The sequence below is a fragment of the Melozone crissalis genome, unplaced genomic scaffold (genome assembly GCF_028551555.1).
Source record: "Melozone crissalis strain CALT ecotype California unplaced genomic scaffold, PUWL_Pcris_2 ptg000099l_1, whole genome shotgun sequence".
Taxonomy (NCBI): Eukaryota; Metazoa; Chordata; class Aves; order Passeriformes; family Passerellidae; genus Melozone; species Melozone crissalis.
The window spans coordinates 2,166,346-2,238,434 of NW_026535876.1; positions in this window are offsets into that span (position 1 = coordinate 2,166,346).

Genomic DNA, 72,089 nt, shown 5'->3' on the forward strand with positions numbered 1-72,089 from the left:
AAATTGCGTTCCTGAATCCCGTGGGATTTCCCCTGGCAGCTGTGATGGGGATGCTCGGGGAGTGTGGGGCTTTGGGGGCAGCTGGCCGGGCAGGGGCTGAGCTCGGGGCCCTGTTAGGCCCATGGCCCCCAGCAGCAGCAGCAGCAGCAGCCCCAGGGCCCGAAGACCCGTGCCCCCTGCCCAGCACAGGCTGCCCTGTCTCTGCAGCTGTCAACCGAGTGGGGCCCAGGGAGACGAGTGGCCGCTGGAAGCAGCAGGAATGCGGGCAGGGTGAGGATGCCCTGGCTTGGCTTGTGTCTCTGGAACAATGTGGGCTCAGGGCAGTGCAGAGCAGGCTGGGAAGAAGAGCCCAGGGCCTTTGGAGGCTGCAAGGCTTAAAGATCAGCCCCTGCAGCAGCCCAGATGTATCTGGCCCAGTTGCCAAGGCTGTGGTGGCCTTGAGAGTGTGCAGGTGGATTTTGCATGGCTGTGGCCTGCTGGCGGCTCTGGGCCCAGGAGTCCCTGTGGCGTCAGCAGGAAGGGTGGCTGAAGGTTTGCTGCCTGCTTTGGTGGCCTGGCTGCCGGGGCCAGTGCTGTGAGAGCCCCCTGTGTGAGAGCTGGTGAGAGCTGAGCTCTTGGGGACAGCGCTGTGCCCCAGGCCAGGAAGAGCAGCAGTGCCCAGTGCCAGGAGTGGTGTCAGTGGGAGCCCCTGTGCACAGGGACCCCCAGCCCCGGGGTGGCCGTGCCAGCACCCCCAGGGACCTCCAGCCGCAGGAACGTGGAACAAGTGGAACCCACAATTGTGCAAAGGCTGCCTGTGCTCAAAGGAATGGCCAAGAGAAGTCAGGTTTTAAAAAGAAACAGTATTTATTTGCCGAAGATTGGCAAATCTAGGATTTACAGAACATGCGTCGTTATAACAATTGTTATAACAACAAGAACAACAATGTACAGAACATATTGACATGGGATCCGATGGACTAACAATCTTCAAAACGTATTTACAGAAAACTTCGAACGTAGTGAACATATTTACAGGAAACTCGGAACGTAGTGAACATATTTACAAGAAACTTTAAAACTTTCAAACGTATTTACATATGCATCGGATCTGTGCCATCATGTGCATGAGCCTTGGAAAAAAGGAAGCAGCAGAGCTGGACTCAGCTGGCAGCACTGGGCCCAGCAGGGCTGGGAGCTGGGCCCCAGGGGCTGGGCCGGGGCTGGCAGGGCTGGCGTGGCCCCAGGCAAGCGCAGGGCAGGCCGGGGCTGGTGCTTGTGGCAGCACAAGCCAGGCCCCCTGCGGGCACCGTGTCCCTGAGCGGGGCCATCCAGCCCAGCTCCAGCCTGGCGTCAGGGGACCCAGTGTGTGTGTGGGCAGGATGTGGGAAGCATCTGCCTTTCTTACCTATGGGGCTGCATCTTCATCCAAGGACCATGGGCTCGTTTTCATCCTCCTCATCTACTTCCATGTCCTTGATGTTATCCTCCTCATCGACCTCCATCTTGTCGATGTTGTTGTCCTCCTCTACTTCCATGTCCTCAACCAGGTTGGACATGGAAGTAGAGGAGGAGTCCACCTCCATCATTTCTTCCTTATCCAGCCCCTGGTCCACTTCCATTTCCTTCACAGTGTCTCTGTCATTCTGCAAGGGGCAGCACAATCTCCCAGTGGGCTTCTTGTCCCACACCATCCATTCCCACATGGCTGCAGCCTGCCCAAGCCGGGTGCCCCCTGCCTGGCTTGGCACTGTACCTCCACGGGCACAGCAGAGCATGTCCTGCTGGGATTAGCGCTCCAGAGAAGGTGGCAGGAAAAGCCCAGGCAGCAGCAGCACCTCAGCGCTGAGGGTCAGAGCGCAGAGCGAGTGGCAACTGACCCTTGGCAGCCGGTGAGGTGTCTGCTGTGCTCGTTTCCAGGTCCTGGACATTCCTGGAACCCTCTGGGAGCTGTGATGTCACTGAAGTTTCAGGGCTGCTGTGCAGTGGGAGATGGGGATGGCAGAATGATCAAATCCTTGAATGGTTTGGCTTGGAAGGGACCCTCAAGATGATGTGGTTCCAAGCTGAGCAAGCTCCTAGCACAGCAGGTTGCTGCGGCCCCTGTCACACCTGGCCTCGGATGTTGCTGCGGATGGGGCATCCACAGCCTCTCTGCACTGGTCCCTGTGTCGGGGGCAATCACCCTGAGAGTAAAGAACTTCTTCCCATCATCAAATCTCTTCCGCCTCTTGCAGTTTGATCCCATTCCCCCTTATCCTGTCTCAACAGTTCCTGACCAAGAGTCCTCTTCCACTTCCCTGTGGGTCAGGCTGTTCCTGCAGGGTCACACATGTGGCTGGACCTGCAGACAGGACAGGGAAGCCAAGTTCCCAGTCAGAGAAAATGGGGAAAGTGACACGAGAGATGAGAGAAGACGGAAAATGTAGGAAAACGTAGGGCATTGGTTTGAGTCGGCAACTGGATGCATGCCTTTTATTAGAGGCCAGGTTCTCTGGTGAACTTTGTTCCTGCATCTTCCTGAGATTTCTTTGCTGGGTGAGGAACTCATCAGTGCTGAAAGCACAGGCCTGTCCTTTGTGATCCATTTGGGATGGCAGTGGAAATGCCCTGAGTGCACATTTAGACGCACCTTCATGGCTTCTCATGCCACGACACCAAAAATAAATCGGCAGTTTGGGTTTTTGAATGACATGTAGTCCTTTGAAATATCTGCAGGCAGTGGTCTGAAACTGCTTTCTGAGCCTGCTCCTTGGGATCAGCTGTGAGGGGCTGAGGGCTGTCCTGAGCCCAGTGCTGTGTCCCAGTGGGAGCAGCCCCACAGACTCACGTGCAGAGCAGGCACTGCCAAAGGTGCTGGAGATCTCACCTACCCTGCAGCCACCACTGTCAAGGTGCTGTAAACATCAGCTGGTGCTGACTTTCCCCTTGGACCCCTTGGTTTAGTCACTAGGGGGAATTTCTTTCCTGAAGCCCGTGGGATTTCCCCCTGGCAGCTGTGATGGGGATGCTTGGGGAGTGTGGGGCTTTGGGGGCAGCAGCCCAGGAAGGGGCTGAGCTCGGGGCCCTGTCTGGCCCATGGCCCCCAGCAGCAGCAGCAGCAGCAGCGGCCCCTGGGCCCAAAGCTCCATTCCCCCTGCCCAGCACAGGCTGCCCTGTCCCTGCAGCTGTCACCTGAGTGGGGCCCAGGGGCCAGTGGCCGCTGGCAGCAGCAGGAATGCGGGCAGGGTGAGGATGCCCTGGCTTGGTTTTGTCTCTGGAACAAAGCGGGCTCAGGGCAGTGCAGAGCAGGCTGGGAAGCAGAGCCCAGGGCCTTTGGAGGCTGCAAGGCTTAAAGATCAGCCCCTGCAGCAGCCCAGATGCAGGTGGCCCAGTTGCCAAGGCTGTGGTGGCCTTGAGAGCGTGCAGGTGGATTTTGCATGGCTGTGGCCTGCTGGCGGCTCTGGGCCCAGGAGTCCCTGTGGCTGCAGCAGGAAGGGTGGCTGAAGGTTTGCTGCCTGCTTTTGGGTGGCCTGGCTGCCGGGGCCAGTGCTGTGAGAGCCCCCTGTGTAAGAGCTGGTGAGAGCTGAGCTCTTGGGGGCAGCGCTGTGCCCCAGGCCAGGAAGAGCAGCAGTGCCCAGTGCCAGGAGTGGTGTCAGTGGGAGCCCCTGTGCACAGGGACCCCCAGCCCCGGGGTCGCCGTGCCAGCACCCCTGTTATCTGATTGAAAAAAGACACAAAACTCGAATAAGTTTTGTGGGTGCATTATTAAGGGCCCGGGGAGCTGGGGGGACTCACGTCCCAAAAAAAACCCGAGCCCCCGATTTCACGTATGGGTGCTTCCCTCTTATACATGCGATTCATAACAAAGTCTCCAAGAAACAGTTCCCCTTGCCTAGTCACGGTCCCCTTGTAATACATTCCTTAGTTCACAAGCAAGATCATAAATCTTCTGCTTATCTTATTCTAAGAGCATTGTATGCTGCCTCCAGACAGGTTAGCATTCTTACTTTCCTGCACTAGTTTAATTATTTATTAAATTCCTAAGACTACCTGCTAGGTTACGCACAAACCCAACACACACACTATCAACGGCTACAAAACTGCAAAACTGCTTTTAACAAACCAATTCACACACAACTCATAACTAAACTATAATTACACATTTTGCTAAATTTCATTTCTTTTCCAACATTTCCCCCCTTTTGAGCATCCTTCAGTCCTGCTGCAAGGATGCTCAATCAACAGTATTGACAGTAACATCTTCATAATGAGGTGGGGAGTGTTCTTCATTCTGCCGCCCGCGGGTCATCGCCTTCAGCAACCGGAGAGATCGTTTCTTTTCCTTTTCGATCACACCTAAGCGGCATCTATATACAATCCATACAGTCACTAAAAATACTAAAAACATTAGTGTATACTGTATAGCAGACGTAATCCAGCCAGACAGGTGAAGCCCCAAAGAATCAAATACTGCTCCTTTCCAGTTATGCTGTGCTTCCTTTTCAATTTCCTTGGTTTTTGTTTCCACTTCTGCCAGTTGAGAAATATCTTTCTCAACTTCAAGTGTAACATTTGGAATGTGTACACAGCAATGATCTATTCTCCTACTCAGGTAACCACAAACTCCATGTTCTTTTAACAGTAGCAAGTCCAGTGCCATTCTGTTTTGTAGGGTCATTCTTGATGTAGCTTGCAATTGCAAATTTAGATCTTTAAAACCCTTCTTAGTAGCTGCTGCCAACCTTTCTGTCCTAACAAGTTGTTGAGCATCTTCCTATTTCAATATGTTGCTACCAGAGGGAATAATGACTCTAGTATCCATCCAAAGTGTACTCCTGAGCCAGGTTCACGCCACTGCTCCTCTAGGGATTCTTCCCTCTTTCTGAGTCCTTTCCTTTGGATCAATCTATTCTGTTTCCAGTATGGACACAATGTGGGAACCCCTAGGGTGATTTGTGTTACTGTTCCATCTAGAGGTAAATGTGTGGTCCACTGTCCATGTCCCAACACCCAGACTAGATTTCCAGGGCTATGCACAGTAGTATATCTGCAATCTATAGGTCCCTCCATGGACTCTCTGCTAACCGTATGATCATATCCCCTACACTCGCATCCCCACTTTAATGCCATTTTCACCGGTACCAATCCAATTCGGTCTTCTGGTGTATCACATGTAAAAACCTCAGTACAATTCCAATCCTCTTTCTGCGGTCTGAACTCTCGGGAAGATGTAGATGTGATAAGGGCCCTATAATGTGACTGATTCTTTACTCCTGATCATTGGATGCACCATTGTACTTCCCCAAGGTAACTATAGTGTTCCAAAACACTAGGTCCCCATAATGTCTTCCAACTATTCCAGGTGTCAAAATTCTGTGTGACATTCTGACAACTCATCTCATTTCGGTGGGATTTCGTTCTTATTCGTACTGTATTGCATGGCTCATCTATTGGGGTTGCAATCAAACACCTCCTGGTATTTTGAATCCAACCATAATGATTGGGTTTCTTTTCACATTCCTCTCTAGTCATAGCCCGAAAGGTCATACACAAATCCCTCCATACATCTACTGGTTTGGGAACTGACTGGCAGGACCATGAAACATTCTTGAATGTTTCAGGCATTTTGGTTACCGGTATTATTCCCCAGGGAATTGGTTCACCTGCAGCCTGTGGTAATGGTAGGCAAGCTGTTATTTTAGTCACGTTCTGCATGATCCCAAAATCTCTAATTAATCCTACCACTAAGTTTTCCTGCTCAGTATTCCGTTCTATTGTATCATTAGCCTCCCGTCTACTCCTTCTACCGTGTCTCTGTAAGGATAACATCATTCTGTCATGCCTCCACCATGCATTTCCTATTCTGGGATTAGTGACATTCAACCACCCACAACCTTTGCCTTCCTTCTCCCACCAACTGGTCCCATCCTCTATTCTGTCCCAGGTCAGTTCCCTATTTTGCTTCCACCATTTGACCCGTAGGTTCCTTTGATATCTTGATCTTACTAGGAAGGAACAATTTATTCTAAGGGGTGGCCCATCCCACATGTTCGCTGTCATTGATACTGGATCAACCTTTATGTTTTCAGCACGATCCCCTGTGCCTGGCAAAACCCTCATACTCACTCTTTTTTAATCAACACTATCCCGTATCTTGATCAAACATGCATATTCTCCCGTATTGTTTGTGGTTACCTTAGTAAGATTCAGTACTGTGTTTCCTTGTTGTTTATCCTGATCCCAACCGACTCCCATCTTGCCTCGGCTTCTTTCAGCCCCCCGTTGCCATATTGCAATAACTTCATCGGCCTCAACTCTCTGGCTGTCAAATATAACACAAGTTGATTGAACATCCATCCCTTCCATGACTGTAACCTTTGTGTCGGAGGAAGGAGACTCAGACACCAGTTGGTTCATCTAAGTCTAATTTATTGATCGAATACGGCGGGTTAAATATAGTTCTTAATAAGCTTCATACATATTGCAAAAGTTGAGCTCAGGATTGGTTAGTTACATATCAACAACTACACCTACTTCTACATTCTTGTGCTTATTCTTCTGTTACATTCTGCAGATATTCAGGACTAATCTCACCTCCCTTTCCTCATGTTGCAGCAAGGCCATCTGGCATTCTTGCCTGTCAGCAGTCACTGAATCAGAGACTGCTGATCTCCCTCTTTCAGCTTAACCAGTGGCATTATGTCAGTATGGCCTTTCTCAGCTAACTAACTCTTAATATAATCTTCCACATTTCCCCCGTTTTCTTCTTGAGCAAGAAGACTAGTCTGCATTTTTGCTATCATACGACTGACCATGTTTTGAATACAATTAAAGACACAAGGTAAAATAAGCAAAAACAGTAAAACTATACTTAGTAGTCTTATAGCATAGATCACAATGTTCTTTAGCTATGGTCTAAGCCCTAAGCTTTTAAGACATTCGTCAATTCTTAAACTTTCTTCTTCTTTGAGATTTTGAAGTCTCTGTTGTAGTTCTTTTATCTTAGTATGAATGGACACTGAATGATCGAACAAATTCATACAACACATTCTCTCAAATTCTTCACATCTATGCCCTTGTGCTAAGAGCAAAAAGTCTACAGCAGCTCTATTTTGTAAAACAGCATGGTTAACACTTTGCACATCTGTAGTCATCATGTCTAGAATTTGGGATGTCTGGTTCAGCTCATTTCTTGTCTAGCACTCTAATTGTTTTGCTAAATTCATAGCTTTATTGGCAGATCTTTCTGGTAAGATAGTTGAAACTACTACTTGTCTGAATGTACTCTAAAACTTGGGATCTCCTATCTGGTTGCAGTCTAAGTCATGTATACTACGCCTTTTCTTGTTTGATGCTTGACTGAGCTGCATTAAGGGTGAAACAAGGACAATTTTCTCAAATAACAGGGTCCACCCTGTGGCTTAGCTGGTACACCATTCTACGCCCTGTCTCTACAAATTAGAAATATTCCTGTAGGTAATTTCATTGGTGCCGTGATGTTTGTGCCGTTACATTGACTGTAATGCTGTGGAGAGAATTCACTCAAATTCAGGGATGAATCTAAGGTGGCCCATGTGTCTTTAGGTTGATTTAAATTTTGAACATCCAAGGGTTTGAAACTAAACTATCCTCCAGCTGTAGTGTTAGGCATAGTGGCATTTGCACTTCTAAAAAGATCTAATTCCTCAGGAGGAGAATGCAAAGAGGTGTTAAGTGATTGGATTAGTAAGCATTGGCGATAGCCATCACTCTGACTTGCAGTATACTCTTGCTGCACTGGCAATGTGATGTTTGACATGTTCTCACCAGGCATGTTCGAAATGGGTTAGTGACTCTTCTAAGACTAAGACAAAGCGACGATTGATTAATTTGATTAGCAAGTGTTACTCATAGATTTTCTCTTGGCTGACTAAAATGCGTTATTCCTACTGCTTCACTTGCTACAGCATTGAGCAATATAATAAAAACAAACTTCATTTTTCTTTCTGCTTTCTCTGTTTTTCCTTTCTTCGTTGTCTTTTCTTTGGTTTGTTAGAATGTCTATTGTAAGGCTGAGTCAATTTCTGAATACACTGGTCTAATTCTAATCAGCATCTTTGCTTACGGGTATAGCGTGAGGTAAGTTTAAAGGCAAATCAGCTTTACAGCGAGCTGCTATGATGCGTGAGGATGTAGTAATTTCAAGCTCTCTAAGTACTTGCTGTAATTTCCACTTTATATGTGCTATAGCCACTTGTTCTGCACTCTCAAAAAGCTTTAATCTTGCCCTTCCTGGCAGGCCAGTACTTTGCTTAAGAGCTCTAACCCAGACAAAATCTTGAATCCACTTCCTAAAACAAGGTCTACACTATAAATTTCCTATTGATCTTTGTGAGTACTAATAAACCTTATTACTATCAGCACAATGCAAAGCTACTCAAGCATAGCACTTATCATTATCTTTTTTGCAAACATAACAAGGAAGTGTATATAGGAAAGGATCAGTATTAAAATTTGTCTGTGTGATCTAATCTAACCAGTTCAATGGTGGTGATTGCAAAGCTTCTTCAGCTTTCTTACTATATACAGCTACCAATTCAAGCTCCTTCTTTAATGCAACATGTATCTTATCTCATAATCGCTGTTCTTGTTCTTCAACACCTATAGCATGCCACGAAGCAGGGTCCCATGGAGCTACAGCATCTCACAAGGCAGGGTCCCATAGATGTGAAATTGCCCTAATCATAGAAAGCTAATTAGCAATCACTAATAGCCTTATTTAGATGAGGTCGTTCTCTATCTTACTTTCTTTTTCTTATCTGTTTTCAGTTTTGCTGCTCTTAATTTCACTGGTGCTGTTACTTGCAAACTTAATTTTTGCAACTTTTCAATGCAGCAGTCTAGTGCTCTTTCAGGATTCCCTCTGAAGGACTCTACAATCGAACGTTGCGTTAAAGGTACTAATTTTCTACATTTTACAGAGACTATACGTGATTTACCTTGAACCTTAATTCTATTCACAACACATTGTACTTCTTATCGATAATAAGCAAGAATTTTCTGTTGAGGAGACTCATAAAGATTTAAAGCTATATATGCATTTTGCCCTGTTTGTCTCCTTAATTCATCTTGCAAGCTTTTACCCCACGTGTGCTCGTGCTCACAAGTGTGACACCATAAATCTCATAATAATGATTGTTCTATCTAAAAAGTTCTATCACAACTCTCACAACGTAGGGCGATCTAGGCAGCACAATGTGGATCGTGACAGTCAAGGCAATGTTCCTTTGCTGGATTTGTTAAACGAAAAGTTGATAATGAGTCAATAAAACCAATCAACTCCTGGGCCGTCTGATAGTGACGTGTCAGTGCTTTGTCTAACACTTTCGAGTGTCCCTTCAACTGTAACAGTAGTGGTCGTAGGACTAGAAGCAGTTTCTTCTCCAGTAGCTCCTTGTCCTCCTCCGTGAGACAGTCCACCAGAGGCTGCATCAAAAATAGGTTTAGTCTACTTAGCAGGCACCCACAAAGGTCCTGTAGGTGAGGAAACACAAAGATATCCCCGACCCCAGTATAATACTTTTGCAGGTTTTTCCCATAATCCTGTAGTCGGGTTTTAGTTTCCTGACCTGACCTCGGATGATGTTTAATTGCAGGAGGGATATCGTCTTTCCCAAAAATACATAAATGATTGATCACATGCAGAACCTTAGCCAAACATGACTGTGGATCTCTCAAATCTTGATGCTTTTCAATATACTGCTTAAGGGTACCATTTGCTCTTTCCACTATTGCCTGTCCAGTAGGAGAGTGTGGAATACCTGTCACATGCTCAACAGACCACTGATTCAAAAATTTCTGGACCCTAGCACTTACATAAGCTCAACCATTATCCGTTTTGATACTCTTTGGAACTCCCATGACAGCAAAGCAACTTAACAGGTGCCTGATAACATGTGTAGCTTTTTCCCCGGCCTAAGCTGTAGCCCATATGTAATGACTATATGTATCTATAGTGACATGCACACACTTAACTTTACTAAATCTAGGTACTTGTGTAACATCCATTTGCTATTTTTCATTTATTTCTAAACTTCGAGGATTAACTCTAATGCCTAAACTTATTCTACTATTATGATAACTACATGTTGGACATGCTCTAACAATAGCTTTAGCTTCTGACAAACTTAGCTCAAAGTGCCTTGCTAATCTTTTTGCATTTTGATGATATTTACTATGTGCTTCTCTGGCTAATGTATGCTTATCAATAGGACAAGAGTTATCAATGGGTAGGGTAACTAATTTATCTGCACGTTCATTTCTTTCTCTTAAACTTTCAGATCATTTATGACTCCCAATATGAATCACAGAATACGCTGCACTTCTTTCTCGTAAAGCTTTCTTTAATTGTATCAATAACTCATACAATCGTTTATTATTCACTTCCTTAATTACTGCTTCTTCTATTCGTCTGGCTACTCCGGCAACATACATAGAATCTGTGACCACATTTAAAGGCTCCTGTAAGTTGGACACTGCCTATACTACTGCTAACAATTCCAGTGTTTGTAAGTTATCTGCAGGGTCTGTTGTGAGAAGTTGATGCTTCTATTGTCTTTTTTCTTGCCAGGTGACAGCAGCACGCTTTGATTTTTTTCTTGCATCTGTAAAAGCTGTAATAGCTCTTGTATCCAATAATCCATAAAGGGTTATGCTTTGATGCCCATGGGTAATGTCTACTTTTTGTTTTGGTCTATTTTGTAAATCTACAGTTAAAAGTGTAACACCAGTAGAGCCAAAACTTTTTTCATCTCGCGTTTGTCCAGTAAATGATGGTATACTAGATGTCATTTGTGATAGTGGTATTAATTGTGCGGTGCGTTGTCCTTTTGTTATTTTAATAGGAGGATAAAGGGTGTAAACTATGATTTGTATTTCTCCTGTATAATCCACATCGATAACACTAGGCAATACAAATAATCTCAGCATAGTTATTGAAGAACGTCTTAATAACAATGCTCCACATCTTTATCTATTTAATATAAGAGGACCCTTTACTCCAGTTTGTATCCTCTCAGGCCGGTTCGTCATTAGTGTGACGTGTACTGCTGCTGATAAATCTAAACTGAGGCTCCCTGCTGTTGCTGTTGCAGACAGGAGGTGACAGTGATGTTACGGCAGCAGCTGATGTCTCTGATGTCACGGCGGCAACTTGTGTCTGGGCGCGTATGTCTCTCATTGCCGCATCAGTAACACTTGATGAATGGTCTCGAGCTCTGCGTGTCTGCCAGTGAGCCGCTTCGGAGAGGAGCAAGAGCAGCTAACACTTGATTCTGAGCAGCTAACACCTGATTTTGAGTAGACTCTGCTTGCTTTTGTAACTCTAATCCTAATTCTTTTAAAGTTTCTACTATAAATGCCTGTGAAGCTGTTGGCATTAATGCCATTCGCTCTAAAGCTTCCTCAATAGTCCAATTTGCTCTTAAAGTAGCTAACACTCTTGCATTTGCCTAACAGGTTCACTTTTTACTCCAAACTAACCATAGAACGTAATTGAGCTAACATCTTCTAATCTAAGGGAGTATATTCCGCTATATTATGTGTAAGGTTCCCCTGTGCATCATACTGTGGTGTGTATGTAACTGGACATGCAAGATTAGAAACTACTTCTACCGCCTCGCCATCCCCCATCTGCATTACTTCTTTTGCCACAGCAGCCTAAGCTTCCCTTCTCTGTTTAGCCATCTCCCCCCACAGATCACGGTGTGCCCCTGGGATGGGATCTGGCTCTTTAAGGGTGCTATGTTGCTGGCACTTCGGTACCGAGACCGAGCTCTCGCACGGGGAAGGCGGTGGAGCAGGAGCTGACTCGCGCGGGGAAAGCGGCCCCCCCGCTGAGGCCGGCTCGCGTGGGGGAAGCGGCCCCCCCGCTGCTGGAGCTGACAGTGAAACCGGAGTTGACTCGCGTGGGGGAAGTGGCCCCCCGGGAGCCGGCCCGCTCGGGGGAAGCGGCGGAGGCAAAGGTGGCGGCGGAGGCGCAGCTGGCTTGCTCTCACCCCCACCATCCGACCCGCCTGAAGCTGGCGGCGGAGGCAAAGCTGGCTTGCTCTTACCTCTACTATCCAACTCACCTGAAGCTGGCGGCGGAGGCAAAGCTGGCTTGCTCTTACCTCCACCATCTAACTCGACCTCCCCCTCTGACAGGAAGGGTGCAGATGGTTCCACTGTATCTAAGGGAAAATTTTCCACACCATTTTGCTGGGGACCCTTAAGCATAAGTATCTGAGTTACAGAAGGTGCTAAGGGATCATCTTCACGACCATACCCTATATTCTTCTTATGAGCTTCTGTCGCCCTTTCTGCTGCTTTTCTCTCAGAGACCTGCTGAAGTAACGTATTATACACCACCCGCCATAACTTGCCAAATTTCTTTGCTGACTTATCATCATCTAACACTGTATCCCACAGGATATCCCCAAACTTTTTCTACTCTACTATCTCATGAACTGTATATGAATTAGCAAAAATTGCTTTAGAATAACTATAAGCTAATAACCCTGGTAATTCCTTTTTTAAATCTATCTCTTTTACTCCTCGTCTTTCTAAATATGAGGAGAAGGAATCGTATGTCGCTTGCCTATCCATACCTATATATCAGCGCGCGCTGTTGCAGCCTTCTAGGCTCTCGGCGACACGTAGAGACTTGAGATACCTTTTGTAATCCTCAAGGGTGCTTTTAAAAATCTGGCACTGTCCCAGCTGCAAGGACTCTCACCTAACTTCCTCGACCGTGGCGAATTTATAATCCAAAAGAGCGAACGTTCAGAATGCTGCCTTTGCCCGCATTCTCCACCATTTGTCGGAGGAAGGAGACCCAGACACCAGTTGGTTCATCTAAGTCCAATTTATTGATCGAATACGGCGGGTTAAATATAGTTCTTAATAAGCTTCATACATATTGCAAAAGTTGAGCTCAGGATTGGTTAGTTACATATCAACAACTACACCTACTTCTACATTCTCGTACTTATTCTTCTGTTACATTCTGCAGATATTCAGGACTAATCTCACCTCCCTTTCCTCATGTTGCAGCAAGGCCATCTGGCATTCTTGCCTGTCAGCAGTCACTGAATCAGAGACTGCTGATCTCCCTCTTTCAGCTTAACCAGTGGCATTATGTCAGTATGGCCTTTCTCAGCTAACTAACTCTTAATAAAATCTTCCACACCTTTGTTTCTTCAACCTGTACTAGAGTAGACCCTTGAACAGGTAATAGTCTCATGATCACTAGCAGTAATATAATTAAGAAGGCGGCTTTGCGCGGAAGATCATCCGGGTTGGAGACACCATCTGGGTTTCCCATTGGAACGGTGCCTTCTTTACCCTGGTGTAATGGATCCAAGCATCCATCCCCTGGACTTTCACCGCCGTGTAGGTCATCATCATCACCTGGTGGGGTCCGCTCCATGATTCCCATAGCGGATCCGTGATCCACTTCTTGACGTACACCTGGTCCCCAGGCTGGATGTCGTGGACAGAATTCTCCAGCGTGAGCAGTCTATTCCACTGTAAGGTATTTCTTAAAGAATTTAAGATCTTATTAAGTGACATAACATACTCTGCAATTGCCTGGTCCCCACTCACATGTACCTCCCCTTTTAATACAGTTGCATGATATGGTTTGCCATATAGTATCTCATATGGACTTACGCCTACCTTTTCCCTTGGCTTAATTCAAATCCTGAGTAGGGCCAAAGGCAAAGCTTGAGGCCAGTGCAGTTTAGCTTCCTGGCAAATCTTTTTGATTTGTCCTTTCAGGGTTTGATTCATGCTTTCCACCTGCCCACTAGACTGAGGTCTCCAGGGGGTATGCAAATTCCAGGTTATATCTAACAGTCGTGCTAATTCCTGCACTACCCCGGCTATAAAATGCGGACCCCTATCTGATGACAATCCTAAAGGTACTCCAAATCTTGGTATTATTTCTTTTAACAAGGTTTTTACCACCTCCTTAGCCTGATTAGTTCTACATGGAAAAGCTTCCGGCCACTCTGAGAACGTACATACGTACACTAACAAATATCTGTATCCCTGTGCCCTAGGCAATTCAGAAAAATCAACCTGCCAGTAATCTCCCGGTTGTGACCCGACTTGCAGCTTTCCTATTTGTATTTGTCTCCTAACTACTGGATTATTTTTCAAACATACCGGGCACATTGCATTAATTCTTTTTGCCATTGTTAACATCTGATTAGAGATTATCTCATTCTTCAAAAATTTTACCAATACTTCTGCCCCCCAATGACATTTGTTATGTTCTGATTCCAAAATAAATTTCATTATGCGGGTTGGTACCACTATTTGTCCCATTGGTGTAACATACCACCCAAGTTGATTCCTCTGTGCCCCTAGCAAGTTTATTAGTTTTCCATCTTCTATTGAATATTTGGGCTCCTGATTCAGGTATGGGGTAGCCGGATTCGTTCTTACCGGTACCAATGCCATTTGAATCCATATTTCCCGTGCCACTTGCCGTGCTGTAGCATCAGCAAATCGGTTTCCTCTGTAAACGTCTCCTTCCGCAGTCTGATGTCCTCTAACATGCATAACTGCAACTGCTTTGGGACTATGTACTGCATCCAGTAGCTGTAGCACTTCTTCCCGGTGCTTGATGTTAGTTCCCTGTGAATTCAAAAGCCCCCTTTCCTTCCATAACGCCCCATGTACATGAACCACACCAAAGGCATATTTAGAATCCGTCCAGATATTAACCCTTTTGTCCTTGCTCAAATACAGGGCTCTGGTGAGTCCAATCACCTCTGCCTTCTGGGCCGAAGTTCCAGGTAACAAAGCCTTTGCCTCTATTACCTGATCCAATGTTACCACTGCATACCCGGCATAGCGAGTCCCATTCTCGACAAAACTGGATCCATCAGTGTATAGTTCCCATTCAGGGTCTTCCAATGGTTCATCCTTTAGGTCGGGTCTGCTGGCATATACTTGTTCAATTACCTCTACGCAATCGTGCACCAGTCCCCCAGCCTCCTGATCACTGCCTAAAAATTCTGCTGGATTAACATGATTAGTAGTCCTTATTTCAATATCATCCTGTTCTCTCAGGATGGCCTGGTATTGCAACATTCGACTGGATGATAGCCAGTGACCCCCCTTTGGCTCCAAAACGGCCATGACCATATGGGGAACAAACACTTTCATTTTTGCCCCCAAAGTCAATTTCCGGGCCTCTTGAATAAGAATTATTGTTGCCGCCACAGCTCGTAAACCTGAGGGCCACCCGGAACTTACCGAATCCAGTTGTTTAGAGAAGTATCCCACTGGCCTCTTCCAGGATCCCACCTTCTGGGTGAGGACCCTCAATGCCAGTTTTTGCCTCTCATTCACGTACAACTGGAATTCCTTGGTCAGGTCAGGGAGTCCTAGGGCTGGGGCCTCCTTTAGTGCCTGCTTCAATTCCTGGAAGGCCTTCTTTTGCTGTGTCGTCCACTCCAGTCGATGCTGCTTCAAGGCCTCATACAGTGGCTTGGCTAGGAGACCGAAATTCATGATCCACAGTCGACACCATCCCACCATTCCTAGAAAAGATCTCAATTCCTGATGGTTACGAGGCAAAGGAATAGCACATATTGCCTCTATTCGGTTTACTCCCAAATGTCTCTGCCCTTGTGTGATCTCACAACCGAGATAACTGACGCTATTTTTGACCAATTGAGCTTTTTCCTTAGAAACCCGATACCCTGCTTGGCCCAGCATGTTGAGTCATTTAATTGTTAATTCCACACACATTTCCCTTTCCTTAGTAGCCAGAAAAACGTCGTCCACCTACTGCAGGACTACATACAAGGATGGGGATATTGTTACCTGGGTTATCTTCCATTCCTCCAGCTCCTTGGCCAGTTGATTTCCAAAAATAGTAGGGTAGCATTTAAATCCCTGTGGGAGTCTCGTCCACGTAAGCTGCTTCTTTCTCCCAAAATCAGGACTCTCCCACTCGAAGGCAAAATATTTCCTACTCTCTACTGCCAGCAGGATGCAGAAGAAGGCATCTTTAAGGTCAATCACTGAGAACCATTTAAACTCCTCCGATACAGATGTTAACAAGGTATAAGGATTAGCAACAACTGGATGTATGTCTTTCACTATTTCATTAATAGCCCTTAAGTCCTGTACCAAACGGTACTTACCATTAGGTTTCTTTACTGGAAAAATTGGAGTATTATACTCCGATTCACATTCCTGTAATATTCCTTGAGCCAAAAATTGTTTAATTAACGGGGATACTCCCCTCCTTGCCTCAAGCTTCAAGGGGTATTGCTTTACCCTCACTGGTTGGGCCCCTTCCTTTAGTTCCACCTTTACTGGCTGTGCAGCTTTAGATTTTCCGGGGACCCCTGACTCCCATACCCAGGGTATTACAGCCTGCTCAATTTCTTCTGGAATAGGAGAGGCATCCACTTCCTTGATCACAAAAATGCCTGCTATTTGTTCCTCAGGTATTTCCAATTTCACCCTTCCTCCCTCAAATATTATTTTCACATTAAGTCGGGACAACAGGTCTCTGCCAAGAAGGGGTGTGGGGCAATTTGGCATATACAAAAATTGGTGATCTAATTCTTTCCCCCCAAACCTAAGATTTAAAGGTTTTAAAAATGGTTGTTCCTCTAGCTTCCCTGTTGCCCCCACCACCTGTACTGTTGTGTCACTCAAAGGTCCCAATCGTCTATTAAGTACAGAATATGTTGCTCCAGTGTCTACCATAAATTCTTGATCCTTTCCATCTATCTCTAAAACTACCCTAAGATCCTTTTCTAGTCAGCTTTGATTCTGATAGTTTCCCAAAACTAGTGCTTGAGCGACTTCTGTTGGTCCTCCCGTGAATCCTCCCACAGGAGCATTCCCCATTGGACCTGTCCTTAATCCTATGTTTCCCATGCCCATACCTCCTCTAACCGGGCATTCATTTTTCCAGTGTCCCAATTGTCGGCAAAACACACACTGGTTTGGATCCAACCTCCCCATGTTAGGTGCAAACCCAAATCCTCCCTGACCTCTTGCCAGCCCCCTCTGTCCGTGACTAGCTCCTCCCCGACCTCGACCCCTAATGGGTCTTCCTCCTGCCCCTGTCTGTTGCATTACAGCCAGAATACTAGCTTGTTGTCTTTTTGCAGTTTCTTTTTCCCTGTTGTTGTACACCTTCCACGCTACCTCCAACATTTTATCCAAACTCCGAGTGTCCTCTCCTTCCAGCTTTTGTAACTTTTTCCTAATATCCTCTTGTGATTGCCCCATAAACAACAATGCCCATTGAAGTTTTCCTGATTGATCCTCTACATGTAAATTAGTAAACTTCCGAGCCATGTCTTTTAATCGTTCTAAAAAGGCAGACGGAGACTCATTCTTGTCCTGCTTGACCAAATACAACTTGGACCAATTCATAGTCTTAGGTATTCCTGTTCTAATTCCTTCCACCAACAATTCCTGATATCGTTTTACAGCCCTTATTCCTCCCGTAGAGTTTGGGTCCCACCTTGGTTCCTCACTAGGTACCAATTCATCAACTGTTTCATTTAGTTGTCTCAACCGAATTTCCTCACGAGCCTTTTCTCTAGTGGCTCTAATAACCATTTCCTTTTCCGTGGAATCCATTATAGTATCTAATAATACCTGTAAATCATTCCAGTCTGGATTCTGAGTCTTTATTACCATTTTAACCACCCTTGCCACCCTTTCAGGATCCTCCCGATAACTCCCCGCTGATTGCTTCCATATTACCAAATCCCCGGGGGAGAAAGGCACCTTTATAAGTATCCTTTCTCCCTGTGGTCCCACAGCTTCCCTTAATGGTGCAATTAACTGTGGCCCCTTCTGCCCCCTTCCTCCCCTTGCGAGTCCGCCCTGCTAACGGAGTTCTTTTAACACTCTCATTCTTTTCACTATCACCATCACTATCACTCTCACTAGATCCCATTTTTATAGCTATATCCGCAGGGGGAGCAGGGGGCAGATTAGGAACAACCAGAGCCCTCGGGCGTGCTATACAATAAGACAAATCTTTCTCAACTGAAGGATACAAATTACGCTCCTTTCTTTCTTTACATCCCACGCACTCCCTCTCATCATTCACTTCTAAAACCAAAATACCACACTCCTTTTGCCATTCATCTTTCCAGTACAAAACGAAAAACAAATCCAAATATGGTATTTCATCCCATTTCTCATTTCTCCTTAAAAATTGCATCAAAGATTCCATTATCCCCAATTCCAGTGTACCATTCACTGGCCATCCCGCTTGCCCAATCTCATATTCAGGCCACCAATGATTACAATAATCTATCATTTTACTTTTATCCAATTCTTGATAATACCCCTCACTTTTCCACCGTTTCAATATACAACCTAATGGCGTATTTCCAGGTATTTTACCATTGGCTTGCAGTAAGGTTTTAAAAGTTTTACAAGACATCATATTACAACCTTTAATTCCACCTTTAGTCCCAGTAAACCAATACACCTTAAACGAATATACCTTCTTGCCGTCCTTCCCCAAAAAAAAAAAAAACAGGAGGCGAGTTCCGGTCCTGCGTCCTTAGACGTCTTATGGCCGGAGCCTAGGCTTTTTTACCAACCACCAAATCCAAATCCAATTATCACCTTTTTCCAATATAAAGCATCTTTGGGCTTACCTTGATGCAGTTTGTCCAACAGGCGCGGGGGTCGGACATGACTGATGACTCCCCGAGAAATGCTCGGTGCCGGCTTGGAGTGGATCGAGACGCGGAACCGCCCCGGCTGCCCTCAGAGTCCTGCCGCGGTCGCCATAAAAACTGTTGCCCGATTGATAAATGACACAAAACTTGAATAAGTTTTGTGGGTGCTTTATTAAGGGCCCGGGGAGCTGGGGGGACTCACGTCCCAAAAAAAACCCAAGCCCCCGATTTCACGTATGGGTGCTTCCCTCTTATACATGCGATTCATAACAAAGTCTCCAAGAAACAGTTCCCCTTGCCTAGTCACGGTCCCCTTGTAATACATTCCTTAGTTCACAAGCAAGATCATAAATCTTCTGCTTATCTTATTCTAAGAGCATTGTATGCTGCCTCCAGACAGGTTAGCATTCTTACTTTCCTGCACTAGTTTAATTATTTATTAAATTCCTAAGACTACCTGCTAGGTTACGCACAAACCCAACACACACACTATCAACGGCTACAAAACTGCAAAACTGCTTTTAACAAACCAATTCACACACAACTCATAACTAAACTATAATTACACATTTTGCTAAATTTCATTTCTTTTCCAACACCCCCAGGGACCTCCAGCCCCGGGAAGGCGGAACAAGTGGAACCTACAAGTGTGCAAAGGCTGCCTGTGCCCAAAGGAATGGCCAAGAGAAGTGAGGTTTTAAAAAGAAACAGTATTTATTTGCCGAAGATCGGCAAAAATAGGATTTACAGAACATGTGTCATTATAACAATTGTTATAACAACAACCACAAAAACATACAGAACATATTGACATGGGATCTGATGGGCTAACAATCTTCAAAATGTATTTACAAAAAACTTCCAACGTAGTAAACATATTTACAAGGAACTTCTAAACTTCGAACGTATTTACAAAGGCATCAGATCTGTGCCATCATGTGCATGAGTCCTGGAAGAAAGGAAGAAGCAGAGCTGGACTCAGCTGGCAGCACAGGGCCCAGCAGGGCTGGGAGCTGGGCCCCAGGGGCTGGGCCGGGGCTGGCAGGGCTGGCGTGGCCCCAGGCAAGCGCAGGGCAGGCCGGGGCTGGTGCTTGTGGCAGCACAAGCCAGGCCCCCTGCGGGCACCGTGTCCCTGAGCGGGGCCATCCAGCCCAGCCCCAGCCTGGCGTCAGGGGACCCAGTGTGTGTGTGGGCAGGATGTGGGAAGCATCTGCCTTTCTTACCTATGGGGCTGCATCTTCATCCAAGGACCATGGGCTCGTTTTCATCCTCCTCATCTACTTCCATGTCCTTGATGTTATCCTCCTCATCGACCTCCATCTTGTCGATGTTGTCGTCCTCCTCTACTTCCATGTCCTCAACCAGGTTGGACATGGAAGTAGAGGAGGAGTCCACCTCTATCATTTCTTCCTTATCCAGCCCCTGCTCCACTTCCATTTCCTTCACAGTGTCTCTGTCATTCTGCAAGGGGCAGCACAATCTCCCAATGGGCTTTCTGTCCCACACCATCCATTCCCACATGGCTGCAGCCTGCCCAAGCCGGATGCCCTCTGCCTGGAATGGCACTGTACCTCCATGGGCACAGCAGAGCATGTCCTGCTGGGATTAGCGCTCCAGATCTGGCTGCAGGAAAAGCCCAGGCAGCAGCAGCACCTCAGCGCTGAGGGTCAGAGCACAGGGCGGGCAGCAACTGACCCTTGGCAACCAGTGAAGTGTCTGCTGTGCTCGTTTCCAGGTCCTGGACGTTCCATCTGGAACCCTCTGGGAGCTGTGATGTCACTGAAGTTTCAGGGCCGCTGCTCAGTGGGAGATGGGGACGTCAGATTGATCAAATCCTTGAATGGTTTGGCTTGGAAGGGACCCTCAAGATGATGTGGTTCCAAGCTGAGCAAGCTCCTAGCACAGCAGGTTGCTGCAGCCCCTGTCACACCTGGCCTTGGATGTTGCTGCGGATGGGGCATCCACAGCCTCTCTGCACTGGTCCCTGTGTCGGGGACAAGCACCCTGAGAGTAAAGAACTTCTTCCCATCATCAAGTCTCTTCCATCTCTTGCAGTTTGATCCCATTCCTCCTTGTCCTGTCACTAAAGTTCCTGACTAAGAGTCCTCTCCCACTTCTCTGTAGTCCCTTCCCTCACTGGAAAGGTGCTGAGGTCTCCTGTGATTCTCTGTACAATGTTCATAAGCTGAAATCTGCAAGTTGAAGCTTGTAGGCCCTCTGCAGTTATATAGTGGCGCTGGGGTGGTTCCTCAATGGCAACACGAAATTCTGAGGTATCAATTCATCAGCTGTTTTTATTGTGGTGGGATCTGAGAATTTGGGTCAGCAGAGCCCTTTATTGTCAGGGGGTGGTGTCTGTGAGCCTGACACAGAATCCAGCACTCAGACTAATCTTTTCTTGAGTATGGTAGGTTTTTTCATTCCTTTCCTCCTGCCCTTAGCCATTGCTAGAATGTCACAGTGAAAATAGAATTGAGGCCGTTTTTCACTCATTACATGTTCTTGTTTGTTTTGTTTCTTCTGCAAGGCTGGGCAAGGTTGATCTCGATGCAAATTCATTCACATCTGAGGAGCTTAAAAAGGCCTTGGCTAAAATGAAGGAAAGTGAGAAGGCAGAAAGGAAGGTGAGTTTCCCATTTCTAAAGCAATGCACATTGCAGGGATCTGAAAACACCCTGTTACACTCTGCTGAAACACAATGGTTAAAATGATTGCTTGGAAAACACTATGCAAACTAATTTTGTAGTGAATATGGACCTAAAATACCTTTATTACCCTGTTAGTGATATTGTTCCCTGACTTTTCTGTATGACTCGAAGATTCTGTGAGTGGTTTGGGTTGGATACGACCTTAAAGGTGATCCAGTCCCACCCCTGCCATGGGCAGGGACACCTTCCACTATCTCAGGTTGCTCCAAGCCCCATTCAAGCTGGCCTTCGACATTTCCAGGGATCCAGGGGCAGCCACAGCTGCTCTGAACAATGTAATTTATCTGTTTCACTGCAGCTCAATTCACAAAAATGTCTGCAGACCCCAAAGGGAACTGGATTGCAGCTGATGGTATTTACAGAGGGTATTTCCCTTTACTCTCCTTGCTTTGGATTTCCAACCTTGTGCTCTGGATAGCAAAACCCAAGTGGCCATGGGGAAGCAGGGGCTGACATTTCCTTACACAAGCTCCAAGTTGTCCATTTAGTTACAAAACAACCCACTACCTGAAGTAAATAGGTGGGAAGATGTGTGACTCATCAGGTACATCAGAGCCTCTTTCCCTTCTCCCCCTCAGCAGTATTTCTTTAACCCTCGCTCCTCCTGCTGCCTTGGTCTTGGCTCACTCAAACAAAAACTGAAAGAGGAGTCAAGGCTCTAAAGTTCTGGTGTCACAGAAAGGCTTTTTCTTCCCTTATGTGGCAGCACGGCATGATTTCATTTGCTGGAGATTATTTCCATAGTAGCATTGCTGATTGATTGCAGGGCTGCTGAAAAGGGCTGCTGGAAATGAGGGTCATTGAAATGCAAAAATTAGTGATACTCTATTAGGGGAAAATAAGCCATATTTTAAAACCCCCTGTTAGAATAGCTTTTGTCCCAGCAACTAGGCTAAAAGCAGCTACATCTAATGAACCTAAAGTATTCCATTTGCAGTCACTCCTGCAGAGAGCAAATCCATCCCTGAAGGCTCAGTGTCAGAGGAAATGGAATTACACTGAGCCCCTCTGTGCTCTGGCAGAGGCAGCTCGGGGAGGGATGCGTTGGGTGTGGTACCTCTGGTAATTTACCATTCCATTGACACAGCTTTCACCTCCATTGCTCACTTGGTTTTCCTCCAGCCCTCTCTGATCCCTCATGGGGAGCAGGACAGTGCAAACCCTCCAGCTGAGGCTCACTCCGCATACAAACACATCTTGGCATTTGTGACAAATGCCTTCCAAAAGGGGTTTTCTGCCTTTCTCCTGTCCTTGGAGCAGCCCAGCTCCAGCATGGCCTCTCTGCTGCTTCTGTCCCCTGCAGCAGCAGGGTCTGTCCCCAGTGCCACCAGTGCTGATGTTCCTGCACCTCTGGGGCTCTCTGAGATCTCTGACAGAGCCTTTCCTCCTCACCACATGTTTTGTGTCAGCTCTCTGTTCAGGGCAGCCCTTGGGGTGCTGTTACTGCGAGGGAGATGAGCTCAGGACAGGCTGTGTGCTGGCCAAGCCCCATGGCACAGCACGTCAGCTGCCCCCAGCTTATCACTGCTCCTTCTGCCTCCCTTTCTGACAGCTTCTGTCCTCACACCTCTCCCTAGGAGATAGACCCTTCCAGGAATTTGCTCAACACTTGGAAAGGCAAAAGCATCTTTGTCTGTGTCTGAGAACTCATTGGAGTCACTGGGCACTTTGGGCTGGATGGGACCTCTGGAGCTCTCCAGCCTCATGTCCAGTTCCAGAGAGGTTCAGCTGTAAGATCAGGGAGGTGCCTCAGGGCTTTTTGCAGCCAGGTTTTGAGAAGATCCACTTGCAGGCAAGCAGAGAACAGCAGTACTGCTGCCTGTGGGCTTGATGTTGAATTGGATGGAAATGGGATGTAGAAATAGTGCACAAATGCTGTAGAGATGTAGAAGGGGTGCACAGAGCTCTACTGTTCTCTCATGTTGTGGGTATATCACAGCTAACTGGGTTCCTGGGCTTCTCAGAAGGACCCTGCCCCTGCACCTCTGATGTAGAGCAATAAATCCATTGGCACAGACAGCCCGGTTCCCTTTGTGAATGTTGGGGCTGGCATTCCTTTCTGTGTCTGTCTTGTCTCTCTTCATCTCCTATCTTGTTATCTCACATCTGGTTTTACCTCCTTTTGTTTCCAAGGCCCGAGAGGAAGAGGTGAGGAAGAAGTTCTGGCCCATAGATCAGCTGAACGGAGGAGTTTGAAAAGCTGAACATGAAGATAGAAACAGATTATGAAGTTATGGTTAAATTAATCAGAAAATTCAACAGCTCTGCCTCCACGCTGGATGAGAAAGTCGTGGCGCTTTATGATCTCGAATATTATGTTCACCAGGTAACAAGAATGCCTCAGTAACTACCGTGTAAAATCCAGGGGATACGGTATCATAAACGGGGCTTTATTTTTCTTATCAGTATCAGGTAATACAAATTGCTTAATTGCCATAATCCTGGGACAATAACAGACAGCAGAGGACTAGTGCAGGCTTATTTTATATCCAGGTTGGAATTAATCATCGCTTGGGCCAGGAGCCAGCAGTATCCTGGTGGTTGCCTGATTTGTTGTCTGTTCTCAGGCTGGTTTTCTTATCTTCTCTTTTTCCTTTTTTATCTCCTTAATGTTTCAAAATGGTGTTTTAGCTGCCATTTTTGGGTAAGTAGAGTGGTGGTTGCTCTGAAAATAATTACTTTCTCTCTGCTTCCATGGAAAGCTGCCATGGTTGATGGTAGGTGCCTTTATATCAGTTCACAGAGAACGTCTTTGTACCAGGAAAGGTGACAGCCACCCAAAACCCCCTGTTTTGCATTGGTGTGAGTAAGCAGTGGCAAGCAGAGCCTCGCTGTGCCAATTAGCTCTGTGTGAGGGTGAACATATTTCCTGGCATCTCGCTTCCTGGGGTTTGTGCTCACACTTTTCCCTCCTCTCTCTGATCTCTCTTGCTCTGCTTTCAGCTCACACATTCCTACCTCCCCTTGGATGCAGCTGCAGGCACAGAGCTCTGCTCCCCTGGGCTTGGTGCCTGCCTTGGTGCCACTCCTGGGAGGGTGTCTGGGCATCCAGCCTCTGCTCTGCCGTGTGGGAAGGGACTTGGCTTCTCCCTCCCCAGTGACTGGCGAGAGTCTGGAGTGCACTGCGAGAGTTTCCAATGGCACTTTGTCATTTCAGAGGGTGAATAGGACAACTCTTGGGAGGTGCCAGTGCAAGCCCTTTCACTGGAACAGCACTTGTTGAACCAAATGTGGTATTTGGAGGCAGGCAGCTGAAGTGTTGCTGCTGTGAGAGAGAGAGTCCATGTGCCAGCTGATACAAGGGTTATTTCCAGGGCTCTTTGTCTTGAATTTCCACTCTGAATTGTCATTGTGGGCATGCAGAGGCTTCCTTGCTGTTTGTTCTCCCTGCTTTTGTGTCACTGACTGCATTTGTGTGACTCAGAGAATAACTGTGAACAATGGGCACCCAAAGAGCTTCATATTTGTACTCAGGGCTAATCTTGCCTGATTAAGGGTGCCAGAGCATCAGGCCATTGTGCTAAAAAGCAACCCCCAAATGCCCTGGCATGCCTTGAATTCCAGCATAGCAATCTGGACTATTCCAGCAGAAAATCCCTGCAGCACAGGATGGGGCAAACAATTTCAGAATGGCAGAGGAGCAGGGACTGGAGCATCAAAGGGAAGCACATGCAGCATCAAAGGGGTCAGAGAGGGGCAATGGCAGGAGGCTGGCAGGAGCACAGGGGCTCCTTTGTGTGCCGATCACAGCGCTGCTCTGTGCCCGGGCTGTCGGGGCAGATGGCTGGGCAGCACCTTCTCGTCAGGCAGGAAGCTGATAAGAAATATCACTTGTCTCTAAGCCAGCATGGCTTTTCCTCCTCTTTCTTCTTCCAGTCAGTTGAATGCATCCAGAGCATTATCTCTGCTTGGGACTGACTTTAGCAGCAGTGGCTTAATGTAATTACTGAACAGCAGCCAAAGGACGCTGGTGCCGCATAACTCTGGAAGGGCTGAACTGCCAGGACTCCTCTGCAGCGAGTCACAGCCCTGCTGTGGGAGCAGGGGATCCTTGCAGATGTGGGTGGCCAAGGACTTGTGTAGGGCCACTTTGCAAGTCCCACCTTCCCCAGCCTCCATCAGAGCAGTACCATGCCGTGCCGTGGCTTTTCAGAACTGTCCAGCTCCCGGCCATCCTGCTGCTGTCTCCGGGACACGGGATGCCCTGTGGAGTGGAAAATGCCATGCCCTGGAGGGTGTGCAAGCAAAGGCTGCTCCCTGCTCTGTGCCATGGTCACCCTGGAGCAGTGGTGCGGGGCAGCTCGTGTCTCGGAGCGTGCCGTGGGAGCCATGGCTGGTGCCCAGCCCGGGGAGATGCTCTCTCCTGCCTTTGAAGAGTCAGCCCAAGGGCTCTGCCTTTGCTCAGCTTTTGGTTGCCAGCTCTGGTTTGCTTCTCCTCAGCCATGATTCAGCTTGGCATGTTTTGGAGCCCATCTTGGAGAAGGAGTAGGAAGGTTTGGCTTGCTGGGTTATCTGTAACGCATAAAACCCAAATGCAAATGTGAAGAGGGAAGAGCGTAACTCATAAACAGCATTCACGGTGCTTGCACAGCAGTGTGTGGAGCCAAGACCCGTTCTCAGGCATTGCAGGCTCTTTCTCTCAATTATTTACTCTGCTTATCTTCTCCTCTCCTCTGCTCTGACATGCTACACCATCTCTCTCTGCTAATTTCCTCTCCATCGTGTGCAGTTGACATGCTGCTTTCCCTCGCTCTTGTTTTGTAACATTTTCTCTCTCACCTTCCCTCCCTATTTTCTTTCTCCTCCAATTCAAACCTGCTCCCTGAATAACTGCTGTCATATTTGCTCTTCTCCCATCCTTCCCCTCGCCTGCTTTGCCTGTGTACTTTACTCAAGAGCTCTTTTGATCTTTGGTTTTTCTTCTGTGCTGATTTCAGTGGACTGAAGTGAGGTAGAAGCTGCTGCCTTGCAGCATACACTGCTCCCCAGAGAGGTTAATGCCTTCAAGTTGTTAAGTTTGGGGATTTTGTTAGTTTTAGAACTGGAGCTCTCACAAGAGACTCTGGTTAAAAAAGATAAACACATCTTCAGAATAAGCTTTACAGCACAACAGCACAATTTACATTCTGCTGTTGTGGTGTCTCACTGACGCTGGGGCAGCACAAAGGACTCTGGTGCTGCTGAGGTTACAGCAGGGGATGGTTTTACCACTCCAGCTGCTGGATGCAAATTCCTGCCTGTCCATATATTCCTTCTCATGCAAAGTCAATGTCTGATTCCAGCACTAAACCAGTTTTTACAGAGGCTGAGTAATAAAAGGACCCACTGGCAGATGAAATTGGATTGCTGCATAGATTTCGTTGTAGATAAAGATGGGTCTGCAGAAAAGTGAGAGCTCTGGCAGGCCTGGTTTATAGGGACAGTTAAAAGAACAGCATCTGAAAGGATACAAAAGCTGCTGCAAATCCTGAATCAGCCCCAGCAGACCTGCAGAGAGCAGCTTTGCAGAGGGACAGGTGGGTATTGTCCCACTGGGGAGCAGAGATGAGCTGGAGCTCCCCAGGTCCTGCTTTGGTTGGTAACGACAGACCTGTAGGACACAAAGCTTCTTCTTCTCCTGGGTACCTGAAATATCTGACTTAGGGCCAATTTTGATGAAGGTACATAGTTGAGATACATATAACACTGAGCATGAAGTCATTGACTAGAAGAGGGTCCCACATGCCCTGCATGGCTTGTGGTCCTGTTCCACCTCATCAGGGGGTCGGCTTGCCCTGCTGATAACTCATTTTTATATTCTGTTTCCATCAGCCAACAATTGCTGTTGTGTCCCTGTCTTTCAGAGAGATATGTTGAATTTCTAAACCTGATTTTTCTGTGCAGGCAGAAACTGATTTTTCTGTGCAGGCAGTTCTGAGCATTCATCAGATCCTCTTTTAAACTGAAAAAAAAAAATCATTGAATACCAAAATGCATTGATTTGACTTTGGACTGAATTTTGTACTTGAAGTAGTTTGTGCTGTTTCTCTAAATTTTGTCTGTGAGCACTCAGAGCCTTTTCTGATCTCCTCTCCAAGAGCAGATGCCCACTGGGACTGTGCCTGGCTAGCCCCTGATCCACTTAGAGCCAGAGGCTGATGAATTCCCACTAATGTGCAAAGTTTTCCATACTGGCAGTTAATCCATTATTGTTTGCTTAGAAAAGTCATTGTGGGGCTGCTCCCTGGGGAAGCTCCTGGATGACCCCTCCAAGCTGGGACTGGCTTTTTCCTTCCTTGTCCATGGGAAGTTGTTGATGGAACTCATGGAGAACTCCCAGAACTGCCCATGCTACTCGCTCCCATGCCCCCTTTGCACCCTGTTGATGCTGACAGGCTCCTAAACATCCCTGACTCCTGGTGCTACAATTACAGCATCAATTAATTAACTTCATTTGCAAAACATGCAATTCCCTGGATCCCTAGTAAAGGCTTGCTCAGGGGAGAGCAAAGAGCTGGAGTTTTTTGACATCAGCAGATATATCGAGTTTTTGACACCACCTGAATTGCCAAAGTACATGTCAAGAGCAGTTTTGATAGCTATAATCAAAATATTTGAGTTTCCAGTGATGCCTTCTGAGTGTGACAATGTCCTCCCACAAGGACACTGGGCCTGGGCAGCTGTGACATCTCTGCTCATGGGCAGGGCTGTGCTAAGCTCAGCCACAGCCATTCCCTTGGAATTTTTAATCCCTTGTAAAACTCCCTGCTGGTCAGAGCAGGAGGGAAGGGATGCTGTGGGCGTGAAGGGAGGTGTTCTCCAGGGGCTGGGGCTTTGTGCTGATGGAAGCTGCTCTCTCCCAGGTGGACAATGCCAAGGATTTCCTGTCCATGGGTGGGCTCCGGCTGGTGATCAAGGGGCTGAACAGCAGCGAGGCCTCGCTGAAGGAACACACTGCCTTTGTCCTGGGAGCTGCCCTGTCCAGGTGAGACCTGCCCTCACCTGGGCTCTGTGCCTCTCTCCACCTCCCTTGGTTTATTTCTGATAGCAGAGACCAAAAGCTGTGTTGTGACACACCACAAAACTGTCTTGTCCCCTTCCTCGCCCTTGCAACATCTGTTTCCCCTTCTCCTCAGTGTGTCCTTATCTTGCTCATTGGACACATCCAGAAGTGATGTGGTGTCAAATCTATGATTGTTTCTTGGTTTCCCTGGGCTCCCTGTTTCTACAAAGTCCAAGGAAGGAATAATTCTCCTTCTGTCCCACTGACAGCTCTCTCTGGGAGAAGATGTAACAGAGGGTACAGTTACAAGCACCCCAGTGAGCACCTTTGTCCTTCCTCATCCTTGCTCCTGGGCTGCCTCAGGATGGCAAGGTGCTGATTTGAGCAGCTCCCGTGGTCTTTAGAGAGAGATTTGGGCCCCATGAACACGTGCCTCTGACATCAAAGGCGTGTTGATTAGATGTGGGGTCAGGAATAAGGGTCAGCAGCCAGAATCCAGAGGAGACTGACCTGCAGAATATTTGAGGTTCAGGGGAAGGAGCCTGCTCTTCCTTATGCTGGGGCATCCTGTGTAGCGCTGGCTACAGGAGGTATCCTGTGGGCTCCATGGGATTTCCTGGTGCCCCTTTTTTGATTTATGGGTTTTGGGGCTTTGCAGGGGATGTGTTGCTCATTCAGAGGTGCAGAGGCTTTAGAAATGCATTGGATGGACTCAAATTCAGGATCAGAAGTGCAGAGTGAAAATTGAAGGTCAGGACTGTTTTATCTGCATATTTCTACACCTAAAAATACAGTCACCTTCTCCAGCATCATAAATTATTTATGGCCTAGTCTAACACATGGTGCATGCACAGACCTGCATTTACTTGGCAATCTCATATGCAATGCAGTTGGGCCTCAGCGTGTGTGGAGTGATGGGCCTCGTGGACAGGAGCAGGTACCCAGGTTTATACCAGGGAAGGATCCAGCTTCTAGTCTGAAACAGAGCCTGATTTAGGGATGACAGGAAGATACATGAGAAACAAAACCTGCTCTTCATATTCTGGTGTATCTTTGTCTCTGAAACAATACCAGAGTGGTTTGCTCAGGTTCTTTATGTAGACTCTTTCTGCATACAGAGAAGATCATGCAGAGGATCTGGAAACATTTGCAGGTAACTTATGAAATGACAGGGGCTGCTAAAGAGCTTCTTTCCAGATGTACCTGCCATGACATGGCCAGGACTCCAAAAATTCATTGTCTCATGGTACCTGACAGTGTAGCAGTGGCCACGAGAGTCACACTTTTGTGTAGTGTTTATTACTCAAGTGCAAAAATCTTCTTTGGAGAGAGCCTCTCATCTGATAGGACAACATTAAACTGCTGCTTTGCAAACTTGTGGACCTTTTTTCTTTGAAGGACATTCTGGCAGATGGTAATTTGGAGTGGGTTGGATGATACATGGTGTGAGAGCTCTGCTCCAAAATGTGAGGGATATTATGCCTTGGTTTGAGTTTGCTTTTTCTCCCCTTGCTGTGCTTAAGCTTTCTCAGTAGACACCTACATGCCAACTTGTCTGCTGTGTGCTCACTTGTTTAATTGGTTTGTTCATATATTTTCTCAGCTTACTCCATGCTCTAGTTAAACTGTTGGGGGCATTTCAGGTACTCCACACAGCATTTTGTGTTTTTCTGAGGGCTTGTTTTTTATTTCCTTCCCTCATGGTTGTTCCTGAGAGCCTTAGAGAGGTGGCAGGGCTTTCCAGTAAATTCCCAGAGGTGTCACAGCTCGCTGGGCTGCAGGGACACGATCTTCTCTGTGCTTGTGTGCCTGGGGCTGGTGTCAGATCCTCTGCTGGATGCTGAGCCTGGGAAGAGGCAATGGTCTGCTGCTCACCAAATGGGTCTGTGGCCACCTCCCAGGTCTCTTCAGGCAGGCTGGCTCAGGCCAGTGGTTTCAAGCCAGGCAAACATTCCCAGAGGGAAATCTGGGCATGATGAGAGCAGCTCCAGAGCCTGGCACAGGAGGTCAGTAACTCCTGGCAGGCACAGCTCAGTCTGAAAGAGGGAGTTTGGCCTTGACTGTAGACAAGTGTTTAACACAGGAGGAAACCACTGGAGACAGAGTGATTCCAGACATGCCTGGGACACATCCAGAACTTTTCAGCTCTCAGAAATACCCAGATCTTCTCCAGATTTGCACTGTCCTTGACTCTGCTCAGGTAGTCAGGCAGGTAAGGGATGGAACAAACAGCTGCAGCCCCCAGGTCCTGCCTGCACATGGCCCTGCCAGGACCTGGCTCAGAGCTCTGGCTGTGCTGGAAGCCCATTGGAACAAAAAGGTTTTCCAGGGGATCAGCATCTTGAGCCAACAGGCCAGGGGGCTGGCCAAGACTTGGATCAGCAAAGGCAGCAGGAGGAGAAGGCACAACAGGGCCAGCTCAGAATTTCCCCTTCCTGATATTATCGCTCCTATTTATTTGGCTCAAAGCAGACTTGAAAAGCAGCCATAGCACAGCATGACTGGGACATGAACATGCACTGCATGTGCAGCCAGGGCTGTCCTGCAGAGCAGCTCCTGCAGCCCTCAGGGCTCTTGGCCAGCCCAGGGCATGTGCCACCTGCCAGGGGCAGCTCCCAGCCTGCCTGGCAGCTCCCCATGGATGCTGCTGGGGAGAAGTTAGAGGTGGAAGGAGCCACCCCCATCAGGGCAGATTCCTCCTGCTGTGGAGATGGTGCTGCATGGCCAGGGCTGCTCTCAGCTTTCTCCTAAAGGGAAGGGAAAGGGGCTGTCAGCTTTGGCTGTGTCACTGAGACTCCTGCACTGTCACCCTGGGCATCAGCAGATGGGCCTCAGATCTCCCTCAGACAGGTCCTCCTCAGCCTTCTCTCCCTACAGACAGCAGCAGCAGCACCTTGGCTTGCAGCATCTCTGTTTGTCTGGCCTGCCCTTAAGGCCCTGCTGCCAGGGAGATGCACCTGGGCAGTGCCCTGTGCTGGGAGCGGTCTGCAGGGCAGAGCTGAGCCCCCAGGGCTGGGCTGGGCTCTGGCAGCACTGGCAGGGACAAGGCTTGGGTAAAGAGAAACTGCTCCCAGTAGGCACAACTCGAGGCAGCAGAGAGCCAGGCCAACCCTTGGTATCCCTCCAGCCAACAGCATCAGGGAAGAGTGTAGGGTTTGGAGAGATTGATTTTGAAACTGGAGTGTTCAAAAAGGCTACGTTTTTTATAACTACAGTTAATAATTTTTCCATTCTGTACTAGAGGGAGGTGAAATGAGCAACGGGCAGCTGTTTAGGATGAGCAGCTCTGACTGTTCTGGGGCATAGGGAGGCCTGTTTTCCCTCTGGGCTCCCCAGTGTTCAGGGTGAGAGCAATGCCAAGAACAGGATTTCTGTCCGTTCTTAAAAACACACAGTTACTTAGCAGCCGAATTCTTAACTCAAAAAAAAAAAGTAAATGAAATTTCCACAAAGAAAGAAAAGGAAATTTTATTGCTTGTGTAAGAAAATAGCATAGGACTGACTCAAGGTAATTTGTCCAAATTGTCAATGTGTCTTTAAAAAGCTCACAATGTCCATAATGAAGAAATGTCCAACAGCAGCTCCATCAGGCACTTCCTCCTGCTGGCGTTGGCAGACACGCGGCAGCTGCAGCTCCTGCACTTCTGCCTCTTGCTGGGCATCTCCCTGGCTGCCCTCCTGGGCAACGGCCTCATCATCAGCGCCGTAGCCTGCGGCCACCACCTGCACACGCCCATGTTCTTCTTCCTGCTCAACCTGGCCCTCAGTGACCTGGGCTCCATCTTCACCACTGTCCCCAAAGCCACACACAATTTCCTCTGGGACGCCAGGGATATCTCCTGTGCAGGATGTGCTGCACAGCTCTTTTTTTTTGTGTTTTTCATGTCATTAGAGGTTTCCCTCCTGACCATCATGAGCTACGACCGCTACGTGTCCATCTGCAAAGCCCTGCACTACGGGACCCTCCTGGGCAGCAGAGCTTGTGCCCACATGGCAGCAGCTGCCTGGGCCAGTGCCTTTCTCTATGCTCTGATGCACACAGCCAATACATTTTCCCTGCCCCTGTGCCATGGCAATGCCCTGGGCCAGTTCTTCTGTGAAATCCCCCAGATCCTCAAGCTCTCCTGCTCCAAATCCTACCTCAGGGAACTTGGGCTTCTTGCTGTAAGTGTCTCTGTAGCCTCAAGCTGCTTGGTGTTCATTGTTTTCTCTTATGTGCAGATCTTCAGGGCTGTGCTGAGGATCCCCTCTGAGCAGGGACGACACAAAGCCTTTTCCACCTGCCTCCCTCACCTGGCCGTGGTCTCCCTGTTTCTCAGCACTGCAATTTTTACCTACCTGAAGCCCCCCTCCATCTCTTCCGCATCCCTGGATCTGGCCCTGTCAGTTCTGTACTTGTTGGTGCCTCCAGCCCTGAACCCCCTCATTTACAGCCTGAGGAACCAGGAGCTCAAGGCTTCCATGTGGGCACTGGTGACTGTATGCTTTCAGAAACATTAAACTACTGGCCTATTTCTGCCAATCACTTGTAATAAAAGTAATCTTCAATACTTTTTGTTAGTTTCACTTTGCAGGTTTTTTACCTTTGTTTTAATTTTAAAGTATTGTCTACAAAGTGATGTCATTGTGCCATTTCTCATTTTGTTTCCCTTCTCCTTTACTGTGACCCACAACCTGTTTCTATGAGGAGCTGTGCTCTCAGTGGCTGTAAGTGAACTAAAGGATCTCCCAGGAAAGTTTTTTGCAGAGATGCCCTTTTGTTCCTTCTCTGGAGCTGCAGCAGCAATGTCTGTGTGCAGAGCTGGGGGCAGATCAGTGCTGGCCCAGCAGCTGTGCCCAGCAGCAGCAGCAGCACTTGGTGTTGCCAGTGCTGCTGCCGTGGCCCTGCCCCGCTGCCCTGGTGGCCCTGGTGTTGCTGCAGGGCCTGAGTGCTCTCGGGGCCGGGCGCAGTCCTGGGTGTGGCAGTGCTGGGGCTGAAGCAGGGACAGGCCATGGGCACTGCTGGGGCTGTGCTGACGCCTCAGCCCAGGGCCTGGGGGCTCCAGGCTCCTTGCCCAGGCTCTCTCAAGAACACGGCCAGGCCAATGCTCAGCACAGAAAACCCCCGTGAGCAGCCCCAGGCTGGCCGTGGGCAGGCTGGGGGCAAACAGCATGGCTGGGGCTCTGCAAGGGCCCTGGGGGAGACGGGAAGGAGCAGCAGAGCAGGGGCTGATCCATCCCCAGTGCACTGCACAGCCCAGGGCAGCATCCCAGAGCGTCCTCATGCAGCTGCCAACAACATCCCCCCTCTGCAGCCCTGGCCTCTCCCCCAGCTCACACAGGTGCCCCATCCTTGCAGGCACAGACACGGCAGCACTGGCTCAGGAGCCCCTGTTTGCATTGCACACAGCAGGCGGGAGCACCCCCATGCTGTTGGTGTGGGGACATGAACGTGAGGGAGCACAAATGCCATCAGCCCCTGGTGCCAGCAAGGGCATGGGGACACCAGGGAAACCACTCAGCTTTGTCCTGGCCTCTGCAGTCAGCCAGAAAGTTTGTTCCCATCAGCTGGGAGTTTCCTGTCCCACTGCAGACGCTGTTTCTCAGAGCCAGGGCTGCCTGGCAGCCACCCTGAAACTGCCCTGAGCATTTCCTTGCCTTCACCTTTGCTTTCTTTACTCTTCCCTGGTAGTAATTTCTTCCTTTTGCCCACCCCTGTTCCTGCCCTGGAAAAGGGCAAATAGCCCATCCCTGTTTGCCCTTTCGTCTCCTCTCCCCAGCCTTTTTGCCCTTTTCTGGGACACACTCCAGCCCCTCCATGTCCTTCCTAAATTGGGGGACCCAGAACTGGACACAGCACGTGAGATGCTGCCCAACCAGTGCTGAGCACAGGGGAAGAATCCCTGCCCTGCTCCTGCTGGCCATACCATTCTTGATCCATAGGAGTGCCAGGGGTTGGATAAAAGAAATGGTGGAGAGGGGGTGGGAATAAAGTGCAATTGATTGGCAGCCATGAAGGGTCCTGATATTTGTATATATTCAGACTGCATTAGAAGGTGCTGGGGGTCAATATCAACTGGGGATTGTAGATATCAAACTATAAAAAGGAAAAGAAAATAGGACAAAAAGTTCTCTCTGCTTTTTTTTTTTTTTAAGATAGCAGATTGAATTTTGTTATGTTTGCTCAAGTATCCCATCATAAAAATAACCAAACAATATTAAAAGTAGCAGCAATTTTAAATGAATAGTTAAAATAAAAAACTATAAATTGGATACAATATAATTCAATTAAAATAAGGGATAATTTGGTTCCAATAATAGCGCATAAGCAAAAGATAACCACGGGGTACGGAGGGCAGGGTTCTGGGACCCTTGCCACCTCACGTACAAGCTTGCTAAGTGAAAATCATCCCTTATATGCCATTTGTCAATACCATCTCCTCCCATTTTTGGTTGGTCATATCTCTATCTCCGCTTTCATTACCACCTTTACCACCCGTGCGCCACCACTCGGTTTGGTGGTCACACAAGTCTTTGGGGGTCGTCACTGATGAAGGCTCTGTAGTCTTCTTCTGTGTCCTTTAATTCACCTTTGGGTTACACATGCACACCAAGCCAGTACAATGTAAGCCAAGACTAACATATCGCTATGTCTACATATCAAGGCATTAAATCCCTTATAATTAGCATTTTCTGGGACCCAACCAGGTTTTTGCTCATTTTTAGCAATGACATCTTTGGCTTCTTTCCTGTGATCCTTGAAAACATCTGCCGGGAGGGGGAGGGTGGAGCCCCTCCTCTCCCTCTCTTCTTTTGCATTACAACTTCTAACTATTTTATTATTCCCAAATATTAATTACTGTATCAATATCAATTACTGTTTCAATTTTTATCAGCATGAATCATACCTATTTATCACAAATCCCCCATTTATCTTCTTGATCATTATGATTTGTGCTTTATTAAAAAGCTATGCTCTGATATCTTTTGTATTTTTTCAGAATTTTGGTTTTCTTGTTGTCTCTTTTCAGCTTCAAACTTTTCTAGCATTTCTATTACTGCCTCTAGTCTTTCACACTCTCTTTCAAGTTTAGTTAGCATTTCTTGTTCTATTTCAATCTTTTTAGGTCTTTGTTCTTTAACAGGGGTCGATTCAGCTTTTAATACCATTATAGATCTTGGTTTTCCTTTTTCTGCTGATTCTGAATCTAGAGACATTGTTGTAATCTGCATCCCCTGAATCACTGAGTGAATTAGCTTAATAAAACACAAAATCATACAAAGCAGAAACAGAAGTCTCAGAATCGAGCATAACAACATGAACTCTAACTTTTTTTTCCAAACGCTTCCAAAGAGGTTATCCCACCAATCTGCTTTCAAGATTGAATTCCACTTTTGTACCGGGCACATGAGCCACTCTTTTAATTTCTTCTGCAAGTTCTGTGATAGCTTCCCCATAATCATCAATTTCTACACAGCACTCAGATTCATTCAATCTCCCACAAACTCCTCCTTTTTCTGCTAACAGATAGTCTAGGGCAATCCTATTTTGGTACACAAATGCCCGCATTTTTGTATATTGCCTGGCTAACATTTTTAAAGCACTGGAGGTGTGATTTGACACTACCCCTGCTGCTGCTTGGAGCCTTATTAATCGATTCAACAGGTAAACTGGGGTCCTATATCCCCATGACCCATCCTGAGCCCATGTTGCTGATTCATAATATGCTATAATTCATTCTGCAGGCCACTCGTCCTCCCATCCTTTTTCGTTCCCTCCTGCTGTTGGAAAGTTTAAATTCAAATCCCTTTTACTCTGCTGCAGGGTTTCATACAGAGGAGTTCTTAACACATTGCTCCTAGACCTCGGTAGAACAAAGAAGGAGGGTTGTATTACTCTGAACGTACAGGTTCCTCCCCATTTTTGAGGTGACTCACTGTATGCTCGTTGCCCACAAATCCAATATATCCCATTTGAGGCTTTCCATTTCTTATCAGTTTTCTCCAGTTGTTCTCAATATGACCTCAGCCTGTCGATGGATTGGTAGGGTTTAGCTCCAGGACTTCTGTACTAGCATAAATTAATCTGTTCATCCCATTCACAATTTTTTTTTTATTGATCCTCAATATCTTATAGGGGTTTCAGGTCACCAAACTTTTGAACAATTATCCATATTGACTACTAATGTGGATTTACAAAGAGTATGCCCCACTACTTTATTAAATTTCCTTCTTTCTCGAGTTACACAAATGATTCTAATTACTTGATGGCTTAAAATCCATCCTTCAGGTCTCTTCAATGTTCCAGAAATTTGGGTGCGATTCTACTTTAAAAATTGCTCTGGAGGTAAGTTCTCACTTTTCCACAGCCGTCTTTCAGCCATTTTTAGACCTCTATAAATCCAACATTTGGATAATCCCAATTCTGTAGCAATCTCTTGTATCAATCCCACAAACAGATTCTTATTTGAGGCTGGCAAATCCCAATCTTTGTAGTGCTGTTTTAGTTGTTTATACAGTTCAGCCAATTCTGTTGACTCTTTTCTCCTGTTTTTTCCTCTATTCCCCTTTGTTTCTTTTTCTTCTTTTTTTTTTTTTCTCTTTCCATTTTTCTTTTAGTGCCTGGTTTCCCTGTACTTGGATCCTTTCCATTATCATCTCTTTCAAAACAAAAGAATCTTCCATATTGAGGGCAAATTTGATCACCATGGGGATAAGGAGCTTGTCTATTATAGCTCAAATTTTTCCTTACCCAATACATCTTTCTTTCCTTAATACAAACATCTATAAAACTGCTGTGATTGTAGCAAGCAGAACTAACATATAGGTGTATCACAAACACAGATTTCATCTTGTCCTTAATCTACACAGGGTGATTGCAATAGTCACAAATGTTGAAATTACTGGGACTTGGTTTTTGCCTTGTTTGCTTTTTCATTGCCGAAACTCGGTCTAGTGCGGCTCTCTGACTTTGGCCAACCGTCCAGGGTACCATAATGATCACAGTGAAAATAATCCTCAGGAAATCTACCTTTCTACCTTTCTCAAAGCCCCTTGGGTTGCAACCAAGGGCCGAGATGCCAGTCTTCTCGGGAGCAAAGGTAATATTCTGGGATCTAGTCACTGGTGCTTTTCGTTTCCTTGGTACCCATAGCCCCACAGGGTTTGCTTGTCCCCTTTTAAATTCCATTTCTCTGTTCTGGCTAGTTAAGAAGAAATAATTACAATGAAAAGAACAGGGAAAAGGTTAGGCAGGAACACTATAAATTTATATTTTCCAAAATTTCAGAGATATGCCAACCACACTAAGACTTAATTAATTTTTTTTTTTTTTAAATTTTCTTCAAGGGCGGGGAGTGCATTAAGTCTCTGCCTCCAATTCTGGGGCCAATATGCCCCAAAAACATGCCTATGATGTGATATATAGACTTCTTCTCCACAACAACTATCAATTATGAGACACTGGTCTATAATATTATGAGTTGCTCATTCTCTTATTTGTGCTATTGCCAATATAGCAAGAACCAATTGATCTAAGTTCTCTATTAATCCAATTGCTGCTTGAAGAGTCCCGTCTCCCAGTCTCAAAGGTATTTCAAAGAAATCAATAGCAATGAGTTCTATAGTTAGCTGGCTAAATACATAACCATAGCAAAACAAGCAAATCAATTGTCTCTCTTTCTCTTCCCTCTTACTTTCCACCACGAGTTAAAGCAAAGTGTGCAAACAATACATATCCAGGGATGACACCCTAAACCATGTTTACTGCACTCCCAACATTTTACTTGTCTCTGAGCTCTGTTAGCAACAGGTGTTATCAATCTCAGTTTCTGGAATTGCAGTTTTGTAATCAATTCTAATAATGTTGCTGGTGGGTGATCCTGGAGGAGATCTTCGATCTTTTTAGGCTGTTCCCACCTATTCAGAAAGTCTTTTATTCTTTTTCCACCGGTGTTCTTCTGCCTCTGAGCTCAAGGGAATTGCGGTTCGCAGCTACTCCAGGATGCTTAGTTCCTTCTTAATAAATCAGGGTTAATATAAATCTACTTAAATCCCACCATATTTTCACATTCTTGGAATTTCATGTTCCAACAATATTTTAGCTACCGTTTAAACTGTAGCCCGAGTTGCTGGAAATGCTTCAACTCACTGAGTTAATTCATCTATTATAACTAACAAATATTCCACCGAGCCACTTAAAGCAAGTCTACAAAATCAACCTGAATCTTTTCAAATAGCCTGTAGGCTTTTTTTTTGTTGTCCAGAGGGAGGGCTCTTTAACACTTTCTTATCTACCATTTGACAGGTAAGACACACCTGGGTAATTTGTTTTCCAATTTCAAATATCCTTATGCACCCATAAAATTTTAAAAAGTGATCACAAAAGGCTCTTGTTCCCCAGTGTGTCCGTCTATGCAAGTTATCTAAGATCTAATATGCCACTGGTTTTGGCATCATAATCCTGCCATCAGGAAAAACTCACTTTCCCTCCTTGAATGTTGCTCCTAATTTCCTTATAGCTGCCAGTTCTGCTAGCGGAAGGGAAAGTGTCTCCTGCTGAATTTCTATTTTTTGTAAGGTCATGATTTCAGTATCTCTTTTCCTTAAGGTTGCTCTTTTTTGCTTCTTCATCAGCCAAATTATTTCTCTGACTCTAATGTCCCTCCCTCTCTGGCATTCCTTTACATGAACTACTGCTATTTTCTTTGAGCCTTTTAAAGCTTCAAGTATCTGAATTATCAATTCCCCGTGTATTAACCTTTTCCCTTGAGAGTTTATAAGTCCCCTTTCCTTCCAAATTTTTCTAAAAGTATGTACTACACTAAAAGCATATTTGGAGTCTGTATAAATAGTCCCTTCTTGCCCTTTTAGTATTAATAATGCACAGAGTAATGCATAAAATTCACAGGCTTGTGCTGACCAGGAGGGACTAAGGGGACCAGACTCCTTTACCCTAAACTTTTCCCATTTCACCTGAACGCCAACCCGTGTCATTAATTTCTAGATTATCTTCTTCAGTTAAAGAATAAATTTTAAGTTTTCCTTCACAGGGTTTTATCCGTAAATTTAAGGCTATTATTAGATCTCTGCCTAACAAATTATTCTCGGCCTCTGGTATCAACAATAAATCATTTACTCCAAATTTGCCATCTGTTTCAATTTGCACTCCTTTTATTACAGGAAAAGGGAAACCACCTCCCGTAATTCCGATTACTGAAACTCGCTTACGACTTATCTCACATCCCTGGGGTAATTTTGTCACTGTCGACTGAGAAACTCCTGTATTGACTAAAAATACAACTTCTTCACTCTGAGGACCTACTTTTAGTTTTGTTATCAAGGCCTCTTCTGGTTGTATTTCGGTCCTCTTCATTAAACAAAACTCTTGACCTCTCTGATTCTCCTGAGTAGTTTTCTCATCTTGCTGTTTCTTTCTGCAATTTTTTTGCAGGTGCCCCTTTTTATGACAATAAAAACAGGTAGGTCCCGCATCCTTTAAAGTAGGACAAGAATGTTTTAAGTATCTTTTCTTGTGGCGGGAAAAATGCACAGGTCTTGTCTTCCTAAAAATAGATCCTGACATCCGCCGTTTGTTTTTCCCTGCAGATTCTTCTGTATTCAAAGCTGCCTGCATTTCTTGAACGCCGCAACCAAAATTCTGGCATCTGCTTTCTGCTTTTTCTCATTTCTCTTTACAAACGCCCTTTGTGCTTCTCTCAGTAACACTTGAAGTCCCCTGTCTTGCCAGTCTTCTAATTTTTCCAGCTTTTTCCTGATGTCACTGCAAGATCTGGTCACAAACTGAATTTTTAACAAAACCTGCCCAACTGCAGTATCAGTATCTATACCTGAATATAATTGCAAGTCTGTTTTTAATCTTTTTAATCATTCTGCTGGGGACTCATATTTTTTCTGATGCTCACTCAAAGCTTTTCCTATATTATGTCCCTTAGGCACTGCCCTCTGAATTCCTTGATTTTCTACCCTTTCGGATTTCCATTCATCCCAAAACTGTATTATCATCCCCAGTGGGCTGTCCTGAGGAATGCTCCTTCCCTGAGAACCCCCCTCACGGTTCCCAGATACCTCAAACCACTGCGAATTTTTCCTACAATCCGCAGCCCCTGGGTCAAGGAACTTACTTTTTCCCTGACCCATTTCTGGCGGCAACAAACTAAGAAATCCCCGGTACCAGGAAAGTCTTAGTTTCCCACACTCACCTCGTGGCTCAACTGCCTCACTTATTACACTGTCACACTGCCTTTTCAATCTACCTGTTCCACTTCTATCTCTCCCTCTGCAATCTACTTGTTCCACTCCTATCTCTCCCTCTTTCTCAATTTATTAGCCCCGATCTCTCACCATCTAATCACATACTAAATTGCCTGCTACCAACCCCTCCAAGGAAATTGAACCTATTCATTCACTCTCTTTCTCAGTCTCCCTACTGAGTCAATACCTCCTGCTCAAGGACCCTCCCACAGGTGCCTGGACCAGGGATCCCCTCCTTGCCCCTGGGTCAAACCCTCCCAGGGTCCCCACTCATTCACTTTGCACTTCCCTCCTTTTCCGGCCGGTCTCCTCGCGGAGAACACGAAAACGCGGTACAGGGAGGTCCCACTTGCTTCGGGGGTCCGGGACTGCCCAGCCCCCGTCTCAGACACTCCACACACACTCACACATGCATACAGCTGCCCCCTGACCCAAAACCCCGTGATACTCACAGCCTCCTTTTCTCACAAGGGTCTTCGTGCACAAAGCAGTTTTCTATGGGTACTCTCTCTCCTATAAGCCGTCACTCTGATGGGAGCCTCTCTTGCACGCTCTTAAAAACTAATTTGCTTATGTGTTATTGTAATAAAGCCTCTCTTTTCCCAAGGGAGAGTGGTCTAGCCTTGGGACCACTTAAAAGTCTGGTGGGGAGCTCCTTCCCAGAAACTATCCACCTCCCCAGAGTTGAGAGAGTCACGGATGTCGGCACCAAAATTGTTATGTTTGCCCAATTATCCTATCATAAAAAAAGCCAAACAATATTAAGAGTAGTAACAATTTTAATTTAATAGTTAAAATAAAAAAAAATTATAAAATTTGATACAATATAATTTGATTAAAATAAGGGATAATTTGGTTCCAATAATAGCGCATAAGCAAAAGATAACCACGGGGTATGGAGGGCAGGGTTCTGGGACCCTTGCAACATCCCATACGAGCTTGCAAAGTGAAAATCACCCCTTATATGCCATGTGTCAATACCATCTCCTCCCATTTTCGGTTCGTCATATCTCTATCTCAGCCTTCATTACCACCTTTACCACACATGCGCCACCACTCGGTTTGGTGGTCACACAAGTCTTTGGGGGTCATCACTGATGAAGGCTCTGTAGTCTTCTTCTGTGTCCTTTAATTCACGTTTGGGTTACACAAGCGCATCAAGCCAGTACAATGTTAGCCAAGACTAACGTATCACTGCATCTACATATCAAGGCAATAAATCCCTTATAATTAGCATTTTCTGGGACCCAACCAGGTTTTTGCTCATTTTTAGCAACTTTATCTTCAGCTTCTTTCCGGTGGTCCTTGACAACATCTCCTGGGAAGGGGGGGGGGGGGGGGGGGGGGTGGAGCCCCTCCTATCCTTCTCTTCTTTGGCATTACAACTTCTAACTATCTTATTATTCTCAAATATCAATTACTGTATCAATATTGATTGCTGTTTCAATTTTTATCAGCACGAATCATACCTATTTATCATACATGTAAATTGCAGTTTAATGAACTTGACTTGAATTCAGTTTTGACTTCTGAAGAATTAAAAATCTGAATGACAATGACACAGCCTCACCTTCCCTTATGTGAGTGATATGTGAAAGGCCAGAACAAGAAGAGGGAATCTGGTGCCTGCTGAAATCAACATGTACTGAGAAATTATTGTTTTTATTGAAAGAACAGTTTAAATTACAGGAGGGTGTCTTGCTTTGGGGAGCCCTCATCCCTCTGTGATACACCTCACCTCAATGTAAACTTCAGGTGGTTTGGGGTTTTCTTTTTCTTTCTCCAAAACACGAAGAGATCAAAATTCTTGGTAAAAACAGGACTTCTACTTTCAGTCAAAGCTAAAGAGAAGCTCTGCAGGGCTTCTTCCTAGATACGGATAAAATACCCTGGTAATCTTATCACACCCTGTTCTCAAACTTTTGGGACCAGCTTCTACTCTGGAACACCATGACTTCCTTGTAATCTGAAAGAGGGAACAAATCAAACCTCAAGAGCTGGTCCTACCTTTAAAACCAGTGTTCCTCCCACCAGAAACTTCTTTTCCTGTTGTGATAGATGGGTCATGTGATGATTGACTCTCACAATTAATAGAAAAATATCATGTATATAAGTTAAGAAAAGTTTTATAGATTTATAGTTATTCTGCACCCCATCCCATGGTTATCAAGGGACAGCTGGGGTTGGGACATCTGGGAGGGCTGACTTGTCACTATGGCCACACTTGACCCCCAATCAGGATTTGAGGAAGAGATCTCCACCACTGGACAGCAAAGAAGGGGTTGATGGACAAAACTTTGGGAGGGGTTAAAGGGTTAAAAAGGGAAAGTCTCCAGTGTGAGGGGGCTGAGCACATGGCGAGGAAAATCTTTTGCTCCTGGTGCTGTAACCTTTTTTCTTTATTCAGTCTTCTGTTGTATTTTTGATAAGGTTTAATAAACCTTCCAAAACTATGAAGAGTAGCTATATCTCACACTGTGGTCTGCAACCCTCACTCTTTATTACAATAAAATGCTTCTTTTCATTAGGTTTACATCAGTTCCATATGAGCTTTTATGAGCTTTTATGCCTTTTTATCTATATATGTTTAATACCACTTTCTGCTTATTGCAACATTCCAGGAATCCCTTTTGACTCTTCTCTCCATATTCCTGCAGAAGGTCAGGTCACTGTGGGTTTTACACCAATAAAAATCCAGGTTGTTCAGATCCTAGGTGTGATGGGCAGGCACAATTTCCCTGCTGACACAGGGACTGAAGACAAACCCCTCTGTTGTCACTGAAAACAAAACAAAGGAGGAAGTTTCTGCCCATTGGAAAGTCCCCGTTTGCCCTGAAGGACTCTGCCTCTTCTTTCTCAGCAGCAGCTCAGCAGCCGGACGCCAAGGACAAGAGAGGGAGGGGTGGTTGATTTGTGTGACAATTTAACAGCCCTTGCAAACAAGAGCTGAGTCTGTCAGTAACATCTCTGCAGAGGCAAGTCCTTGCTGAGGATGCAGAGCTGAGTCACTTGTGTTTAGTTTGCATCGAGTTAATGGCACGGTGGGTTTTCATGCTGCAGGTGTGGCCCCTGTGACAGCAGCCTGTTCATCCTTCAGGGGGTTTGCACCCACAGGGACAGTGCTGCTCCTGCCAGCACACCACAGTTTGTCCTCATGCCAAAAAGTCTGGGCAGAACTTCTTAAAGGAACATTTTCCTTTTGCTCTCAAACCAAAGATTTAGATGTAATGGTATAATAGAAACAAATCTTTCCCCCTGTTGTCTCTTGGGACAGGAGGAAAATCCTATCACATCCAGATAGCACGGCACTGATTTCACGTCCGCTCTGGAAATGACTTGCAGGAGCAAGTAAATAAAATTCTCTGCTAGAACAGTGAAGTCCTGCCACTCTAAATCAGTGTGGTGCCTGAAGGGTTTTGTAGCAGGGTTGCACCTAAGTTGATGCTCAAGAAGTTTATGAGGTCCAACACAGACCTAAGGTTTGCACAGCAGAGTTTAGGCTAACAGCTAAGGGAGCATAAATTAAATGGTCTTTCCAACCCAGAAGGCTGATGAGAATTGTTGGTATTTGTGCTCTCCTTCCTTGTTTAAAGGATAGCAACATATTTGATGAGATTTTGGAATTGCAGCTAAAAGTCATGGCCAGATTAAGTCACCTAAGTGGTTGTTGTGCATTTCTAATTGTGGAGGTCAATATCAATGTAGCTGCTTCTGGTAATACAAAAAGCTCTTTCAAGACACTTCTTAAGAGAAATGTCCTTTTCCTTTTCACTCTTAACTGCAAAGCACCTCCAGGATGAACAGCAAACAGGTTATCTAAATTGTCCTTTCACAATAACAGAAAACTTCCCCTTTAATCAGCCTGAATTGCACAATTCTCATCTGTATGAAGGGATTTCATTTAGTCTCTGCTGTAAAGAAGTGATTTCTATGCAACAGGGTTGATAAAGGGAGGACCCAAATTAACAAGAGTGGTATTTGTTAACACTGCCATTACTCATCACAAACTTTAAACAAACCACACCACCCAGCCCAAAGCTAATATGGCTCCGTGTTAAACATTTCTGAGGGATTACACATCCCTGTGTGAAGATGGAATTAGGATTTAAAGCCAGTATTTCTGCATATACAAGCATTGTGCAAGAACATTTCATCTTCAAAATGGAAACCAAATATCACCTGTACAGGGTAAATGCTGCAATAACATGAATACACTTCTTCCATCAGGTTCACAGGCAGCTTAACCAATTCTGTGCTTGCAGATAATCTGTTCTGGCATCTTTTGAAGCCCTGAACCAGGAAAGTCACACTGAAATACTTTGGGACCATGAAAATTTCTTCAGATCCAAACCAGACCCCAGGTGACACAAGTGACTGCAGACATCAACAACCCAGCGGAGGCCAGGTTTGCTGTGTTCTCTTTGTCATTGTGGGTTTGTAATTCAGACTCACAGAAGGGCTTGAGCTGGAAGGGGCCTTAAAGGCCCTCTAGATCCAACCCCCTGCCATGGGCAGGGACACCTTCCACTAGACCAGGTGGCTCAGAGCCCCTGCGAGCTTTGGCAAATACCCAAGGACACCTTTTCCTCTGTTTTGCAAGGTCAGATTTCCATGCTCACTTTCACAGATGGCTCCAGTCTCACACAGAGCATTGCTGATTGGTCACTCTTATCTCCACAGCCAAGCAGAGATCCTGTTTTGGATGGCTCTCACTGCTCCCAAGGCCCCAGGGACCAGCCACTGCCTCTCCTCCTTCTGCTTTCCCTTCCAGGATCAGAGATTTCCTGCTGCTTCCTCCACATCTGAGACAACTGGAGGAGATGAGGGGCTGAGGATGTGGCTTCTGACAGAGAGTTGATAACGCTCAGCTAAGTATTTTATTCTCCTGCCACTAAGCAATCAGGCTGCTGCTGAAATTCCTCCTGCTTGGAAAGGGCTGGTGTGAGCAGCAGGAATTGTTTCTGGCTGGAATTTTCCAAGAGCTGGACAAAAGAAGCATTTTGTGGAAGGCCACCAGCTGCCCTTGGTCAGCAGCACAAGGTGTGAGGTCCCCTTTGAAGGCCATCCCTGCACAAGGACAGCCTGGCCTTCTCCAGTGCCCAGAGCACCTTCCAGGCTTTTGGGCTGGCCTCGTCCCTCACCCTGGAGAAGCAGGTTGCTGTTGGAACTCTCATATCCACAGTTTCTGGCTGGATTGCCGTGTCTTACCACAGACAGCCCTGGAGACACCAGAACAGACTCCATCTGCAATAAAAGGGGACTTTGTTCCAGCTTTTCCCTTGGACCAGTGTGCAGCAAGCCCACCTGGGCCTCATTCAGGTCTGTGTGGGCTGGTAGTCAGCTTCTGCTGGGAATTTAAAGCTTTTGCCCTACTTTCCCCAGCAAATAGTGGAGCAAACCCAGTCGCACCAACCCCCGAATTTCACTCTAAAACCCACAATTTTAATTTTCCTCTATTCAAGCCTTGAAGAAAACAAACTTTTTCTTGAGTGAGCTGGAGGCACAGTGTCCTCCAAGATCATTCTTGAATAGGACAATATTGCAGGGGAAGACTGGCAAACCCAGAGTTTACTGGTGCTTAGGAAGCTTTGCAAAACCTTCCCACATGCGGTGCTCTTGCACCCTCCTGAGCTCCTGGAGCCCTCACTCAGCTCAGGCACAGTTTGGACAGAAGGGGATGGTTCCGTCTGTCACACGTGGAGACAGGAGGAGGGAAGACTGCAAACACTGCCACGAGGGCAGGGCTGTTTTCATTGATGGTGCCAAGGTAGTACATCATCTTTGATTAAATGTGAGGTGCTGAAGGGCAAAAATTCTCAGTGATAAGGAGTGTCTCCACTCACACAGCAAGGCAAGTGAAGGGGAAAGAGCAATCTGTATTTCATGGGAGGTGTTCAGTTTTTAACAAAACCTTTTTGCAGAAGACGTGCCTAGGCAGGGGTGATTCAGAGCATTTTATCAGCCTCACAGAGTATCCCCACATCTGCTTTGCCACATTTTCTCTCTTTTTTTCATTGTGAATGATTTCTCCTGTCAGGGTTGCTCCTGCTTGGAGTTCTCCTCTCAGTGGAGCCCTGGAGTTTTCTCAGCTGCCTCTGCTGCGAGTTCTGAGCCAACGTGGGGCTCTGCTGCCAGCCCAAATCTGCCCTTCCCCTGCCCAGCCTGAGTGCAGGTGGGGCATGTGCTGGGCATGGCCAGAGATTGGCATGGCCAAAATCCTCCAGCATTTACACCTGCTCATGGCTTTGGGGAGCACAAATGTCAGAACACCCATCACAGCTGACAAATGGTATTTCTTGCAGATTGCTACAGCCACGCTGCTGATCCACAAATACACGAGAATCAATTTCAGTTGAAAAATGTCACTTATTACAAAGTGCTACACCCACGCTGACAATACAGAACTATACAAATCTCAATTTAGGTTAAAAACAGGAATTTAATAGATTATTACAACCTGTGTATGTAATAATATACAAATACCAACCTCAGTTAATTTCTTGCCAACCTCTACAAAAACTCACTATACACAAAGATCAATTAGGCGTTTAACAACTTAATTTATTACATATTACTACAAGGATTAAGCCCATCTAAGAATACAAAAATATGTCCATAGATATGTAAATAGAATTACATCCATAAACAGATAAATATACCTATACAAATAGACTTATATACCTATACAAATACTAATATTCCTATTTTAAAAGCCATATAACAAAAATTATATCAAAAGACATACCTACACCACTGTACCCATGAGAAATAGAAATTAACACAGATATAACAATATCCATGTATACATAGATAAATTGATACACATATATGTAATTTCAAACATATATGTATATATACATATAGCATACATTCATAAAAAAATAAATATACATAAATACAAGAATTTACACATGGAAATAAATCCATACAAATAGCAACCCACATACAGAAATACAGATGTAATAATCCCTGTCTATGTTCAAGTCCATGTATCTGTAAAGAACACTCAAAGCAGAGGGATCCCAGCTGCCCCATCTTCAAAGCCTCTCGCTCGGTCTCCTCCTCCCGTGCAGAGCAGCTCTCCTGGACAGGGACAGGGACAGCAGATGGGACATCTGGCAAGCAAAGGGAACACTGAGTGAGTATGGGGACGTTTCCCTTGGCAGCAGCTGCACTTCATTAGGGAAGAGAAAATGTCAGAGCCTCCCCGGGGGGTCAGAAAGAGAAAGCAGCTGGGCGGGCTGGGCTGTGGTGAGCGCAGCCGCAGCGGGACTGTCCCGCAGCCTGGCAGAGCCGGCACAGCTCCCGGGCCCTGCCGGCACAGCTGCCTTGCCCAAGGACAGCCCCTGTGCCAGCCGGGGCAGCTGCGCTGAGCAGCCCCAGCACGGGCAGGGCCCGCTCCTGCCCTGCCGGGCAGTGCCCACAGCCACAGCCCACGGCAGCCTCAGCCCCACCTGCCTCCCCGGGCCTTTGGCCTCAGCCAGGCTCTCTCCAGGCTGGCAGCAGCCGGGCCCCGTTCATTTCTCTCGCTGCTGGCCTTCAGCTCCTCCCTGCTGGCTCCCGTCAGTCTCCAGCTGTCCTCAAGGTCTTCATGGCAGCTGTGGCAAAAGTGGAGGCTCTGGAATTGCTTCCAAGGCCTGGCAGAGCTGCAGCCCCGGAGCCCTCTGTGCTCCCTGCTGGCCCCCTCCATCCCCTCAGCCCCGCTATGCTCTCGGTGAAGCCCCAGCTGCCTTCAGTTTCTTCAGCCCCTCACAGTCCTCTCACTTGCCTCAGTCCCTTCTGAGCCATCCCGTCCCCTGAGACCCACCACCCTGCCAGCCTGTGCCACTTCCCTGTCACCTCAGTGCCACCAAGGCCCTCGGCTGCCCCACAGCCCTCAGCCCCAGCAGCAGCTCAGGGTCACTGTCCCTTCAGCGCCACGGCCCCCTCAGCCCCCTCTGTCTCACCGTCCTTCAGCAGCTCCTCAGGGACAGTGCTGGGGGCCAGCGGCAGCTCCCACCGCTCCAGGGACAGCCGGGGCTGGAAGTGCTGCTCTGCCCGGCCCGGCCGCCAGCTCGGACCCAGCACAGGGACAGGGGACACAGGGGGCACCGGGGGAAAAGCAAGAGGTGAAAAAGGCAGCTGAGGGGGGAAAGAGCTACAAATGCAGCCTAGGCCTACACAAACAGCAATCCTTCCATCAATCTCTCCATCTAAACATTCCTCTTACTATATAACTATACACATTCATAAATGTAACTTCATATATATATATAAATATTTTACTCTACACATAGAAAAATCTAACTCTGAAAATCTACAAATGTAAATATATTTTAAAATATAATTATATCATATCTATACCTATATACATATCCACATTTTACTATACAGATCTATCAATATATGTCTATATAAATAGAACAATATCATCTATAAATGGAACTATAACCACTAATAAATAACCATAGAAATCTATAAACATATCTACAAGCAGAGGAGTTCTACCTGCCTGATGGTCACAGGCTCTCCCCTGTCTTTTCCAGCCCTCCTGGAGATATTGGTCAGATGGCATCTGGGAAGCAAAGGGAACGCTCAGTCAATATTGGCCCTTGTGCACCTTTCCCTTGGGCAGCAATTGTCCTTCTACCAGGGGCTGTCAAAGATGACCTGAAAGGCAGACTCTCACTTGGCAATTTGAAGCAATGTGCCCTTAAAAGAACAGGGACCATTCCAAGGGTTCAAAAGTGTGCTTCAAAACATTGAATTATCTCGATAAAGTCCCAGCTGCCGCAGTGCAAAGGGCACCCAGGAGAGCTTGAAACACAGACAGTCCCAGCTGCCACAAGGAAGCCCGGCCTTGTTCTTTCTCTGAGCTGACAGAGAGACCTCAGTCCTCACTGAAATGGCTGAAGCTGAAGGTGCTGGGAGCTGAGTCATGAACCAGCTCCATTACCTGCCATCTACAAACTGCCCTTTACAGTGAGCAGCAGCTGCTCCAAGTCGACCATCAGCTCTGGCAGCAAGGGCTGGGAGGGACAGAGCTGCCTACAAGGCCTGCAGGCTGCACCAGCTGGGCTAAGGGATGGATCCACAGTGCTCCTTTTAACCTCTTAGGCCTCCCTAATCAGGGGTCATTCAAGCTTTTCCTTCTGATACTGGAGTTACCGTGATTTTTCAATTGGTTGGCCTCTGATGTTGTGCTCCTTGTTTTTCTTGTGGGTCAGGACCAATACCAGCAGACTGGCACTACATTTAGTCAGTGGTTTGGACTTCTACCCTGAATTTTTGCTCTTTTTTTTCCCCTGCTCCTTCAAGTGTCGCTCAGCCTGGCCTCCCCTGGCGCCTTGCAGTAAATTTATCCACCAACTTCAGCACAAAATTGGGACACACAGCTTGGTGACACAACTCCCACAAGGTCAGGTTTATTCCCTGCTCTCTTGCCCCAGCAGAGGACTCCGTGTCAGAGCCTCCGGAGAAGCGTGGAGGGCAGGGCTCAGGGAGGTTGTGCCAGTGCAGGATTTGAACTCAAGGCACCAGGAAGCACCAACCCTGCTCAGAGCAGCCATCTCACAGCTCTCTAAACCAGTGGGGGCTCTGTCCTCACCAGGCTCCTCGGGCTCCTGGGAACTGTTCCTGCAGCTCTCGGTGCCAGATGAAGCTTCCTCTGCTGCAGCTCTGTCCACAGGCTCCCCTCCTGAAGAATCAGGGGCAACACCAACATTGCCCTGAACAGAAAAACAGAAAGAATGGAACCCAAAGATCGCTCACTATTTTACTGGAATCATATCAGGGATACAATAACTGTCCTTCTCCACTCCCAAAGGACATGGAGCACAGAGGAGGGAACACTGCCCACACAGTTCATATGACAAGCCTTTTAAACTCAGGATTCAGGGGGCCAAGGTGATGCCTGGAGGACACACATGGGGCAGTAGTAGAAGGCTCCAGCAAGCAGCAGCTGCAGCCCAGCCCTTGCTTTGCCTTGGCCTTCCCACCCAAAAGAGGCACAGCCCACATCTGCTGCAGCTGCAACAGAGGCACCTCTGGCATGCCCCTCCCTGCACAGGACATTTGGCCTTCAGTGCCACTTCTCCAAACACTCTTCTCCTCTTTCCCAGCAAGTAAAACCTCTTCTTCATTTCTTTTTCATCCCCTCTTTTTGAAATCCAAGAAGAATTCAATACCAAGAATAATTCAATAACTAAATAATAATGAAGTAATTTCAATTAAAGAAGCCTTTGCTTCTCAACCGTGTAACAACGTTCAAAAGCTCTCAGACCAGCCCTTTTATCCCCATCCAATAGAATTACCTGCACAGAGGGAGATCTTTCAGACAGGGACCTCCTGATCTCCCGAATCATTTTCTCAACGGCAAGGCCTAGATCTGCTGGTGGCCATTCCTCCTCCTCAGGTGCGTTCTGTGCTGAGCTGGAGGCCGTCCATGCTGCACAAGCTGCACTGCCGGGTGGAGCGCTGGGCCCTGAAGTGCCCAGGGTGGCTGCAAGAATCCAAACACATTGGTCAGGCTCCACAACGTGGCTGTGGGACCCAGAGCTCTAGTGCTGCTGTGGATCAAACATCATGGGAAGCACACAGCAAAACCAGGCAGAGAATCTTTTGGCCTCCTAGGTGCCCCTTCCTAGTAGGCTTGACAACTTCTGGCCGAGAATGGCAGAGCCTTGCGGCAAAATACTTCAAACGGTCACTTTTCAGGACCTTTTGGAAAAACAAGGCTACAACTCTTTTCCTACCTCGTGCGTTGTCAGCTGGGGGCTGCTGCTCCCTGTGGAGCTGCTGGAAGCTGCAGGGCTGGATGGCGAGCACCTCCCGCTCGGCCGGAGGCAGCTGCTCCCCGCAGAGCTCCTGCGAGCGGCTGCGGGGCCCCTCCCGCCCGAGCGGCAGCGGCCGCTCCCCGTAGAGCCCGAGCAAGTGGCAGGGCGGGATGCCGAGCACCTCCCGCTCGGCGGGTGGCGGCCGCTCCCCGTAGAGCTCCTGGAAGCGACTCGGCCCCTCCCGCCGGGCCGGCAGCGGCCGCTCCCTGTGCAGCAGGTGGAAGCTGCAGGGCGGGCGCCAGGCGAGCAGCGGCCGGTCCTTGGGGTGCTGCTGGAGGCGGCCGGGCCGGGGCCTGCGCAGCTCCCGCCCGTCCGGCAGCGGCCGCTCCCTGTGCAGCAGGAGGAAGCCGCTGGGCGGGCGCCCAGCCGGCAGCGGCGGCCGCTCCCTGGGCAGCGGCGTGAAGCGAGCGCGCCCGTGCCGCCCGTCCGGCAGCGGCCGCGCCCCGGGGAGCTGCTGGGAGCAGCAGGGCGGGCGCCTGCGGCCATCCCGGCCCGCCGCCGGCCGCTGCCTGTTGGCCGCGCTCCGGCGCTTGATGCGGAGCAGGAGGTTGGGGCGGTCGCGGCAAAAGCAGGGGTTGCTGTAGTGGAGCCAGGCCCCGGCATCGCCCGGTGCGGCCGAGCCGAGCCAGCCCGGCACCTTGCGGAAGCCGTAGCGGTAGAGCTGCCGCACGAAGCTGCGGAACTGCGTGGCCCTGAAGGTGTGCGGCACCGGGGCCGGCCCATGGCCACGGCCCCTGTGGGCACGGCCCGAGCTGAGCAGCTCCCGCTCCAAGAGGGAGCGGTCGATGAGCAGCCCCTGGGCGCGGCTGTCCCAGCGCACGGAGCGGACATGGGGGCTGTTCACCAGGCGCCAGAGCTTGGCGGGGAAGGTGCGGGCGCTGAGCCTGGCGGGCAGCTGCAGCTCCGCCATGGCGTCCATCGCCGACTGTGGCCACAACGCCTGCAGCGAAACGGCCGCGGCTGTGCCGGCGGCGCGCGGCCTGAGGGGGGCGCTGCGCTTGGGCCCGCGGGGCTGCGCGCGGCAGAGCCGGGGCTGCGGGCTCAGCGCGGGCGGGGCGGCTCCGGGGCTGGCCGGGCTCGGCTCGGCTCGGCTCGGCTCGGCTCTGCACGGCACGGCACGGCACAGCACAGCAGGTTATCCCCACTCTGCATCCCGTGCCTGGGTCACCATCGGTGGCAGAGTGGAAGGACATTGATCTGTTTTGATCTGTTTTGGCTGGGAAAAGGATGAAAAGGGGTGATTAGAAAACATTCATTTGGTCTTCTTTTCCACAGACTAGCTGGTTTTATCTCACTATGTCTGCCTGTCTTTGGCAGAGTTGGCACATTTTTCGTGATTCGGAGTCAGTTACAGCAGCAGGAATGGGAAGCAATTTTGTCAGCATTGATATCAAAGCTAAAGTGCTGCCCCATGGATGGATGTTGCTTTCTTCAAGGGATTTTTGGCCTAGAGCTGTAGCAAACTCACACTGGTGTCTTCCCAAGCAGCGTTGCCTTTGTATTTCCACAGGAATCACCTCTTCTTTTTTTTCCCCCCATCTGCAGAGAGCTCCAATGCAAATGCTTCCTGCAGCCAACTCTTGTCACTGTAGACTGACAAAGGAGATCTTGCAATGGAGAGACTCCCTAGAGCTGCTGTAGAGAGCTGAAGGGGGAAGCTTTGTCCCTTAGTCTTGAAGTCTTGTTGGGGAGCTGCTCATCCTCTGGGGGACGGACACCAGTGGTGTTTATCCAAGCCTTGCAAGTTCATTCCTGTAAAGAAAGAAAGTATACGGACGCCAGGTAGAGAAACAAGGTGTATGGGAGAGAGACGGGGAAAAGGAGAGGGGTAATAGAGAAAGGAGCCCTCCGGAGGCAGAGATCAATCTTCATGGAGGTAATGATCGATGCTTAGTTTATTGCAAATCTCAGGGTACATTTATATAGTTTATTGCAAATCTCAGGGTACATTTATATGCTAGTGCAGGGTTCAGCAAAGGGAGAATACATAAGTGGTTACAAAGTGTTATGTGTAGGACAAAGAACTAACATATCTTTGGTCAGGTACATAGATTGGCAAAAGTGTCAGCAGAACATTCTGCCCCATATCTTCTCTTCACATCCCTAGAACATCTTGCATCACGTCTCTTTTCCTGGGGTACATCTTGGCAAACATCTTTATATTGTTTGCCCAAGGGCAGCATGCTTCTGCTCTAAGGCAACCTATGCAGGGCTGTGCATTTTTTGCTTTCCTCCAGAAATGCTGTCATAATCTAATGCTTCCAGAGAATATTTTCCTACTTTTTGGGGAATTCCTTTTGCTGCCCTCTCAGACCAGGCCAATTCCCAGGGCTCCTTCCCAAAGTGAGGTGCAGCCCATGGCCTCCACTCTCCAGCTGGAACAGAAGGAGGCACGGAGTTTGCAGTTGTGGGAGAGGAGCTTCTCTTTCCTGCCTGCTTTCCCTTTGGGACAGATTGGTGTGTGCTCATTTGATAAAGGCAGGTTTAAACTCTGAAGCAGTTGTGTTTCAAACTGCTCCCTTCTCCAGCTCTTCTGTGGGTATCCTTGGACAAAAGTCCTCTTGATGGGAGCTCTCTGTGGCAGGTTAAGGAAGGAGGTTGATATTTCAGGGTTGTGACTGCTGAAAGCAGCTGGTTTCTGGAGGTGTCCAGAACTGGGAATGGCTCTTTTTCTCTCCTGCCTGCAGAAAAGGAAGTTGCAAAGTGGGAATTTCATTTGTGGAGATGGCCACCAGGGGTGTTTGCCAAGAGATGGGCTGGCAGAGAGGCAGGTCTTGTGCTAAACTGGCTGTGTGTTTGTTTTGATGGTGGAGAGGGTCAGAGATGCAGACACAGACACCAGCTGAAGGAACAGTGTGATTTACTGTAATGCCAAAGTGTAAAAAAGAGTCAGGAAAGGATAAGCTAAGCAATGCACCTCAGCATTATTACAAAAGGGTGCCTCTGGTGATTAAGGAAGATCCATCACCAGGTAGCCCAATGGTTTCCCCTTCATCCATAGCTGCACATCAGCTGGGGGAAGCTGTCCCAGCCCAGCCCTGCAGAGCCACGCCCGGGAACCAGGAAATCCTGCGGTGCCTCCACCTTTGCTGGCCACGAGGCTCCCGAGTGCTGTGAGAGTAGCCCAGCTCCGACAGTGCTGGGCGAGCAATGTGCCAGAGCTTCTGCTGGGGGCACAGGTGGTGTCATTCTCCTCTTGGTTTTCTCCCCGGGCCTGCCCAGGGCTCAAGGAGGAACCAAGGCCAGGTGTGGCCTTGTCCATTTTCCTCATGCAGAAAGGTGAAGACGTGTTTCACCAGTGAGTGGATGCAACAATCCTTTTGATAATAACACTTGGTTAAGGAGCAGGTACATAGAACATTGGGTTGGGAAGGTCAGCTAGAGGGCAGCTTTGGCTCAGGTCCTGTTGTTGAGGCTTCAGTCAGGGTCTGTTGTTCAGGCCTTGGTCCTTCAGTATTTTGTGGTGCAAATCACACCTGTGTAGAGCTGCAAACAACCGGGTCTATCTTTAGCACATTTGAGACAGGGAACAGGATTAGCCCGGCAAGGCCAGGCTAGGGCCAGGAGCAGAAGGCCAGCACCCTGCTTTTGCCCCCAGGCAGCCCTGCAGAGCAAGCAGCCCCTCCCCAGGGGCTGAGGTGCCCGAAGCTGCCTCCCCACTGTGCAGCTCTGCAGAGCCTGCGGGGCGCAGGGTCCTGGGCAGCCAGGGCAGCCCGGCTGCCTTGGGGCACAAGGAGTGCCCCAGAGAGAAGCTGCTGCCCTTTGCTTTGGAACTGTTCCTCAGAGTCTTGTCATTAATCCACAGTGTCTGATGTGTTTTCCTTTCCTCTCCCAAGTTTAACACAGCTTTTTGAGAAAATTGACTGATGTAGCTGCTGCTGGTGGTGGTGATAGCACTTTTGTCTGCAGGTGAGGGCAGGTGATTTGAACCAAGGACAGAGTCCATTGTTAACACCCCAGCTTTGCCAAGTCAAGAAAACCATTCACAATTGGGCTACCAGTGCTCAGCAGTTTTCCTAGGTTTTGGAAAGCTACCACCTTAAGAAACCCAACAGATTTTCCTCCAGGAGGATACCAGCAGTAGCATGATGCCAATGTTTTCCACCCCTTTTCTGTGTCTTTTTTAGGGTTCTGCAGTGCCCAGCAGAAATGAAATGACCTGTGATAATGTGGTTTGAGAGCTCTGTGTTGTTCGTTGCCACATGAGAGTTCATGACAAGCTGGACACCCCACTCGTGGCTCTGTTGAGTTAAATTCATCCCAATTCGGTGCAAACAGCAGCCCCGAGATGCTGAGAAGAGCAGGCACAGTGGGTGGGTATGCATGCACACACCTGGGCGCTGACTGCTGTGTGGGCAGATGGTTTTGCACTGTTGTAAATCTTCACTCTCCCAAGCTGAAAGGCTATTTCAAATATGTATCTTAAATGAAAATATATATCAAAAAATAAAATTGTCCAAAACTACATGTGCATTAAATTTCATTCATATTATGCATTATATATTTTTATTAATATAATATAATATAATGTATTGTAATGTAATATAATATAATATAATATATAAAATATAATATAATATAATGAATATATGAGATCAGTTTTGAAGCCATTGCTTGTGGGGAATATTAGATTATCTCCTAGTGTTTGTACATTTTTGCTTTCTGCTGCTGCTGATCCTAGCAGCAACTCCCTGTTAGTTCTTCCAGGTAACTCCACACAAAGGGATTCCATCATTTCAGTGACTGTGAGAGCTTGGCACTGAAATGCCAAGTTGATTCCCAGCTCTCCAGCCTCCTTCTGGATTTTGGGGCATCTCAGAACTTGTGTCCATGGCCCTTCCTTCATCCCCAGCCTGCAGCAGTCACAGTCGCTGCTGCCTCCCCCTTGCTGCAGCTCATTTGCCAAAGTGCTGCCAAAGGCAGCAGAGCTGGCTCAGGATCCCTGCTGGCTTCTGCTCTCTGGGATGAGCTTCAGGGGCACACTTGGAGCACTTTCCTAAAGAGCTGCCCGTGGGATAGGGATTTGTCCTCCCCGGGTGGCTCCTGCTTGGATTCTGTGCTCATGGAGCCCCGGAGTTTTCTCAGCAGCCTCTGCAGCGAGTTCTGAGCCAACGTGGGGCTCTGCTGCCTGCCCAAATCTGCGCTTCCCCTGCCCAGCCTGAGTGCAGGTGGGGCATGTGCTGGGCATGGCCGGAGATTTGCATGGCCAAAATCCTCCAGCATTTACATCTGCCCATGGCTTTGTGTAGCACAAATCTACACTTACTTCAGTTGAAACATTGCATTTATTGCAGATAGTTACACCCACACTACTAATGTACAAATACACAAACATTAACTTATGTTTAAAAATGAAATTTATTTTAAATTGCAACACCTGTGCTACCAATATAGAAACACAGAAACATCAATTTATGAATAAAATTAATTTATTCTGAGAATTGTGCTATGTAAATATATACAGATATCAACTTCAGTGAAAAAAAATTATTGCAACCCTCTGCAACAACTCACTGTACACAAATATTGAAGTTACTGAATTGAAGTTTAACAATTAAATTCATTACTTATTAATACAAATGTACAGCCCATATACAAATACAGAAACAGCAATATCCCTCTGTAAAGGAACTCAGATCCAGAACTAAATAAATAGAATTTTAGAACTATACAACTCCATACATAATAAATAGAAGTAAATACATATATAGGCATAACAATATAGATATGTAAACATGCATTACATATTTCATGACATATAACATGACAATATAATACAAACATAACAAACCTGTCTATAAATACACAAATATCAATGGACCAATAAAAAAATCCATACAACCCCAGCAATAGAAATGCACAGCTACAGAGCTGTACAAGTATGTAAACAGATGAATATACACGCATCAATATAACAATATAAACACATAATATCCCTATACAAATATCAGTCAGTGTATGTAAATATCCCTATACTTGTAACTATCCAAATCTAACTACACATCCATAAACAGGGCTAGATCAGGAGGGATTGCAGCCGCCGATGTTCCCAGGCCCTCGCTCGGGCTCCTCCTCCCGAGCAGAGCAGCTCTCCTGGGCAGGGACAGCAGATGGGACATCTGGCAAGCAAAGGGAACACTGAGTGAGTGTGGGGACGTTTCCCTTGGCAGCAGCTGCACTTCCATCAGGGAAGAGGAAATGTCAGAGCCTCCCAAGGAGGGTCAGAAGGAAAAGCAGCCGAGCGGGCCGGGCTGTGGTGAGCTGCTCACTTCTTTCTGGCATCCCAGTTGCTCTGAGGGAACTCCCTCATGTCACGTTATTGAACCACCTCTGCACTTAGCAAGACTGTGGCCCCCAAATCAATCAGCATTTATGTCTCCAGCTGCTTGCACCAATGACAGGGAATGTCCTCTAACAGTGCTGGGGCACAAAGTTACCTTGCACAGGTCATCTGACAGGGCCTTGTTCTTTCTCTGCTTCCTGTGTTTCTCCTTACCTTCCACTTGGAACTTTTACAGCATTTCTTTTTCTTTCCCCTTGATCAGTGCTGAAGTGCGTGTTTCTCTTCCAAGTTTCAGTTTGTTCAGTGATCCTGTCAAGCCTTTTCTCAGAAGCTTTTATCATGGAATTGAGAGTTAATTTCAGCAATTTTGGTGATTTTCTGTGAGATTTATGCGAGTGTCCTGTTCATTGGGCACCATTTAGGAAGGTACAAAAGATGAAAAGGATGTTCTGTATGTCAGTTCACTAGTGGAATATTCATGGAGAGAGTGATTAGCTGAATTTTACATCTACTCCTAACCTGAAAGTGCAACAGGTAATTTGGGGAGAAATTAAAGCCCGATTTCTCCTTCTACCAGCCTGTATTCAAATGTAAAGTAAATAGAGCAGGGAGAGAATGTCAGTGTTCAGTTCCTGAAGTGCCTTATTAAGGTGTTCTTAAAGTAATGGAGATAAAATCTGGGTGGGCATTCCTAATTTCCAGCCACTCATTGTCAATTTCATTGACTCTGAAAACAGCAGAGATGTGCACATCATACCTTATCAATCCATTTGGGGATGGTTTAGGTTCAGATTCTGTGAGGCTTTAGATTTTTAGATCTCTAGACAATGCTTCCAGGAATCTAAATAGCTTTCAGAAATCTTTTTTCCTTTTTTCCTCAGTCTTTGCACTCATGTGCACCAGAGACCTTCAGTGAATGGATTCCACTCTAATCCATCTCCAAGCTGAATCTCCCAGCTGTGCTCACATTGGTGGTTCGTGTGTCTCTTCTGCACAGTGCAATTTTAAAATCTTCGTTCCTTATTATCTCTGCCCTTCCTTTTCTGTTTTAGCTTGCAAATGCATGCAGATATATCAGAAATTATACATCTAATTTCTGATGCATCAGTTCCTGTCTAGCAATTTCATTTTATCCTGTTCTGATGTTATGCTAGCCTTATATGTTTTATTCTAAGTGGACTCCTGTTTTCTTGCATGTGGAAGTTTTACAATGCAATGCTCTCATTCACCTGCTTTCATGAAACCCTTCATTAACATTAGCACAAATAACTGTGTGATTCCCTTCTGCTTTGTAGATTTGGGAAACTCAAGTCCGGCTCAGCTACAGAAAAACATACATGGTGCTTGGTAATTCCCCTAAGAGCTTAAGTTAATGGTAAACAACTGCAGCTTATTCATTTCACAGAAATTGGGAGAAAAGACATTGCAAATATTGAGGAATGTAGTGCAATATTGATGGGCATCCCTCAGTTATCCAGACAGACTGATCTCACTGGCAAAATTCCCTCTTTTCCAAAGGTTTTCATTTGCTTTGGCTGTGCTTCGTATGGCTGCAGGTCACATTTCCCTTGGTTTAAGGAAGTATCTTTGTCCCGTTCTTGGCTGTTTTTGATGGCCTGGAAAGGCTCGGGATGGCCTTGGGACAGCCCGCGCTCCAAAGGACGAAAAGAGTCTTCAGGTTTTTTCTTGGTCTTCAGTGTTTATTAGCTTATATCTACAAGATTTTCTCCCAGCCCGACAGAGGTCCACACAGCACGTCGGCCACGAGCACACTGAGTGCCCTCGGGGTGGTCACTTATCTTTATACCCAAAACTACGTATAAGATATTTACCCTTTTTCCCCAATACCTTTCACCCTTATTGACAAGTGCACTTTTAGTAAGAACCAATCCCAAAGTGCCACCACCACCACAGAAGATGGAGGCCAAGAAGAAGAAGAAGGAGGACAGGACACGCCCTAATTCCTCCATCTTGTTTCTCTAGACCCCCTGTACTGAATTTCTAAAACCTGTGTTTCACACTATAAATAACCTATCCCTGCACCATTTATCCCCGTGCGATCCTCCCATCCGTATACAGGTGTCGTCTCCTGTGCAGGATCAAAGTCCAGCCACCAGACACTTCTGGCAACATTCCAGGACCTCTGAGCCCCCCAAGGGTTATCTCGGTGACTCTGCACATCAGGACTGATGTGCTGAGATCCCACATATCTTGGTAGGTATTCTTGGTGTTATATCTTGCTAATTCTGCCCTTGGAGGAATTACTCAGTTCTGCAGTCCTTATTACACGCCCTTTTCTAAAAGACTTTTATACTGTTTTCCCTCTCTCTATGTTTTCACATGGGTTCAACAAGGTTTTCTTTCTAAGAATATTAATCACCATATCCCAAAAGATTATAAAATGCTTAGGTATTTTTCCCTAATTATTTACTAAAGAAAAATAATAATAATTTAAAAAAGTGTATGCATGCTGGATGTAAAATACAAACAGAAATAAACTTGAGAGTTCTACCAAAAACTCTTAAGAAAAAAACCCATGTATTCTATAAAACCCAGAGTATTCATCTACAGTATACAAAAATGGGCATGTTCTAGAAGAGAAAATTTGTGCAATGGTTCTGCACATAATTATATGTTTTCAAGCTTTTTGCCCTTCAGGGCCAGTGCCATTCTTTGAACTGTAATGCTCTGAGCATGTTCTGCTTACCATGGCAGCTTTCTGCTCTGCCCTGGAACAGATCATCCTCCCAGCAAAGGGGGAGTGCAGCCACCACAACTTGCAGCACCTTCCCACACAGCAAGAACCTGAAGGAGAGAGATGGCTTTCACTAGCTGCTGCGGGTTCTAATAGTGCCACCTCTCAGCTGCCAAAACCCTGAATTTCTGTGTTGCAGTGTGGTAGTTTATTGAGTCAAATGTTCTGTTATATAGTGGTATGTTCAAGTGTTCCCCGAGTTATTACAGTTAGTTTCTCCCCTGTGTTATCCCCTCCTACCCAAGTGTCTTTTAAGGAATTCCCTCCCTCCTCACCAGATTTTTCCCTGTCTGTCAAGACAACCCGGCCCCTTTGCCCCACCCATCAGCCCAAACCCTACCATTTGTTCCAGAAAGTTCCCTGTCTCTCACCCTAAGATCCAATCCCTGTCCCAACGCTCTCTCCTCCCCTTGTTCTGATTTGTTGTAGCCCTCAAACCACACCCCAAGAGTCACTTATTGGGTACTATATGGTGTGCGCTCCCTGTTTTGAAAGATTTTAAAAATCCAGTCACAGGGATGTTGGGGTTTTTTTCCACATCTGTTCCCTTTGGGAATTCTCGCCTGCAGGACCTTCCCCCCCGCCTCTCCTGACGAATTTGCTGCACTTTATGCCGCAGAAGAGCCTCCTCTGCTTCCTCCACTCGGTCCTCCAGGGGTCTCTACTGCTCGGCATTTGGCCTTGAGGTTCTGGCTCAGGCAAAACCCTAACCTAGCCAGTTCCCCACTCTTGCCATTGTCCCTGGAGCATCACAGAGCTAGCCAGGGCTGCGGAGGGCAGTGACAGTGACCCATGCCCTGGCATGTCACAGCCCCCAGAGCCACACCTGCCTGGCCACAAGCCCCAGCCCTGGTCCCCACTGCCGGCCTAAGGGGCTCCTGTGCACCCTCACCCTGAGTGCAAAGGCAGCCTCAGGAGTCCCCCAGGCCGCTCTGGATCCAGGCTGCAGACACCCTAAAGCCAGCACTGAAAGGGACATGGATGGGGACTGCAGCTGGATCTTGCAGTGCTCACCAGCCCTGACTACTCTCCAAGTGAACCCAAACCTCATTTGCAGCACCTTGAGCACATTGACCCTGCTTGCCCGTCCTGGAACGTGGTGTTCCCACATCCTACACCAGCCCTTTGCAGGGAGTGACCAGCTCCCAGCTGCTCTGCTACCCTGGCCTTACTTTCTGTTTGCCAGCAATGAACTTAACAGATACACTCCTGAGAAACCTAGCTGTGGAGGATTTTATTAAGAGTTGGTTAGCTGAGAAAGGCCATACTGACATAATGCCACTGGTTAAGCTGAAAGAGGGAGGTCAGCAGTCTCTGATTCAGTAACTGCTGACAGGCAAGAATGCCGGATGACCTTGCTGCAACATGAGGAAAGGGAGGTGAGATTAGTCCTGAATATCTGCAGAATGTAACAGAAGAATAAGCACAAGAACGTAGAAGTAGGTGTAGTTGTTGATATGTAACTAACCAATCCTGAGCTCAACTTTTGCAATATGTATGAAGCTTAATAAGAACTATATTTAACCCGCCGTATTCGATCAATAAATTGGACTTGGATGAACCAACTGGTGTCTGGGTCTCCTTCCTCTGACAAATGGTGGAGAATGCGGGCAAGCACTCAGAACGTTCGCTCTCTTGGATTATAAATTCGCCACGGTCGAGGAAGTTGGGTGAGAGTCCTTGCAGCCGGGACGGTGCCGGATTTTAAAAGCACCCTTGAGGATCACAACGGTGACTCAAGTCTCAACGTGTCGCAGGAGCCTGGAGAGCTGCAACAGTGCGCGCTGATATATAGGTATGGATAGGCAAGCGACATACGATCCCTTCTCCTCATATTTAGAAAGGCGAGGAGTAAAAGGGATAGATTTAAAAAAGGAATTACCAGGGTTATTAGCTTATGGTTATTCTAAAGGGATTTTTGCTAACCCACATACAGTTCATGAGATAGCAGAGTGGAAAAAGTTTGGGGATATCCTGTGGGATACAGTGTTAGATGATGATAAGTCAGCAAAGAAATTTGGCAAGTTATGGCGGGTGGTGTATAATACGTTACTTCAGCAGGTCTCTGAGAGAAAGGCAGCAGAAAGGGCAACAGAAGCTTATAAGAAGAATATAGGGTATGGTCATGCGGATGATCCCTTAGCACCTTCTGTAACTCAGATACTTATGCCTAAGGGTCCCCAGCAAAATGATGTGGAGAATTTTCCCTTAGATACAGTGGAACCATCTGCACCCTTCCTGTCAGAGGGGGAGGGCGAGTTGGATGGTGGAGGTAAGAGCAAGCCAGCTTTGCCTCCACCGCCAGCTTCAGGTGGGTCGGATGGTGGGGGTGGGAACAAGCCAGCTGCGCCTCCGCCGCCACCTTTGCCTCCGCCGCTTTCCCCGAGCGGGCCGGCTCCGGTGGGGGGGTCACTTCCCCCGCGCGAGTCGTCTCCGGTTTCACTGTCAGCTCCAGCAGCGGGGGGGCCGCTTCCCCCGCGCGAGTCAGCTCCTGCTCCGCCTTCCCCATGCGAGAACTCGGTGTCTGTACCGAAGTGCCAGCAGCATAGCACCCTTAAAGAGTCAGATCCCATCCCAGGGGCACACCGTGGTCTATGGGGGGAGATGGCTAAACAGAGGAGGGAAGCTTGGGCTGCTTTGGCAAAAGAAGTAATGCAAATGGGGGATGGCGAGGCGGTGGAAGTAGCTTCTAATCTCGCATGTCCGGTCACATACACACCAGAGTATGATGCACAGGGGAACCTTACACATAATATAGCAGAATATACTCCCTTAGGTTGGAAGTTGTTAGCCCAGTTACGTTCTACGGTTAGTCAGTTTGGAGTAAAAGGTGAACCTGTTAGGCAAATGCAAGAGTGTTAGCTACTTTAGGGGCAAATTGGACCATTGAGGAGGCATTAGAGCGAATGGCAATAATGCCAACAGCTTCACAGGCATTTATAGCAGAAGCTTTAAAGGAATTAGGATTAGGGTTACAAAAGCAAGCAGAGTCTACTCAAAATCAGGTGTTAGCTGCTCAAAATCAGGTGTTAGCTGCTCTTGCTCCTCTCCGAAGCGGGTCACTGGCATTCATGCAAGGAGGTTCGAGACCATTCATCAAGTGTTACCGATGCGGCAATGAGGGACATACGCGCCCAGACACAAGTAGCCGCCGTGACATCGGAGACACCAGCTGCCGACGCAACATCGCTGTCACCTCCTGTCTGCAACCAGCAACAGCAGAGAGCCTCGATTTGGATTTATCAGCAGCAGTAGACGTCACACTAATGACGAACCGGCCTGAGAGGATACAAACTGGAGTAAAGGGTCCTCTTATATTAAATGGATAAAGATGTGGAGCATTGTTATTAGGACGTTCTTCAATAACTATGCTGGGATTATTTGTATTACCTGGTGTTATTGATGCGGATTATACAGGGGAAATACAAATCATGGTTTACACCCTTTATCCTCCTATTAAAATAACAAAAGGACAACGCATTGCACAATTAATACCACTATCACAAATGACATCTGGTATACCATCATTTACTGGACAAACGCGGGATGAAAAGGGTTTTGGCTCTACTGGTGTTACACTTTTAACTGTGGATTTACAAAATAGACCAAAACAAAAAGTGGAAATTACCCATGGGCATCAAAGCATAACCCTTTATGGATTATTGGATACAGGAGCTATTACAGCTTTTACAGATGCAGGAAAGAAATCAAGGTGTGCTGCTGTCACCTGGCAAGAAAAAGGACAATGGAAGCATCAACTTCTCACAGCAGACCCTGCAGATAGCTTACAAACTTTGGAATTGTTAGCAGTAGTATGGGCAGTGTCCAACTTACAGGAGCCTTTAAATGCGGTCACAGACTCTATGTATGTTGCAGGAGTAGTCAGACGAATAGAGGAAGCAGCAATTAAGGAAGTGAATAATAAACGATTGTATGAGTTATTGATACAATTAAGGAAAGCTTTACGAGAGAGAAATGCAGTGTATTCTGTGATTCATATTGGGAGTCATAAATGGTCTGAAGGTTTAGGAGAAGGGAATGAACGTGCAGATAAATTGGTTACCCTACCCATTGATAACTCTTGTCCTATTGATAAGCACACATTGGCCAGAGAAGCACATAGTAAATATCATCAAAATGCAAAGGGATTATCAAAGCACTTTGAGCTGAGTTTGTCAGAAGCTAAGGCTATTGTTAGAGCATGTCCAACATGTAGTTATCATAATGGTGGAATAGGTTTAGGCATGGGAGTTAATCCTCGAGGTTTAGAAATAAATGAGAAATGGCAAATGGATGTTACACATATAGCTAGATTTGGTAAAGTTAAGTGTGTGCATGTCACTATAGATACATATAGTCATTACATATAGGCTACGGCTCAGGCAGGAGAAAAAGCTATACATGTTATCAGGCACCTGTTAAGTTGTTTTGCTGTTATGGGAGTCCCAAAGAGTATCAAAACGGATAATGGTCGAGTTTATGTGAGTGCTAGGGTCCAGAAATTCTTGAATCAGTGGTCTGTTAAGCATGTGACAGGTATTCCACACTCTCCTACTGGATAGGCAATAGTGGAAAGAGCAAATGGTACCCTTAAGCAGTATATTGAGAAGCATCAAGATTTAACAGACCCACAATCATGCTTAGCTAAGGTTCTGTATGTGATCAATCATTTATGTATTTTTGGGGAAGACGATATCCCTCCTGCAATTAAACATCATCCGAGGTCAGGTCAGGAAATTAAAACCCGACTACAGGATTATGGGAAAAACCTGCAAAAGTATTATACTGGGGTCGGGGATATCTTTGTGTTTCCTCACCTACAGGACCTTTGTGGGTGCCTGCTAAGTGGACTAAACCTGTTTTTGATACAGCCTCTGGTGGACCACCTCACGGAGGAGGACAAGGAGTGATTGAGGAAGAAACTGCTTCTAGTCCTATGACCACTACTGTTACAGTTGAAGGGACACTTGTAAGCGGTGGACAGAGCACTGACACGTCACTATCGGACGGCCCAGGAGCTGATTGGTTTTATTGACTCATTATCAACTTTTCGTTTAACAAATCCAGCAAAGGAACATTGCCTTGACTGTCACGATCCACATTGTGCTGCCTGGATAGCCCTACGTTGTGGGGGTTGTGATAGAACTTTTTGGTTAGAACAATCATCATTATGGGATTTATGGTGTCACATTTGTAAGCACGAGGACACGTGGGGTAAAAGCTGGCAAGATGAATTAAGGAGACAAACAGGGCAAAATGCATATATAGCTTTAAATCTTTATGAGTCTCCTCAACAGAAAATTCTTGCTTATTATCGATGGGAAGTACAATGTGTTGTGAATAGAATTAAGGTTCAAAGTAAATCACGTATAGTCTCTGTAAGGTGTAGAAAATTAGTACCTTTAACGCAACGTTCTATTGTAGGACACTTCAGAAGGAATCCTGAAAGAGCACTAGACTGCTGCATTGAAAAGTTGAAAAAATTAAGTTTGCAAGTAACAGGACCAGTAAAGTTAGGAGCAGCAAAACTGAAAACACACAAGAAAAAGAAGGTAAGATAGGGAACGACCTCATCTAAATAAGGCTATTAGTGATTGCTAATTAGTTTTTTATGATTAGGGCAATTTCACATCTATGGGACCCTGCCTTGTGGGATGATGTAGCTCCATGGGACCCTGCTTCGTGGCATGCTATAGGTGTTGAAGAACAAGAACAGCGATTACGAGATAAGATACATTTTGCATTAAAGAAGGAGCTTGAATTGGTAGCTGTATATAGTAAGAAAGCTGAAGAGGCTTTGCAATCACCACCATTGAACTGGTTGGATTGGATCACACAGACAAATTTTAATACTGATCCTTTCCTATATACACTTCCTTGTTATGTTTGCAAAAAGGATAATGGTAAGTGTTATGCTTGGGTAGCTTTGCATTGTGCTGATTGCAATAAGGTTTATTGGTATTCACAGAGGACAGTAGGAATTTTATGGTGTCACTCTTGTTTTGGGAAGTGGATTCAATATTCTTCCTGGTATAGAGCTCTTAAGCAAAGTACTGGTCTACCAGGAAGGTCAGGATTACAACTTTATGAGAGTACAGAACAAGTGGCCATAGCATATATAAGGTGAAAATTACAGCAAGTACTTAGAGAGCTTGAAATTACTACATCCTCACGCATCATAGCAGCTCGCTGTAAAGCTGATTTGCCTTTAAACTTACCTCACGCTATACCTGTAAGCAAGGATGCTGATTTGGAATTAGACCAGTGTATTCGGAAATTGACTCAGCCTTACAATAGACATTCTAACAAACCAGGGAACAGACAACGAAGAAAGGAAAAACAGAGAAAGCAGAAAGAAAAATGAGGTTTATTTTTATTATATTGCTCAATGCTGTAGCAAGTGAAGCAGTAGGAATAACGCATTTTAGTCAGCCAAGAGAGAATTTATGGGTAACACTTGCTAATCAAATTAATCAATCATCGCTTTGTCTTAGTCATGGAGGAATTACTAACCCATTTCGAACATGCCTGGTAGGACTTCCGGTGTGGTCTCCAGGAGAATTTTGCGGTTTGATAAATAATCGAACTTTATGTTTGTCTAACATGTCAAACATCACATTGCCAGTGCAGCAAGGGTATACTGCAGGTCAGAGTGATGGCTATCGCCAATGCTTACTAATCCAATCACTTAACACCTCTTTGCATTCTCCTCCTGAGGAATTGGATCTTTTTGGAAGTGCAAATGCCAGTATGTTCAAAATTTAAATCAACCTAAAGAAACATGGGCCACCTTAGATTCATCCCTGAATTTGAGTGAATTCTCTCCGCAGTATTACAGTCAATGTAACAGTACAAAAATCACGGCACCAATGAAATTACCTACAGAGATATTTTTAATTTGTGGAGACAGGGCGTGGAATGGTGTACCAGCTAAGCCACAGGGTGGACCCTGTTATTTGGGAAAATTGTCCTTGTTTCATCCTAATGTGTCCTTGCTAATGCAGCTCAGTCGAACATCAAACAGGAAAAAGCGTAGTATACATGACTTGGACTGCAGCCAGATAGGAGACCCAAAGTTTTGGGGTACATTCAGGCAAGTAGTAGTTTCAACTATTTTACCAGGAGGATCTGCCAATAAGGCTATAAATTTAGCAAAGCAATTAGGGTGCTGGGCAAAAAATGAGCTGAACAAGACATCCCAAATTCTAGACATGTTAACTGCAGATGTGCAGAGTGTTAACCATGCTGTTTCGCAAAATAGAGCTGCTGTAGATTTTTTGCTCTTAGCACAAGGGCATGGATGTGAAGAGTTTGAGGGAATGTGTTGCATGAATCTGTCTGATCATTCGGTGTCCATTCACACTAAGATAAAAGAACTGCAACAAGAACTTCACAATCTCAAGGAAGAAGAAGGTTTAGGAATTGATGAGTGGCTTAAAAACTTAGGACTTGGGCCATGACTGAGGAACCTTGTGATCTATGCTATAGGACTACTGGGTGTAGTTTTACTGTTTTTGCTTATTTTGCCTTGTGTCTTTAATTGTATTCAAAACATGGTCAGTCGTATGATAGCAAAAATGCAGACTAGTCTTCTTGCTCAAGAAGAAAACGGGGGAAATGTGGAGGATTTTATTAAGAGTTGGTTAGCTGAGAAAGGCCATACTGACATAATGCCACTGGTTAAGCTGAAAGAGGGAGGTCAGCAGTCTCTGATTCAGTGACTGCTGACAGGCAAGAATGCCGGATGACCTTGCTGCAACATGAGGAAAGGGAGGTGAGATTAGTCCTGAATATCTGCAGAATGTAACAGAAGAATAAGCACAAGAATGTAGAAGTAGGTGTAGTTGTTGATATGTAACTAACCAATCCTGAGCTCAACTTTTGCAATATGTATGAAGCTTATTAAGAACTATATTTAACCCGCCTTATTCGATCAATAAATTGGACTTGGATGAACCAACTGGTGTCTGGGTCTCCTTCCTCCGACACTTAGCACAACATTTGCTTCTCAGGAGGTCTTCAGCAAAAAAACTCCACTAATCCCTAGTTTTGCACAGAGAAGGAGGTCCTGACAAAGCATGAGGCACAGGCAGGGCTCTGGCATATGAATTCCTGAGCCGCAGGATTCCACCCATTGTTGTTCCTAGCTACTTTGCTGATATTTTAGAGCCAGTTCTGGACAAGGGCTGCTGCTGACAGGATAGGAAAATATGGAGAAAAAAAGGTGCAGGAGACAACAAAAAACAAACCAAGGGGGAAAACCCTTAGAAATACAGAGCACAACAGAAGTCCTTGGAGATGGTTCAATAGAAAATGCCAGCAGCAGTGAGCAGAGCCCGAGGTTGCTCACTGCCACCCCAGGGGCTCCTCAGTCCCCTGCTGGTTTGTGTCTGATGCAGCCCTGCCTGGAAAGGGCTCCATGCTCTGGTGTCCCCAGCTTGCTCCAGGCTATATTCTTAGCAGCACTGAAAGAAGAGGTGAAACAAAGAGCCATTTTCTGTGCTGCCTGCAAACTCTTCTCCTTCAGTGCCACTGCCAGAGATCATCCCTCTGTCAGCTTGGCACTGTGCCTGCTGCATCCTTGTCCCTGTCCCTTGCATCAGCTCCTGCACATCATCAGCACTCGCTGTCCCACATCATGAACAGAGAGAGCTGTGTCAGAAGAGCAAGGAGTGCATTTTCTTGGCCTTTCTAACAGACACAAGAAGCATGAGTCCAAATAACTTTGTTGTTTGTTCCTGCCCTCCTTTTTGATAACTCTTTTCTGCTTTAATGCAAAAGCCTCTTTTCATACATGGATGGAATGATCTGGAATTGGCAGTTCCTTCAGGCTGTCAGGCACCATGGGAGTTTTCTCTTGTCTCTGATGAGGATTTGGTGAATTTTCCATTGGTCACTTGGTGGTGTCACCATGGGCTGAGCTAAGCGGCCGACTCTGCTGTCCCCAGGGGATGCATTGGGACGCCAAGCCCCTCATGGCTGGGATTCGGGGGAGGGCAGGCTCGGAGCGCCCAGAGCCTGGGCCCGTGAGGACCTGTTGCTGGCGCTGGCTGTGCTCAGCCCGCTGTGCGGAGCAGCCGCGGCCATGGAGACACAGGCGGGAGCTGTGGCCGAGGCCGGCAGGCAGCCCGGGCCGGCTCGCAGCTGCGAGGACGCCGGCAGCCTGTGCCCTGAGGCCGAGGCCGTGGCGGGCGGTTTGCGGGCAGGGCTTTTCCGAGCCGGCCGCAATGTGCTGCCTCCCGTGTGGGCCCGGCCGCGGCAGAGGCGGGCGGGAGCGCAGCGGGGCCGGCAGCGGCGGGCAGAGGCCGCAGAGAGCAGCAGCCCGGCCGGGCCCGCTGCGGAGCGGCACGGAGCTGCCGGGCAGCCCTCGGCCGTGTCTGTGCGCACAGGGCAGGAGCAGAGGCCGGAGCAGAGGCAGGAGCCGGCCATAGGGGCAGCTCGCCGTGCCCGGGGCCACAGCCGCAGCTCTCCCCTGCCGGCCACAGCAGCAGCCGCTCGCCTCCGAGGCTCCAGCGCTTCCCGAAGACGAAGGGCCCGGCCCCCAGCACGCCCTGGAGCCCCGCAGCGAGAGGAGCCGCCGGCGCCGCAAAGGGCAGCGCAGAGGGCGCAGGTTGAGGAGGAGGACATGAGGCTCGCTCTGGGTCAGGCTGTGGCAGCTGTGCCCTGTCAGCCTTCGCCTTGAGCCCTTTGCTTCTTTTCCATGAGCCTTGATCCCCGTCCTTGGCCAAGGGCCCCCGCAGCCCTTTGCAGGGCTGCAGGAAAAGCTGCCTCAGTCACAGAATCACAGAATCCCTGGCTTGGAAGACAGACACTTTCAAGATGATCGAATTCAATCTGTGGCCTAATACCTCAACTAAAGCACTGCACCGAGTGCCACATCCAGTCTTCTTTCAAAGGCTTGCAGGGATGGTGAGTCCACCAGCTCCCTGCAGGGGTCTGTCCCAGGAAGAACCAAGATAACACTGGCGCCTTCTACCCCCTGGCGCTTGGAGCTCTGGAAGTTTGTCTTTCTGCTTAGGCAAAGGCCATGGAAAAGGACTGGGAAAAGTAGTCACAAATCGAGTAGCCTACAGAGCTCTAAATTGATGTGCAAGGAATACAGAAAAGACAGAAAAGAAAAAAGGCAAAACCCAAATGGCATCAGCAAAGTCTTGGGCATGAACACATAGCTGCAAAGGGTCTTCTCAGCCCTATTTCTTTGTATTTCTGGGAACCAGAGGAATCCTGCTTGAGCCTCTGGGGAGATGGGTTTGGGAGGTAAAAGTTCATGTCTTTTTTCTCCTTGGGGCAGCTCCTGTTCCTAGCGTCAGCTGAGCCTCTCTTCAGCCTGATGCTTGTTCTGATTGTTGCAGCAAAACAACTGATGGCAGACAGAAGGCACTGACACTTGCAGAGACGTGACTTTTTCCAGTGCCAGCTGGGAGTGGGAGTCAGAAGAAAAACTCCCGAAAGCACAACTCCATTGGAAGATTGCCTTCCTTTTCATTGCGTAAAGAAGCTCTAGATCCACTTGTGAATTGTCAGTTGTTTGTTAAGGATGGGAAGTTTTCTTTCCTGATTTTTTTCCTGTGGTTTGGAAGTGGATGAGGCTCTCGTTCATTCACAAACTCCAGACCAGAGTGCCTTTGGAAGATGGCCCACGTGGCAGTTTTTGCCCAGCCATGGTACTTGTGGATAGAAGAAAGCAAGGGCAATGGTATTTGCAGCCAAAACCCAGCAAAGCTTGGCTCAGCCAAAACATCCTGGGGAGAGAGAGGCCTCCAGCTGTTCCTAGAAATCAGCAAGTTCCAGCCAAATGGTTGTGTAGCACTAAGTACAATCTCTTTGCCTGGATCAGAGCCTTGCTCAGCCGAAGAAGCAGAAAGATCAGCAAGGAGCTCTCAAAGGCCCCTCACATCATTTTGATTTTGCTCATCTTGTGTAAGTTTGCAACTGAATGTGTGTTTGCAGTTGAGCTAATGAAGAAAAAAAAGTAAATAGAAGCTTTACGGTGGGGCCATGATATTCCACAAGAGGAATCACCGGTGTGCATTTAATTGGAGCTCTCTCAATCCTATAAAAGTATTGTAGCCCTGATTTAAAATAGGCCGATAGGAACCAATTTGGAGAGACAGAGACTAAAATGGCTTATGGGGTTTTTTTTTAAGAGTGTGAAAAACTACCCAAAAGGTGTTGTTTTGTGGCATTTTAAAATATACTACCTCAAAATTACCAACTGCAATAAATCAAGAGTTTAAAATGGAGTGTTTAGGTATATGAATAATTAAAACCACAAAAATGTGAAGATATGAATGCATGTTTTCATAAAAATCATGAAATTATAGACCAAAAAATACATGCCCTGAACTACAATGCAAAGGCAGGTAGAACTGTACTTGAATGATCTCTTTTTAGATTGCTGGAGTTTTTTCCTTGTGAAGAGGAGCTAGGGTATTGCTGAAGAAAAGTGGCACCAGCAGGATGGGGCAGCGTGCCATGCTCCGTGCAGAGGCTGCCAGGGGCTGCCTGAAGAGCGCCCTGCTGCAGCCAGAGCCCTCCTGGCCTCGGGCCCGGGAGCAAAGGGCCAGGACAGCCACCTCCTCCTCGTCCTGACCCTGCCACCGCTCCCTGCTGCTGCTGCTGCTGCTGAG